Source organism: Pleuronectes platessa, chromosome 3, assembly GCF_947347685.1.
Source record: "Pleuronectes platessa chromosome 3, fPlePla1.1, whole genome shotgun sequence".
Taxonomy (NCBI): domain Eukaryota; kingdom Metazoa; phylum Chordata; class Actinopteri; order Pleuronectiformes; family Pleuronectidae; genus Pleuronectes; species Pleuronectes platessa.
Window position 1 is genome coordinate 9,278,521 of NC_070628.1, and position 67,416 is coordinate 9,345,936.

Genomic DNA, 67,416 nt, shown 5'->3' on the forward strand with positions numbered 1-67,416 from the left:
GGAGGGAGCGGCGGTGCTGCTCAGAAAGTGTGTCTTCATTAGTAAGTGATCGGGACGGGGGGGGGGGGGGAATATGAGATTTCAGCTGCCTCAGTCGTGCGTTTCAGCAGCAGCAGTGAGTAAACCCAGAGTAAACACATGAGGTCACACAATACAGCGAGCAATTAGGACCGTGACAAAACCAGATATACAGCCGGGGGATTGACATGCACACACACACACACACACACACACACACACACACACACATGCATGTACACACAGACACACACTTGCACTTCAGCCTAACCCCGAACCCTTTATGGGTTTTAACCTTTTAATGGTGTTTTTTTACTCGGCAGCGTCTTAAAATCTTTAATGAACCCACCTGGGACTTTGAAGGATCTTAAGAAAGTATTTTAATACTCTAACTTCTTACGTCTGTGACCCCCCACGCAACTCTCATTTAGAGTTTTGTGTTTTTAACCTAACCTAACCCCAACCCCAAGCCCTATGCCATCACAACTAAATGACTAACCCTTACCTAATTCTAACCCCTAACCCTAAACCTAAAGCCCTTCTTAACCCTCAAGTTGCCCTTTGAAAAGGTGAGTAAAGACCAAAATGTCCTCTCTGTCCTTTGGGTCTATATTCAAAATGGTCCTCGCAAAGATATAAGCACACAAACACATATACGCACACTTCACGTTTGTGCAGCTATCTTTATTAGGTATTTGCATTGGCATTCAACTGTGAACAGCCAAACCAAAACCCTATCCATATCCCTAACCATTACCAGTTTATAACTAACCCTGACCTTAAACCAACCACAATTACCACAAAAACCTTAACCAGGAGCTCAGATATAAAGTTTTATGTCATTAGGAGGGAGCTTTGGTCCCAGTGAGGTCTACTGGTCCTGAGGAGTTAAAGGTCCTTAAGAGGTAACAAAGTAGTACACACACACTGTAAGCATAACTCTATCTTAGCAAGGACACTTATTGGCATTAAGATATTCACTAGCCCCTTATCTTAAACATCACTAACCTTCACCAGGTATAAAGGCCACCACTCTGTCAGATATATATATATGCACACACACACACACACACACACACACACACACACACACACACACACACACACACACACACACACACACACACACACACACACACACACACACACACACACACACACACACACACACACACACACACACACACACACACACACACACACCAACTTGTAGTTAGGAGCCTCATTGATGTAATGCACTCCCTCATCTCGTACCCAAACCCTAAAACCAAGTCTTAATCCTCAAACAGCCCTTTGAAGGGCTCACAAAGATACAAGTACAAGTACACACACAACCACACACACTAAAGCAACCACCACAAATGTTTACACAGTCCAGATCCGATATTCTCACATAAATCAATATGTAGGAACGTGGGGGGGGCCCAGTTTATATTCACCATCACAGGAGAGCGTTGCCAGTGTGGACAAACACAGAAGTTAATGCACCAGATTAATCAAAGTTGCTCCCCAGCCACGATCCAACCCTGACAAGACATCATGACCTCATGTGTTAACACATGACATCAAATGCACGGCGCACAGTTAACAGTGATTTCCACTGAGTTGTGGTATTGTGGTGAAGCCGTAATGTACAGTTAGATCACAGTGGAAACAGTGGTTCATGGTGCAGGGAGAGTCAGACGAGACCTGAAGGGATGTCCCAGTCGCCGTGAACATCAGCAGACGTTTCCAGAAAGCCGCCGTGGGTCGACATGGGTGGTATGAGAGGAATCAAATCATTTGAGTCAACAGTTAGAATAATGGGTCATAATGTGGGTCCGATGAAGGAGGAGTGCCAGACAATGGGAGGATGGGGGGTGGTTGTGGGAGGGGGGTGTTAAAGAAAACACACTGAAACACGGTGGTCCGCATTTGAAATACAATAATTCTACCAGCTTTATCAAAGATCCAGCCGTTTTTATGCAAATCGAAAATATTGATAACATTTTATCTTTATAAAAAAAAAATGCAGTATTAACAAGTTACTGTATTAGTCCCATTAATATCCATTATTCTGGGCAGATTGTTTTTAAGATAGTATTTAAGTAAGTATGCAAAAGAGAGAACAGGTATAATAATAATAAATGACAAAATAGAAGTCGTTACAAATAATATTAGAATCATGAATTTAGAATACAAACAAATATGTAATAATAAGTTTAGGACGTACAGATTACAAACAGACAAAAGGAACAGAGCTGAGATTAATGAATTGTCCACTTTGTTCTGGATGAGAATAAGAAGAATGACGTCTCCTCTGAATCACGAGGCTATTGTTTTGTTTTTTTCTCCGCTCTCCTCCTGTTACCCTATAAGTATTGCTTGTGCTGCCTCTCTCGCTCATGTATACAATATTATAGCATGCACTTCCAGCCATCTCAGTCCTACAAATATTTGGTATACAGGCTCCTCATGTTTATTCAAAGTACTGGGTTACACTGTTTGGGAGAGATAGCCAGACAAGGGCCCTTTGGGAAGGAAAAAGAAAACTATTCCCAATGAAAAGTAATGATTCATGCCACAGATAGTGTATAAACTCAAATATACGCTGGACCTCGCTGCACTATTGGACAGTTCCACTTTATGCAATTTTGATTGGATCGGAACAGTGCATAGACAACTTAGTATTGCATTACTCTAAATATGGCAGTGTGTGTGTGTGTGTGTGTGTGTGTGTGTGTGTACGTGTGTGTGTGTGTGAGAGAGAGAGAGAGAGAGCGAGAGAGCTGAGTGAGGTGGGTGGTCTCCACTCACTATCATTATACAACACAAAGCCTCATTGGTATTTTGAGAAGGAAATTAATATTGCCATCAGCAGTGGCTCTTGCGTGTGCGTGTGTGAGCGTGTGTGTTTGTGTGTGTGTGTGTGTGTGTGCGCCTCCAAGCATGAACGTGTTTGCGTACTTCCGCAAAACAAAGTGGAGAATTTCCACTTGGGAGGAGGAATTCTTTTAGCATTTTAAACTTTGAGCGATGCCATGACGCTGCATGACGACATAGCAGCCATCACCGGGCTGTCAATCTGCAGGCAGCTTGTTTCCATTCAGGCTGCAGTAAAGGGAGAAGTCCTGGCACTGCGGCCACATTGGCCCTCGTTTAACTTAAACATTTTCTCAACATCCTTCTCTTTACTCCTTTTACCTGGCTGGAGGGGAAACAAACATCAGTGGAAATGTTGCAGCTGACTTACTGGTGATCCGACAGTTCCCTGCATCGAGCCACGCTGTCCATATAAAGATCTTCCTCCCCAAATAGCCAAAATATTCCGGATGCTACGACCACGTCATTTGGAGCCAGAGGTCCCTCTGACACACACGCTCGACCAATCGTGCATCAGCCGAGGTGTCAATCATGATGTTTCATCCTGTTATTATAGCATAACTACTTAAAACCAAACTTACTTTTTACATCAACACTTCAGAAAACATCAGTGTGATGAGAGATACCTAAAATCACAGATAGCATCTTCGAGAAAAATGTAGGAGACGTGCATTTATATGAACTATATTACAACCAGCCAACAGGGGGCAATCTTTTTACTTTTTTACAAACTTTTGAGGAGCTGACACGTGGTCCATGTTTATATAAAGCCTGTTTATCATAACTTCAAAAAGCTGGGACATTTTTTTGTTTCACAGTGGTAAGAAAAATGCGAACATCTGCGGTTCAGATGACAACTGGTCAAACCGATGTAGATCATGTGATGTGACTGAAAGCTTTGGCACAGCTACTAAAGGACAGAGTGGTAACAATGCTTTGTTATTTTTCTAATTTCCAACATGAAACAGCATGTTATTAAATTAAAAATCTAATGGAAATAAACTAATTGTTTAATTAACTTAGCCTTTTAGTCTGCGGTGAACTGAACATCCGCAATGTAACATTTGTCCTAAAACTTTTTATAATTTTATTTTCTTTAGTAAATTAAGTCTTCAACAATAAATAAACATAAAGTAAAAGTGAAAAAGCAAAAGAGAGAAAAAATCTTTAGGAAATTAAGGACTAAATAAAACTATGAATATATATAGCAACACTGTTAAAGCCCAAACAAAAAGAGACAAACGTTTTTCAGACATGCTATAAATTTTAATAGACATATTGATATTTCTGAAGAGAAACAAAGTTATCCCTAGTTTTATTTACAATACAGGAATAAAAAAATGGTCACATACAGTACAATGTAAAAACAACATAGAGAACTTAAATAATTATTTTATTTGTGTAACTACTTAAATAATGAAAATGGTTATTCTATTCACACCACGCCGTCTCAGCAGCTACAATGCAACTTTCACATTAAGTGCTAAAAAAAAAAGGATAATTTTCCATTTTACAGCATGAATTCCATTTTGACTCATTTCAACCAGGTAGAGTTTTATTTCAGCAAACAAAAGTGAGGCGGGAGATGAACAACAGATACATCTTTTATGGACAATGAACGTCAATTAATAATCATACTTGGAAACTGTTCAATTAAAAGTCGGGGAGGAAGCAGAAGCTAAAGTATTTGCCTTCAAACCAATAAATACAATAACTGATGGTTCTGTGAAGTATGTTTTTAAATGAATTTGAAATGGCAAAGGATCAAATGTAAAGTTGGTTGTAATTAGTCTCCAGGTGAACATGGGCATGCATGTGTTTCTTCTGCATGTGAATGGCTCTGAATGAATTTAATTAACACATTAACACATTGATGTGGGTCCAGACAATCCCAGCTTGTGTTTAACTGTTTTCTGAGGGAAATGTTCAATCTGGCCATTTTTGTCAGGCTTATCTCCATTAGACAGACCCTCAGGTAAATCTGCTCTGCACAGATAAGATCTGACTCCGACTCCGAGCTGCTTCCACAGTGACTTGGTGGCCCGACAGCATCTTTGAACATCTCACAACAAAGACACGTTTCTGACAGTCGTAATAAAATCATGTGTCAGGGGGAAAGAATTAGATGGACTCAGCCAACTGCTGTGAAGTACTCGAGGCAGGCACAGACATGCATTACTTTCCTATTGGAATAAAACAGATGTAGAAAGAATTGTATCCTCACGTCTCTTTCTTATTGAAAAGCTGCATATGTATAAGTACAACATGAAATGACATGAACTGACAAGCTTAGTGTAAAACTGCTTTCTATAAACACCATTCTCTCCCATATATTATTACGCTTAAAAAAATAAACCCTCCTCTATGATAACAATAGTAATGCTATAGTTTTTTTTTGCAATGCTAAGTAGTACTTAGGTAAGCTCTATTGGAAATATACATCACTGCGCTATCTCTTCCCTTTGTAGTTTTGAGTCCGGGTTCAGTTTCAGTGTGGGACACCATGGAAGGAGTTTGTTGAACCATACCTGTTCTAGTGTGTGTGTGTGTGTGTGTGTGTGTGTGTGTGTGTGTGTGTGTGTGTGTGTGTGTGTGTGTGTGTGTGAAACTACTCTCATTGCTCGTTTAATAAATGTTTAAATTCATTTTGAATAATAAAGTTAATAAAACAATACAGTGCATGGGAGCTAATGACTCCATTCAGATTGTATGAAACTGGCGTTGACACAGTACAATGTTCTCACTCAGTCGTTCCGATTCCTGCATTAGGTAACAGTCCTCTGTTGTAGATTTATTCTGTACATTGATAGCAAAAGAGTGTTGCCAAACAAAGTATACACACAGTATACTGTTATAGCTTTTTATGACAATGTGCCCGCAAACTAAATACAACATCAAAAGTGAGACAACATGGTTTTATCCCTCTTGTGTTAGTGCCTTTAGAATAGTTGAGCACGTTGGGCTAAGACCCATGACTCTCAGAGACTTCTCAGCTTTTTACAGCTGAAGCTGGGGTTCCTTACAAGTCTGTGTTTTGTGTGTACACATCTATTTTGCAGGCTTTTGAAGAGACCAAGAACACAAATTGGATCTTGAGTCACACCACTCCTCCTGAACAATCAACTGTCTCCACTGAAATGCCTCAAACTCCATTTTTTGGGGGGGCCCTTGAGTAAGGCAACAGACGGCCCCTGAAAAGATCCAAAGTCCTGGGTTAAAATGGTCTTATTCGCATGGAGGTTCTTTTCCTGTGGAGGCGGCCGTGTGCGGACGTTTGCTGAACGAGAGAGGAAATATATTAGTGGAACTTCCATAACTTGGCCATGCTTGTCAATCATCTCGCTGCTGTCTGCAGGTCTGTCTAGCATGTGAACACGGCTTGGATGCCAGGCCTGGTGCTCAAGAGCAAGTAGCTTATAGGCGAAAAGAGGAAGAGTTTGGTTTGGTGATGTGGATGAAAAGAAGTCTGACGGGGATCCTGTGTGTATTTGTATGTTATTTATACATGCCTGTGTGGGTGTGAGGGAGGATAAGAGGCCATATTAATGACACCTCCTTAGAGTCTGCTGGTGGTGGTAGGTAGATTTGTGTCAACTTGAGGATGACGGCAGGGAGCAGCCCCCCTCTGCGCACCCCTATACGATATAGCTGGTCAGATCTAGGAGGTACGAGGTCATGTCAATGATGTGGTCCAGTATACCGTCTTTCTCTTGGTCATTGGGCATACCCCGCTCACTCTTCTCACACTGGGCGCCGGAGTAGCCGCTCTTACACAGGCACTTGTTGGGCTCCATACACACTCCTCCATTACGGCAGGCTGGCTCACATTTGGCTACATCACATGGAGGGAGAAGAGGAAAACAGAGGTGATTAAAAGGCAAATAGGAAAAGCTGAGAAGAGACACCCAAAAGGTCAAGTTTCTGATGATTTAGAGGGAAAAACTCTGGCAGAACTTCTGTGCATGTTGTGTATTACTAAACCTCATTTACACATTTGGAAAATAACTCGTGGATTTGTCCAGAAAATACACTTGAAGGTACTCACCAACTCGGCAGAATGGTCCCTCCCAGCCTGGGCTGCAGCAGCACTTGCCAGTCGGAGTGCAGTGTCCGTTCTTACAGTGTCTGGAACAAGCTGTCATCAGCAGCTCTGGAGGCTCCACCTGACGCTGGCACTCCTTAGGGGCGTGAGGCCTGCAACAGTGGTTAAAAAGAAGGAGGGAAAGTCAGTGGCCTGGTAATAAATAACACATGATGGGTCAGGGCTTAATTTCACATTACTGCTGAACAACATTATTCAGAAGATCCCAACTCCAGTAGCTGGTTCCCGAAACGCTGTTGTGGATCATCCTAGTTGTCTCATATGTGCAGGGATAGCCATGTCAGGTGACAAGCGTAAGATTGGGACCTAGTAGACGTGTTCTTAGATGTGTTCTGCCGAGACTATGTGGTCAACAGGCGGGAATAACAGATATAACAAGGTGTCATCTGCATAGTAGTGATACAAGAAGCCATGCGAGTGGTTAATTAGACCTAAGGAAGTGTTGCACATTGGAAAGAGAAGGGGCCCTTGCATCCAGCCTTGGGGTACCCCTATAGAGGAGGGGATGGAATAAAGGAATTTATACTTGTCAAAAAACATTTCATTTTGCTCAAGATGCCCATACTGGAGAATACAGACACCAGGATGCTGAAAGGTATCAAAAGATGCCGATAGGTCCAGCAAGATAAGAACTATGAGTGAGCTGCCACAGCAGCTGCCCTTAGGACTTCTGACACAGATAACCGGTGTTTCAGTGAAGTGGGTGCTCTAAAAGAAAGACAATTTCCTGAGACCTGTCTGACAACTGATACCCTTAGATAAGAAGTACCAAGACCAGTCGATCGTTGTCAGCTTGAGCAGTGTCGAGTGAAGGCCGAGTGTTTCAGAGAACTGGCCACTGAAGTACAATCGTTTCAGTCAAGAATGAGGCAAAGATACTAGTTGAGACGTTCTTGTCTGAAGTGGGATTCAGTAAAACTTTAAAGGTGTTAAATAAAGGAAGGAAGGTGAAGAAAAATAAGTTATAATCTCAGGTGATATGCGAGGATTCACCTTAAGTTTTATGGACAACAATTTTTTAAGAATGTATGTGTTGTTTTAAAGTGTTATAAGTGGGATAGCAATTTTAAATGACAAATAATACTAAGACATATACGTTTTTAAATCGTTGCAGCAAGTTAAGATGTGTTTATATCTTTCTAATGTGTATATTTTCTTCCTAGATCTGATAAATTCATAACATGTCAATTGTGAATTTACTGTTTAAGATGAATCAAAACACTGCAGCTGGGATAATACCCGTATTTTTATTTCACTCACGTTTTCCTAATTTCGCCCTTCTTGAAGAACAAAACACAGCGTAAGGTCAACACAGGGCTGCCACAGATATAAACATGATTTGGAAAATGCACACTCACACACACATCTCCACGCCATGTGCGTAAAGTCTGAACACCACAGAGACATATTGTGATCGTTCCATATTAAGACAAACATGCAGACACGCACTGCAGCAAATGGGCTGAAACAGAATCATTTCATATCACGCTCTACAAATCTGGAACTAATACCGCGGCTGCGTAATCAAGTTCAAATTTGAAGCGTGTGTTACCGCCTGTTGCCCATTGGCCACACACACATTTGTCTGTGTGCGTGTGTGTGTGTGTTTTTGCGGACGAGAGAGAAGAGGAAATATAGATTTGTATAGCGAAAGATTCTGTTGTACTGAGATAAACAGCCAAAGAGGCACTATTTGCTTAACACGAAATCTTTCTCACAGGCACGATATGGGGAGTCCTTTAGACTGATACTGGTATGATGACTGAGAGGCACTGGGCAGTGAGGTTAATTACAGTATGTACGTAATCCCAGTTCATGGGAGAATGGGCCTCAATGCTACCCTATGCAGAACAAATGGTCAATCAGCATTAGAAACCAAAACCAGGTGGAGGTTACGTTCTCCAACCAGGGCTGAAATCAGCACCGTCTTTCATTAACTGTATTATGTGTGTGTGAGAATCACTCTTAGATGCTCTCGCTCTCACCTGGTCTGACCTTTACTAGTACTGTAAATATATTTGTGTGTTCTACCTACTGTACAGATTTGACTTTGTGGAAAGATACAGATTCCAGCTTCCACTTAAGACTCTGTCAATGAATGTAACTACACCGTTGTGTAATGACGACTGCATTTATTTAACTGAGTGAGTGTTCACTTCCCAGTTTGATAAATGTGTTGCGAGGGCTCTGACAGACACACTGACTGATGGCGGTGACAAGACTGTGACTGTGTGCGTTAAAGTTGCTTTAATTTTGGAGGATGGCGGGTGGGTGGTGTGGGGGGTGTCGATTCCCATGCTCCCATCAGCACCCAACTCCAGACTCCATCCACACTGGCTTTTGTTGTTGCAGGCTGCATGTAGTTAAAAAAGAGAGAAGGAGGGAAGCAAACAGAAAGAGAGGGAGAGAGAGAGAAAGAGTAAGAGTCCCTGGAGGATTGGGGGGGTCTGTAGCTAACACTGTTAATAGTAGGCAGGGGTCAGCAGCGCTACTAAACAGTTTGTACGACTGCCAGGGTGGCTGTGAAAACAGCACCTGCTGGTAGCGCCACTTGACAAAGGCAGCTGGGTCAACAGCCACTGTGGGAATTCATCAACTTTGGGAGGGGTGGTGTATGTGTGAGAGCGAGGGAGTGGGAGAAGGGCGACGGTGCTCACACACGAGGTGGCTACACTGACAGAGAGCGAGATGACGAGGAGAACAAAAAATGTGATAAATTCATTGCAAATCCAGACTTAATTAAAATGAAAATAGAGCGGAGAGCAAGTAAAGCGTGTGAGATTTGGAATGACTGCAAAGCTGAGACAGAGAAATAGAGAAGCTGTTATGGGTAAAGAACTGAAATCCGTCCTGGTAATAGCTAAACATTAACAGATCTTAACACATCCATTCAGGTCTGTGTGGTCGGAGCAGTGTGGCTGCTCCACCTCAAATTTGTTCCTGATATGTTTGATTATTATGTGTGTATGTGCGCGCGTGTGTGCGTGTGTGTTTAGCTTGTTGGCTCGCAGGGGCTATTTGATTGACACGAGGTATATGTGAGAAAAGGGCTGTGGAGTGGTGTACATTGTGCACACCAACAATGGCTTAATCAAACGGCCCAGTGTGGTCTCTTTTGCTGTTTTGTCATCTGACTCCATTGTTTGGGGGCTTCTTTTGTAGCTTCATTCCCTGTTTTAATTGTGCAGGAAATTTACTGTGTATTGTAGGAGCCAGGGCTATTCAGTGGGACTGGCAAGCAGCTTTGTCAAGGGGAGGACCACAGCAGAGATGTAGGAAGATTTAGGAGGGATAGGAAAATAAAGAAAAGGCTTCTTTTTTCTTTCTGCGGCGTGCTGGGAGCTAGCACACCACACGCTCACAGATGTGCATGTTCGCGTGTACCCACCACCCACACAGTAAGATACAGAGAGGCACACATACAGATACATATATCCACAAACAAGCACCCGCAGTCCCCTTCTCCTGCAGATCAAATGACTTGTGACTTCCATGCCTAATGCAGTTCATAAAATGTTTTTAAAAAAGATCCCTGAAACTTATATGAAGTTCAGAGTCTTCTTAAGGTCTCTGCTCGATGTAATTAAATAGGTCCAGCCAGCAGCTGACAAAACCTGGACGTGTGAAAAGTCCATCGTGATAAAGCTTCTCCTCTCTTGAGAGGGGCTATAACAAACAGAAAAGCAAATTGCATTTCACACCAGAAATCAGCAGGAGGTTTGGGCTTTATACATATTAACATTAAGCTACTGCCAAGGACCAACAGTCAGAGCAAGACAGATTCTATCCATGCATGGATGGAGGGCAACATGTGCATTTAGAGTTATATTATAAACATGTAACTTTATTACGTGGCTCCCATGGTGTATTATTTATCCACAGAGGGACTGAAACTGATCCCTGTCTTGTGCTGCATCATCATGTCATTGTTTGTTAGTATGTTTCTTCTCTCAAAAAGAAGAGAATCTTTCTTGCATTATTTGTTCCTGGCATAAATATAATGCTCTCACTGTATACATAATCATGTTATTAAATGCAGACTCAGTGGGAATGAATAGCGGCCAAACTTGCCAATGAATACCTGCCTGCAATATTAGATTTTTTACTGACTTTGAGAGCTACTGCTTCGTTCAATTACTGTTGCCGGATCATGGAGGAAGAAGCGGAAACAAAACGAGCTAAATCTATATATTCACATATTTTACCTATAATATTAAGACTATTTTTAAGCCTTTTTATGTTGTATGTACTTTGAACAAACGTCTTTTGCATTAAATAAAACAAAGGCTACTCATTTTTCACATTTTAATTGGTAATTCAGAATCTAAACTTGTAAACCTTATTCTGAACCCTTAAAAACATCTTCAGGTCATCACATGGAGATAATACGAGTTGAGATATTTCTATCCCATTGCTGTACCACACCCAGGATCTGTCTCGCTTTCCCTTCTTGCTCCTACACCCTCACACCACAACCATTCAGCGTGTTTCAAAATGCATGGTGGCCTATTTATTATTGGAGGGGTACTCCAACTGACAAACAAATACCTAGAAATGAAGTCATCTGGTCAGGACATGTTTACACAAACACTGCTGAGGGATTTTATGGCTGATGTTTCCCTGTTCGCCTCGACCGCTCTCCCCCACAGTTCCTCCTTCTCCCCCCTCTTCTATGTTCCCAAACACAGTTGATCAAAACACAGCGCTCGATGCTATGCTTGACCACAAAAACCACCATACTCTAAAACAAACCTCTTTCTGAGAAAGCTGTAGGGTCCAGATGTCCCGGCAGTATGGAAGAGAAAGAAGGGGAGGACCACCAGACTTGATAACGCGCTGAGGTCAGACACGTTAGCTACCCCATTTACTCTCCCCTGTCACCCCCTCTCCGTCCTCCCTGTAACAAGATCCTAATAACGAAGCCAGAATGTATTAGGAGTCAAGAATCCAACACCACAGGGTCCACACAGACTAAACAAGTCCAGCTGATGGTGGAAAGAATTGTTCTTCGGGAGAAATGCATCCAACGGCCATGCCAGAAAACATAAATTTGGAGGGAGCCACCAGGGCCCCTTTGAAACATCTGTGGTGTAATTAATTGTGTTAATGCCTGGGTGGCACTGTCGTCACCCAGGAATCATCAGTTGTGGATTTGTTTCTGTTATTATTCGGAGGTATGCAAATTCGCTCTCTCCGAGTCTGTTTCTCTTTCATTATCTGCCTCTCCTGATCAAATCTGATCTGGCCTGAAGAAATATTATTCATTTGGGACTTTTCCTGTGCATCTAGTGAGTTCAGAGTTGGGCATGACCCACACAACGACCTGAGCAGATGGTCCTAACCCTGCGGTATCTCACTCTGTCAACTTCCTACCATAGTTCTGATAAGAAGATGCGAATATTGGGGGGGGTGCAGCATTAAATCTAAGAGGCGATTGGTTTCAATTACAAAGTCTGCCTATGTTTGCAGTGATTTCTTTATTGCCAGTCATATATCAGACAGAAAAGCTTATACATCTCTCCTGTGTCATGTGGAATGAATTCATGCCCCGTCTGCATATTTCAGGTCCTGAGTGACAAATGTTTTCTGCATGTACTCGGTTTTGCACAAACAGTTTACAGATCCATCATTATGGGAATAATTTCTAATACTGTGATGCATGTGGTATGTATTATGACACAGACACACACACACATTTGAATTATGAAGTTGCACTCCTGCACACATTCCAGTAGTTTAACATCAAGTAATTAAGCACAAGACAGCACGGAAATGGTCTGGATCGCACAACTCAGAGACTAACACCATTCACACAATGACGAATAAGATGTGCACTGCGTTATAAGTATGAACATGTGCTTAGTGGAGGTCTCTTTGCTTGACAACAGGTGCCTTTGTATTTCCCTTACTCTCAGCAGAATTAACCCTGCTGTCAAATGCTCTGAAAATAACCAGCAGCCAATAGTAACCAAAATGAACATTGGCAGCATTTGTTTTGGCCAATGTGATGTGATGACTTATGTGAAGGGCAGAGAGGTTCTGGTCACAGTGATGTGTGTTGGGGAGGGGGCATGTGTGAGAAGTGAAGACTTCAAGAAAATATGTTACTGTTCGGAAAAGTTATTATTGATCCATCCATGTCTCTTTGATCCTCGTCAGATCTCCATATACTGTATAGATGCTTTTAGACCAGCACTGAGCTCTGGAGGGTCTCCTGAAATTATCCAGCGGGGGTCTCTTCAGCCAGGCCCAAGTAAAAACTCTGGATAATTATCCAGAGGTTTCACTGCGAGTGAGTGGAAACAAGGATAACACTAAGCAAAACAAAACTAAAACTAAAAGCAATACAAATATATAAATGCAAGGATGAAAAAGAGATGTCATACACATGATGCTGACGAAGATGTGAACTTGGAAAGACAAAGAGATTTGAGATATTTATATGGAAAAAAAAATTCTTTGACTGTACCTTTTGGGATCCACCAACTTGAAGAGTTTCCCACTATGTGACTGCGCCATGTTTTTACTGCTTGCCAGGATGTAGACTTCGCCTAAAAAAGAAGAACAGACGAGTCACAAACTCCATCTGTATGATTTGCATAGCATTCTTTATAACGTGCTGAATAATTGCTGGTGATTAACCTCAAGCTTAAGGTCACAAACAAGTGCAATAACACTTCAACATCAATGTAGTTAATGTGCAAGAATGAGAAAAAAAGGACTCAGGATACAAAGATGTGAGGAGAACCGTAAGAAGCGAGTGTAGCTGAAGCTTCTGCAATGCCGCACTTGCCAAAGGACTTGAAGAAATAGTTTAATGGGACAATTGGATACTCATGACTGGGAACCAGGCAGATAATTTAATGAGGAACAAGCCTGCGAGAAAATTCCATAAGAGGACAAATTGTAAACACGTGTCTGTGGGGCCCATACTTTGAGACACACTCCTTCTCATCCCCTCCACCTTCCTTTCACCAGTCGCAAATCATGATCAATTGCAGAAATAATAATAAAAAATAATAACTCCAAGACGTGGCAGACACTGTGATTAAACAGTTCTGGTGGCTGTGTCGGTGATCCACATCGTGTTTTCATTGTAGTCAGAAACACCAGGGCTGACAGTTAATAATTCTTTCAGTGTCTGGTGGGGGTCAAACTGACTGAAAATGTTGTTTATCATATTGACCCGCTAACCTCAGCTCACCCTATCTTATCTTATCGCTGCAGCCTCCAGGTTAACAGTAACACATCTCTCCTCCCCTGCAAAACACTGCACTGTAGGTGGCCCAATACAAGAAGTGGGTATTTGCAGTATTACTGCTATCTTATGGAAATGACAATTAATCCCTAAGGAAGTTTATACTATTTAATAACCTGTTGGGAATGTGCCACAGAGGTAAAGTCAATCGGATACTGGTCTCCCTGTTGTTCTGAATGTCTTCCTGTTGGTTAGGTGTTCTACAATCATGTTTCTATCACAAACAATTAATAAATACTCAACAAATTCTAAACCAGGATTTTACATGATTTTGACATCCATTGTTTTGTAATTTTTAGTCAAAAACAAAGAAAAAGGAAAGACGGAAAATGCAGAGAGAGCAAGACGCAGATTACAGGAAGAGACTCAAAACAAAAAATTGCTATAACTGTGTAAATTTCTTATCACTGCAGCACTGACCCAGTTCGTCCTCTCCGAAACCAAAGATGTGTCCCACGAGCATTGAGCCACAGGAGCCAGCCGAGCCCACACACAGAGCTTTTTCCTGCCACTGTTCACCACTTGCTGATGTTGACAACACAGACTTCTGGAGGATCCGCAAGTTACTGTGGGAAACAGAAACACACAGGGTCGGGTCATTTACTACAGCCATTGTATTGTCAGTAAATCTCATGCACACATACTGTATCAAACCTTGAACACCAGAGGCCATGAGCCTCATCTCGTGCTTGAGTTCAATAGCCACTAGATTAAGCTAGTACAATATATCAAATACAAAAGGGAACCAGCTTTCTAACATAAAGTACACATTGAGGTCGATGAAGATTTCACAACATTAATAATGTAACATCATGTTACATTATTAATCAGTGCAGTTTCAATAGTCAACCCTTTTCTTACTTACCCATTTTTATCTCCAAACACATAACTGCCGTACAGTCTTCTTGACTGGCAGCCCCTGTAGATGAAGCCTCCCACAGGTGGCGCCCCCCCACTGGACTGCAGGTCATAGACAGAGGGCTCATTTTCTAAAGAAAATAATGTAAAGGTCTGATTTAGCCGTTTGTCATCATCCCTCTGCTTTTCGTCAATGTACACACTACCAGACTTGTCCTAGAATATCCCATCCCGCTGAGGTAGAACGTATTTATTACTAAATTCATCAAGCAAAATCATAATATTATGATTATGACTTATTTTCTTAAATGCTTTTATCAATTTATGTCTAGAGCAAGTGTGGTTTTTGTTTCTGTGGGAATCGTGTGGTTCTTATTAGAGACACTCACTTCTGTAAGAACAAAGAAAAAAGTGTAAATCTTGTTTTGAGTTGCACATGAATTCACAAGCGTGATATTGTGGCCACTTGGCACGTTTCTTTATTACAATAGTCTTGGCAGGGGGAAATATGAATGGAGGTTCGCTGCTTTTAAAACTTTATGATCCAAGGCTTGGGGCTCTCATTCCCCAACTGAAATCCCTTTGGAGTTTGGGTGACTGGTTAAATCAAGGACGTTGCCAAGTGGGAGGTTGGTCTGTGACAAGAACCAGCACCCTGAATGGGAGTGAGAGATCAAGGTTGAGAGATGCATTTGTGATGCCAAATCAACTCTCATTGTGGAAAAGATAACCAACAAACCCAGTGTGATTTGGAACAAATCGCACCAATTTGTTTTCTTTGTAGGCGAGGCATTGTCAAGGCAATGGTGCTATTGATTATTCTCTCAATGTGGGATGAATTGGGCTGCTCTCAGCTGCGTTTTCAACAATGTGGAACCATCATCTAGACAGTGACTGTTGTAGACAGCTTTAAATCTTACTCGTGGACAAATCCTCACATTCCCTTGGCAAATCTGATCTCCACAAGGGGGGAATTGTACGAGATCACATCATTTTCACATTTAAACTTTACTGTCTCTGCACTCTACCCAGCGCATTTTGTGAACTCGCTGCCAAAACACCATGTTCTCACAAAACGAGAGACATTTGTAAAGACATGTCATTTTGAGCTGAATAAATGCAAAAAGTTACCCAAGAGGTTAATAGATCACCATTTCTTTCGCAAGACATAATGACGGCAAACAAAACTCAGAAGATTGCACTCAGATGTTTTTTATCATGAATTGCATTAAAATCGCAAAAAATAATTCACTTCGACTCCAAACTTGTCAATACAATGATAACTCACCATAATCTTTCCCCTTCGTGATCTCCAGAATTCTTCCTGATGTTGTGTTTTTGCCACTGGCATCTGTACAGAGGATTAGGACAGTGCCGTTTTCTGTCTGAAGACGATCCACTGCACACCTACAGTACAGAATATAGGATATCAATACAGGGACAACACCAGCTTACTACAATGTAGGAAATATACATAAGAGCATACATGGCTGTAGCTGAGGTTAGAAGAGAGCATCTTTTTCCCCCGGAGCATCTGTTAAATAATTCAATCGTTTAAGTGTTTCACTCACCTGCCTGGGTCATGTAATCCATGGGCAAAGATTTCAGGTGGCTGGTTGGTGCTGTTGAAATACGGGTTGTCCCGCGGTATTGAATATGGTGATGTACAAGAGTCCGTGTCCACATCTACCCTGAGTACGGACCCTGTGAAATCACTGTATTCAAACACACACAAAAAATAAAAATTCACGATGGTTCAAGCTAGAAAAGGATTCAATCTTGGGATTTTTGAAAAAACACTCCAGCATTCATACATGATCGTTTGAGTTGTGGTCTCACCTTAGTCCATCCATTTCCTCCATGTCATCCAGGGTGATCATGCCATCTCCCAGGATGATGTGCAAGAGACCATCAGGGCCGAACAGCAGTTGGCCTCCTAGGTGCTTCCTATGCAGTTCTGCTACTTCCATTAGCATCCGGACTGTCCTGGTGTCCACTTGGTTTGGGTTTTTCCTGAGGAAAACATAACACATCATTGTCAATTGTTCTGTCGTCACGCTAAAACAAGTATGGCTGTTATGCGGCAATGTGACAGTTAACCCACAACTGCAGCTCAATTGGGAGAAAGGTCACTGAAGAAATGGGATGGTTTGAAATATGTAGGTCTAGAAATGTTTTCTCACATGAGCACACACTAGAAAATATTTGGTGTTGGTGGGAAAAGGCTGACATTACACCCCAACACTTAACAAGAGACATTAAGTCTGAATCTAATGCAATACCTCATTAAGGAAAAAGGTGGAGTGTGTTGGTGAAACTCTGAAGATGTTAGCGGTTTCAAATTGTTGCACAATTCTTTGAGCAAAGTGTGGATCTGTTTTCACAATATCAGCAGCAAATATTACATGATGTGTTGTTTTGGTTACTCCTGCAATTTAAAAAAAGCTGTTTGCCAAAGAAAATAAGAAAATGTAACTACCATCAAGTACTTTAACTGTCATTTCTCTATTGGAACCTCAAATTAAGGACTGCAGTCACAGAGACTGCGCGCCAAGACTATAATTTAAGATTAAATCATTAAGTCAAACATACAATTGTGATTATGCAAATTAAAATGCAACACTTAAACACGTTCGTGAGAAAAGATTGTTTTCAAAATCACGGGTCATTGTGAAGGGTGTGTGAAGCATCAAGACAGAGAAAGGCAAAACACTACTGTCATCAGGCTGCGTGTTGCAAAACAACGGCAATCACGTATTTCAGCACAGCAGTGAGAGTCAGCTCGCTGGGACGTTTGACCTACATTCTAAATCCCCATAAGACGGAAATTGTTTTCATTGCATCTTTAGAAAAAAATACTCTGTGTATTGCTGAAGCTTTTCTATTTACTGTGATTAACCTGGTTCCTGGTAAAAAACTGTGTCTAATGAATGTTGTTAGTTTAAATAGACATAATGTCAATCCCTCGAGGATTCTGTGATCAGAGGGATTTCTCTTTATCTGGCTTGCATGAGGGTTTTTACCTATTTAAACATTTCTCTATCCAGGAATGAGACAATTGATGAAACATATTGAAAACCAGAGTGTGAGAAGTTTCCCTCTCCTTCACATTCTCAGATCGATGCAAACTGAACACATTGTAGAATGCATTCAAATTTATGTATCATAGTTCTGTAATATAGATGAATATTATCATTTTTTGTAGAATAAGTGCACTTTGCATGTGCTGTGTATAATAATCCACAGTCATTACAGAGTAAGTTGTTGAAGACAGTGAAGCAGTGGAAGTTTATGGGCCCTTTCAGACATTTGAGCAATACATACACACACACACTTCTCCCATTACCTTGAAACGGTGTATTCAACCACACGGAGAATGTGGTCGTGTGGTCCGATGGCCCAGCGCTCTTGGTTGGTGGTGTAGGAGACGTAGAGTTTGCCATTCTTCTTGTAATTGGGGTGGAATACCAGGCTTAGCAGGCCCCTTTCATCTCCGCCCTGCAGTCAGATGAGAAACACAAAAGATCCAGGAGTTAATTATGTCCCTCCTCGGCTTCTGCTCGCCTGTGTGTGGGGTTGGAGTCGCCCCCCTCGGTCATCTTCATCATCACCAAGACCACTAACATGCAATCCCTCACACACCCACCACCCCCCTACCCACTTTAATTCTTCAACCTCTCTAATCCCTTTTTTTATTTATCCATCACATTCCCTTTCACACCCCTGCTATTCTCTCATTCTTTCTTTTTCTACCCTCGCCTGTTTCACTTCACACCTTCACCAGCCTCCTTGAATATACCATTACCAACCATTATAAAGCATTTGACTCTGGGTAGAGTTGCACCTCCTCTACAAACCCCCCGCCTTCACCCCGTCTTCCCTCCAGCCTGGTTATGTGCGCTTGTCCTCAGGGTCGGGGGCCCCTGTGACGCCCGGGCCCTCCCGGTGGCCTCCATTGTGCAGTGATTTGTGTGTGTAATCTTTGGGGGATATCCGTGAATGCTACGCTGAGTGGCTGAAAGAATTTATTAGCTCACTCACAGTTCATAGAGAGCACAAAAGTGCAGAGTACTTCAGTCCATGCTTTTTGCTCCCCTGTCCCCTCGCTCTTTCCCGGATCTACACAGAATCCACGCAGAATTCGAGGCTTTGGTGGGGGTGGGGGAATGGAGTAAAAGAGGAAAAAAGAAAACCTAAACAAGGAAGAAGCTGCCAACTCCCACTGTCTTGGCAACATGTTTAGAAAACATCTAAATTGCTTGTGTAATATGTAAACCTTTGTCTCACCCCGGAGGCAGCTACATCACTTGTCACCACCCTGGTGGTCCTCCCATCATAGTTAGCTGTAATAATCAGCTATTGCATTTCATTCCCTAGGCAAGAAAGCCATGCCGGCCCTTTATTTATGTTGTACTCCGCCTCACTATTTCTTCTTGACAAATAATAAACCGAATGCCAGGCTCAGGTGTGAAGAATGTTTAGAAAGTGGTTCCCGTATGCGAGTGTGTTCTTCCAGATCCACTCGATTCTTTTTTACTTTCACAAAAGTAGTAAAACAACAAAAGTGAGCATCTCGTAAAATAACTCAGCTGTTTCGTCCTACAGGTATTCCTTCTCAAAAGAGTCAAACAAATCTTGGTCTGAAATAGAGTGGCAGGCGGTGGATAGGTGTTATCCACATCACAGGGCAAGGAAAATAGATTGGTGCATCTGATCTTGTAGTTGTGCGTCAGTCTTGTCAAACACAGCAAAGACACAGGCCACATGCGAATGCAAAAGAGATGACTCTTTGCAAAGGAATGCACTCGAAGTACCAATGAGCAACAACAGGGGCCCACATGATAAGCCACAGGGGTTCTATAAATCTGAATTTAAAATGAAATGTTGTGAAAGTTGACAAATAAATCTCCACCCCAAAAGGCAGAGAATTTATGAGCGCTACTTAATGTCAGATCATTGAAGTCAAATAAAAAAAGGAGTTATGTGGGAGTGAATGCAGAGCACTCTACAGCTGCACGTTAGTTGGGAGCAAAGGTGAACGCGAACTTTCATCATGGAAAGAGAAATCCTGCACCTCACCTGCAAAATGCTGGATCCACATGTTGGATTCGAGGGAATGCAGTGACCCACAACCACAAAATAAAGTCACCACAGGGAGTGGGTCAAAAACCACAAATCCAAAGAGGCTTAGATGCAGAGCCAAAGGGGGGGGACCACCAGGATACACAGCAGTTAAATGAGCTGAAATATTAGCTGCCTTGCTAATGACCAGCTCCTTCAGAGGAAGGCGCACAGCAGAACTGGCACCATAAGAAACAAACGCTGCATCAGAGAGATTTACACTGCCGAGCTAATCCAAGGAGATACCCTGATTAAAAAAGACAAAGTGCCAAACTGATTATGGTAAAACTGCTGCCAAAGCTGCAGTAGGTAAGATTAGCTTGGCACAGCCCAGAGACTAATAAACAAGCTTGTTTAAAGAATGCACAAACTACAGGTTTCACATATTGTTGGCTGAGAAGTTAATTTAAAGGATGCACTTACATAATAATAATACTTAAATAATGATAATTCATGGATTTAATTAATTACTAACATATTCATCATTGAATAGATTTTCATGAACAGTATATAAGCACGAAGATGAGGGAAAATGTAGAGGTGGGTTGCTATATTTAAGCTTCATCTCATCTCTTTTAGACTTTTATGTGGGCTTTATTTATACATGTTAATGTTTCTGGTTATGGTGCCCGCCATATTCAAACTATACAGGTCACTTTACTGAGTTAACTTAAATAACATCCCCTCCGTTTCCCCCTAAAAACTTATTTTTTTATGACCACCATCATTCTCCCACAGCCGGGCAAGGGTTTTCTGATTGAATCTCTCATGAGGTATTATCTCTTCATTTTTCACAAACACCTGCCTCTGCATTCCTCTTTTCCCTCCAATTCTGCTCCCTGTGGGGCTCCGGCTTTGGCACTGTCAAAGAGTTGGCGTCACTCCACAGAGAAAGCTGGAGAGTGAGGTTGCGGGGATGAGGAGCCGTTGTTATCTCGCATCTCACGGTGCGTTACATGAAATGCTGACCCTGTGTGAGTGGCAGCGGCAGTGAAACACAACTACGCTGTGATTCCCAATTCCGCGGGGGCAGCTGTCTTTTGAGTCTTGGTGACGCCGCATGTGTCGGCCCGTGCATTGTTACCCTGAACCTTTTGATCCTTCCTCACTGGCTCGTGGGCATTGCTCCATCAAAAGACATTCCACACAAGTTGATTGGAGCACAACAATGTCTACGCCCTTCACTCAAAGACCATCTGAAGCGAGTAAGCTCTCACAATTAAACATCCATTGAGAGCCCTCCACCTGTTAATAAAGAAATCCTACGGCAAAAACGCGGGGACATCCCATAATACAATATCGCTCTAACCAATAATGTGATATAATCCATTGTCTGAACTGATCGATTCGCAATAACAATATTTTTGCAATATCTAGTGACTGTATAATGTGATGCTATCCATCACATCGATCATAAACTGATTCAACTCAATATGCGAAAAAACAAATGCCAAATTTATTATAGTGTGAGCTAGATAGTTACAGCTTCCCAGTGGAGACACGTAAATTATTTAACAGTGATTGGTAATATCAATTATTTACACTGTATTATCTGAATTGATCTGTAGGATATCAATTCAATAATCATTTTAACTGCATGGTTATCATCAGTACTTACATATCCAAACCCCCCCGATCTGAGGCATAGAAAGTTCTTAGAGAGACGTTAAATGTCAGTTAGCACTTCAGATGTCATGAGCTGACTTCCCACTGTCTAAAGATAATGATGAGATCAACACGAGTGTGACCCCACCCCAGCTTCTCCGCAGAGTAAATAGTGAAGATGAGCAAGGCTACTTATTTTTAGTCTGGATGGGAGCAGCCCCGACTCCCTGATGACTTTGACAGTGCAGAGCAACAGACTGAGAGAATAACACGCTTTGAGTTATTTCTTTTAGCAATTGATATTTTTTGGAGCCCCCCCCCCCCCGCCCACACACTCACTACTGTTACACGGGCTAATACATGTGTTAGTGCTACCAGATGTCTTCATGTTTAAAAGCTACTGTCCCTATCACACAGACCCTTGAGCGTCTTTACCGAAGCTGTACAGGGCAGGATGCTGTCAGCAAAGGAGGCAGCTTGGCGTTTAAAAAAACACCATAAGCCAAAGAATATAGAGGTTTAGGGAAAGGTATGGTGTGTTGTGTTTATGTTAGTAATGTTAGTAATGTTATCTTGTATGTTGGAAGCTTTGTAGTTAGCTGCATGCTGGTTCTGGAAGCATTGAAATATGAATATGTTGGTTGTTAACTTTCTATTCATGTGGTGACAGAGGTGTATTGTTTAGTCTATGAGTTGTAATTGACTGTATGTTATTTTATATATTGTATTGTTTTTTTTATGGAAAAGCAAACTGACTGACAAGTGGAGTGTGAACTGCTAATCGCTGCACATGAAAGTGTGAAAAATAGTGAGTTTCTTTTAAAGTTTTGCTAAAATATTCACATTATCCTTGTAAAAAGGTTTGTATTGGGTGTAAATGTGTGTAACATACAAATATTGGTTATTCAATCTTGACAACAAGATAATGACATAGATAGTATGTGTATGAACTGTGACTGTGTGCGTGTGTGGTGGTGGTGGTGTGGTGGGGACTGGAATAAAGAGATTGAATTTCAGGAGAACACCCACAGCGCAGCTTGGAGCCCACAACACCGCAGCGCGGCATTGTTTCTGTGCAGTTCAGCTTAATTGGCACCGGGGGAATCCGTGGAATGGGGGGACAGAAGAGCAGGAGGAAACACAGAACATTTCAATCAAAGCATGTGCAGGGGGCCGATGATAGACCTGCTATCTGCCCTGTCTCCTGGGTGCCTGGGTTCCTCTCTCTGTATAAAGGCAGCTCCATCCTGTTGATGCTGCCAGTAAACACCTCAGCCCTCCCCTGGTTCCGTCTACCCCGTGTGGCTGGGAGCCCGTTCTGGCAGCCAACATCTCAGAATGGGACCCCTGGGGCCTGCGGGGGATTGAGCCACGTCTAATTGTCATGATGACTTTATCCAAAACCCTGTTGGATTGAATGATGATAAGAAAGCTGAGCTGAGTAGGGAGAGCAGCATCCTGCGAGGAGCAGCTGCATACTCAAATGTAAGCAACGGGTCTTGTCATTGGAGGAGCAGGAGGCATGCGTGATAGATAAACTTCCTGTCTGGAAGTGTGCCTCCTAAACGTCCCAGCTTCCCCATCTTCTGTTGCGATCGAAAACAATTAGTGAACAATTTTCAAAATTCTTAATCTGAGATTTAGTGATGATTATGGCTACAAAAATAAATATCAACTTCAAATTACAGCCGAGGTATCTTTGCAAGGGAGATGTTCAGATTTCTTTCCAGCAAAAGAGGGCAAAAATATATCCCAAAAATCTTACAAAACTTGAAATGAAGTCAAACCCTTCAAATAATGTTCAACGGCCATTCAGGGGATTGAGTTAGGCAGAACTAATTAAAGTATTAAGTAAGTCACCATGGATATTAGAACCCTTAAAGGAACAATATGGGAGAGATTAAGAAAGCCGTTAACCCATCTTGTGATAATTAGCAGAAAATTAGCAGTGAGCTCAATGTGTGCTGTACATAGTTAAATAGCAGATAATAGCATAATGATTAGGTGCGATCCGATTTGATGAATGGCTGCTTGTTTGGTGCAATTACATAATTGAATGCTAATAGTGAGCAGGCACCGCTTTCAAGGGATTTGTCTTGGCCGGAGATGTTCCTCACACGTTTACATAGGTGCAAACAGTTGCGCTGTAAAGACGAGGTTTCAGGCTCTACAAAATTACTTCCATACTTTAGAAATATTTCGCAAAAATATTTCATACTTCCATCAGCCAGATTCCTTCCATTTTCTCTTTTTCTCGTTTTACATCTGGGCTCAAATCAAATCCATATTATCAGACTCCAACTGTATTTCCTTCAGGTAGCGTCAGTCCTACCTTCAGTCCGTTCTGCACCAGCTTGTGGATGTCCAGGAAGGGCTCTTTGATTAGGTCAAGGTCATGGTTGAGTATCCTGACAGTTCCCTCCCTCTCCAGGACAAAGAGCCGCTGAGATCCGTCCCCACAGTGCACCACGGACACCGGCTGCCGCAGACCGCTCAACACCTCCTGGGCACAGTAGCAGTTGTGTTTGTGTTTCCTGGGTAACAAGGAAGATACAGAAGATCAGAGGCTGATCGGCGAGGGAGACAAGGGTGAAGTTGGAGTATTTGTAGGGAAGCTTAAAAAAGAACCAGCAATATGTTTACATTTGTAATCCTTTTCTATTGACAGGGATCTAATTAAACTTTGGAATTAAACATCTATCAATCTGCTGTTTCTTAACCAGCAAACACCTTAAAAGCTCAGCAAAACTTCAATTTTTCATCCTAATTCCGACCAGTGTCCCTCAAGTGTAAAAACCAAAGTGCTGTGTGAATATATGATAATAACAATTATGATGATAATACCAAAAGGTGTATTAACACTCCCTCTTCGTGCCGCATAAAGAGCACATGAACCGTTGAGCTCTGCGCCCAAATAAAAAGGGCATGTTTGTGCCTGTGTAAAGGGGAAGCAGATTATTTATTCTGCAGGTGGTTGCCAGTTACAGAATATACCATAGACGAGAACAACACTATTAAAAGAAAAAAGAGCAGGGATTTCTCATTTTGGACTAACGGCGAGGTGGAACTATAGTATCAACACAGGAATGTGAATATGGGGGACAGCATCATTGTTTCCAAACAACTTTATCTCCATCTTTCTGCCTGACCATATTACAATGCATTTCCAAACATCTCCATTTTAGATGCTCAAAAAATCGAGAATATTGTGTAAGACAGGGATATACATACAACCAGTGATGCATTTTTTAATTAAGTTAGTTGTGTCGATGTAGCCTCTGAGTTTAAAGCGCAAAAGCATAAAATGAACCCACAACTATTAGAAGTCATTTGACTGAATGTTGGTTGATGCTATTCGGGGGCAAATGCTGCAGTTTGGTCTTCTTGCCTTAGGGAAAACAGAGATGAAAGACAGCCCTATCCCCACACCCACCCTACCCCCCATGGACAAAAGGGCAAAGCCGCCCTGTGATGTACAGACCTTTGCAGTGAGGAAGGCAAACAAAATGATGCAGGATAAGCATTTTCATTATGTGACCAAAGCTGAACAAAGGCAGTCAAGACAAACTTTAGGATTAGACGAGTAATTCTGACGCAAAGTATGTACCCACGTCAAAATCGACCACTGAACCCAAAACATGTGACAGAGGCTGCGCCTGTTACTACAAAAACATAAAAACCAGGGCTGAACGTCATGAATTTGAACTTTCCTCTCATCCTCAAAAAAATGAAACCACAAACCTGCTGATATCTTCTAGTTTCTCATCTCCCAAGTAGTTGGAATCTTGCCCTTGTGGTTGCTTTCGTTGAAAATCTGGAAAGCATAGGCTGGCATCTCTCCTCCCATAGTATTGGCAGAACTCATCCACATCGGCTTGAAACAGTTCTAGCAAACAGAAACAGACAAAGGCTTACTGTACATTCTGCATTGTTGCATGACTTCCCAATCTAGGCCATCAGAGCCACAGAAAATCGAATGAATACTCTCACAACGTTGTTTTTAATGGTATGAGAGAGAACGAAAGAGTAAACGCGAGACAGAGGAAGAGAGAAAGGATGTGATGTGTTTGTGTGTTGGGGAAGGCTGAAGTTGTGCTTGACGAGCCAAACCAAATTCTGACTAGACTGGGCTGAAATGAACAAGTGAAGAGAAAGTGGGCCAAACCAAATGCATCACACATTTTAGACGGTGAACTACGCATCCACCAGAGAGCGAAAATGGAAAAGCATTCTCAATTCTAGTTGAATTTCTCTGAGGAAAAAAACACTTTCATTAAATCTGTTCTGCAACCGAGTAGGAAGAGATGAGGCTCCTGGAGGATCACTTCATTTATCAATAGGAACTTAAAATGGTTCGGAGTGATAGTTAACACTGTGTGCCAGTGTTTGATGAATTTTAATAGCAAATGGAAAGTAAAGACACACCTTGGCGGTGGCTTTACAACACATCAGGTTTAGTCTGAAGGTGGAAATCTAGGCTGCATTACATGATAAAGAATTTGAAACGAACCCAGTATGATATCAGGCTCATTGATCTTTTAAGAGAGTTGACTTGGTATCTTGTTGGTTACTGATGCTTTATCCAGAAAAAACTATATATTGTAGACCTTTACCATAGTATTAGCTCCACGTGGAGTAGAACAGGATTCTGACAGATATGAGATACAAACGAGAGCATTCTAATAAATTGCTTTCAGACGTGCACTGAACTCTCGACATTTTCCTGGTTTGGCTGTTCGTGAGAATACTACTGAGTCAGTTGCTCTGGACATTTTCGAGACCTTTCACAGCATGAAAGGATCACAATGAAGGCCAACCTGGAAGAATACAAATATCTCAGGTTGGAAAAGAGGGTCCATACAGGTAGATGACCCTGACAGATATGTCAACTTGGAAAGAATGAGATTCCGGAACTCCGGAAATGTCCAGACCAAATTTTCTGGACTTTTCTAGAGTTCATGTCATAAACGGCTTAAGATTACTATTGGATGTCCCACTCAAAATCTCGACAATAGAATTCCACTTTTTATTCGAACCACTATGTCTCCTTCCACATTTTCATTATGAGGAAATGGGGCAAACCACTAAAAAGACTTTCCTGTATTTTCTGCAACTAATTACAGTATAAACAGAAAAACCAAACCCAGGCGTTGATGCCAAGACATGCCAACACAAATCAACAAAGTCCTGACCTTTCAGCTAGTAAAGTCACATTCTCAAATCCAGCTGGTTTCGAAGGTTCTGCTCACACAGTCTGAACACACCCTGAACACAAGTATCAATCAAATTATCAACAAGAAACTAAACTACATTCAGAATGAAGAAAGGAGGTAAATGAAAAACACTGACACTAAGACTGAGATATATTTCTAATAATGTAAAAGTATGGTATTAATAACGTTAAGACTACATTTAAAACAGTACAATTTGTGGTATACACTTTGTCACATGTCAAAGGTTCACTCCACATTAGTTATTGATGGTTTCCTTTATAATCCCGAGTTTATTAAACTAACTGGAGCTAAAACCCTTTTCCTTATTTCCTCAATTCTTCGACATCCAAACCTGTTCCTGTTATACGACCATTGCAGACAACTCTGACTGTTTTGCATTACTGAGCAACACATGGGCACAGCATGGGAAATGAAGTAATCAACCTGCTAAATATGGCATGTAATTCTGAATAAACAAAAGTGTTTTCAGGGTGAAAGATATTCTTTGTTTCCGCTGCCAAACAAAGGCACGATGTCTCCAAATAGTGACTGGTTGTATTTTACTAATTCAGCATGTGAAGTCAAGGTAAAAGTGCCATCACATCATTCCTCATTTCCCGTTGGCCTGTTAGTTTATTCAAAATGTTTCATTGCCAAGGCAAAAAGTAATCTGCATAAACATGAGAGTCGTACACGGCTACGCCTCCAGCCAGTGCAGTCACAACATTATTCCCGGCAGAAAGCAAAGTGTGCAGAGGTTCTCAGAGGCCCTCTGTGACCTAAAAACAATCCTGACAATATTGTTTCCTTTAGTCGGTCCCTCGGAGGACAGAGGAGAGCAAATACACCAGTGATAAAAACACAAACAGGGCTCTCCCTGTGCCTACTTTCATCTCCCTCTCCTGCCACACACCGACCGCAAGGGCTGACCGCACCAAATACTGGAGGTGATAGGATATCCCCTCAAACATCTAAACACAACATGGAGATCAAACACACAGAGAAACACACACGTCCCTGGCTTTACCACCCACCCTCTTGTGTCTGCAGTTATCTTAACCATGCTGGTTGGGGACCTCGGGTGCAGGGTGGTGGGCCGGGGGTGAGAGAAGAGGGGAGGAGGATATAAGAAAAAAGGAGTCCAGGGAAGGTGGGGGGCCTCATGGAGAGAAGTGAGAGTCAAGGCAGTAAATGCCTTTATGGAGAAATAGGGGCTAAGCACATGGCCTAATCAAGGGCCCGGAGGAAGTTTCATGGGAGCGGGATGACAGTTATGGATGCTGTAAAGGCTACTGTTTCATTTTAAAACCTGTGGCCTGCGGCTTTGAATTCACAAAGGTTAAGGACATGTCATAACGTCTCATGTCTGTGGTCCCATTCAATGTTACTGCTCCGCATGATAAGATCCAGATCCACAATTTCCAAAATGTTTTCATTAAATGTTGAAAAAAATGTCTGTTTATGCAAATGTACAAATGGAAAAGAAAAATAAGAAAGGAATGGAAGTGCATGGAGAAGAAAAGATATGCAAAAAAGAAAGGGAGAGTAGAAGAGGATAGAAAGGGCGGTGTAGAGAGAGAGAGAGAGAGAGAGAGAGAGAGAGAGAGAGAGAGAGAGAGAGAGAGAAACAGAACTGTGTCCATATTCCTGGCTCCCCAGTGTTGAAGTTATACTTCCATCTGGTTATCTTCCAAGGCAACCTGGGTGGCCCACCCTAAGTACTTGACATCTTGATGCACTTCAGCAGTTTTACATACACACAACCTTTGTAGAAAAATAAATGTGTCATTCGTCACCACATATGCTGATCTGTGGAGGGCTGAGGGGGGGTGTGTGTGTGCGGGGAGGAGTACGACAGCAAACAGGGAGGGGGATCCTTCTCATGGATTCCTCTCTTGAGCTTTTTTGGTTTGACTCTCAGAGCCCATATGTCTGTCAGCTTATGAGACAGTAATGTCATCCCAGACACGTTTTCTTCTTCCCTCCTTTCTGTGCTCTGCGGGACACCGTCACCCTTAGTGTAGAGCAAGTGTACGCGATATGCCGGCAGGCCATTAGACCGAGACTTGGATGGACTCGGATTGGAATGTGTGTGTTTGATATTTGACTTGAGCTCCAGCGCACCATGTGGGTGGGTTGCAGACAAGTGTGTTTGAAACTGTTCTCTGTTTGCAGATCTCGGCAGATCTAATCAGCTTGTGGCGACAGAGATTGGAGGAAGACTTGGCTGAAGGAGAAGAGACACTCAAAAAGTGTTTGATCATGTTTGGTATGCACTCTGAAGGCACAGGTACCAGTGATCTTGCATCCCTTCAAAGGGAATTCTTCAGAAGACCAGATGCTTTCAGGAGGCAGAAGGGCTCCTATCATTTAACAGAAACATATCCACGAGGAAAACGGTTACATCAATGATTTTTTTTTCTTCCCTGTTCTTTGGATCTGTCATGTCTTATTAGAGCTCTTAGTCAGAGACAGCAGGGCCCCAGAGAAGCCAAATTTCCACCAATATTTAAATTAATGTGATTTTAATACCTCAATGAAAACACAGCGGTGGCCTTAGATCACGAGACACATGTTTTTAAGTGACGGTTTATGTCTGAGGCAGGTGAATGTTAGGTAGTCATGTCTGGACCGCAGCTAGGGTGAGTATGAATCCCAAATACAGAATCAAGTCCAGGAGTTGAGTCTGCAGAGAAACAGGTCATAAATAGTCCAGTCAAATTGTCTGGTACACCGGTCATACTGGACTTGTGCATAGGGGGAGTTTATTCCCATGTCTACCTTTGATACTTTAATATTTTCTTTTCAATTCTAGAGAAATGCCTAAAATTTGCAGAAGTTCTTTAAAAAATATAATCTCGGTAAGTTTATGCAGCAAAAAATGTATTTCCCTAATCTAAACAAGAACAAATGTTCCTGCACATAATGCCAAAAACAGAATACTTCATAATAAGAAAATCACAAATCTCGCTCTGCTATTTGTTGAATCAAACAATGCTGGATCAGCATACAGTTATTTGTGTCTGTATAGGCAGAGAGTGGTAATTTCACTGATGCATTAGAGTGCAAAAGTAAAGCAAAGAGAAGGCAGCGAGCAAGCAAACGGGTGAGACAAGCTCAGCAACAAATGGAGGTGAGGTCAGATGAGGTAAGATTTGGATAAATAAATATTCACCGACCAGACTACTGACGCACCGTTTCTTGCATATGTCCAAAAATCTGCCACTTCTACATGTGCAGGCTGAGTCTCAATGAGTAATGAGCTTGATATGAATTTTAATTTATCCCAATCAGAAGTGTCCGTTTCGTTTCAAAATGTAGGAGGAACTGAAGAGAGCATGTATAACGTATGCCTGCTTTCACAACCTGTATTCATGTGTATATATTTGCTTGTGTATCACCAGGTAACCGCACAGGAGCTGTAATTAAAGTCACATTCACAATCATTATTATCTGCGTAATTACCTGGTATGTGCCCCCTGCAGGTGTAGTAGAACTCGCGGCAGAAGTCCTGGCAGAGCCGCGGCAGGTCTGGCTCCCTGTGTGGCATCTTATCCATGTCCGAGGAGTGGAACAACACCTGGGCATTGGGGGAGCAGCGAGCGCACTTGATCTCCTCCAGGAGACGTCCACATTCTGTGTTGTTGGTCGAGAAAATCTGGAGACCACACGTAAACAAGGGCCAATGCATGATTAAAATGGTTGGCTGTAAACTTTTACCTCTGAATACACATTAGCCAGTCAAGCCAACATTTGGAAAATATTGACATCATTTACATTACACCATGTGGCAAGGAAGGTTCAGATCGCAGAGTGCATTTTCAAATGTTCATCATCAGAAAATCCAGATGACTTGAGATGCTTTTTAAGATTTTCAAGAACTTTAACCACTGATCCTAGTGAGCCTAAATGAACTGTTATGGGCAAGTAAAAGTTTGTAATTGACTTTGTCAATGTGTATGTATACAAGCCCCATGCAATGTGTAACATTAATGCTTTTAATTAAATGTTTAGATTCTAGTCACAATAAAAAACAGATGCCTGAGCAGTTTCCACCCCTCGCCACATTTTTCCATTTAACAAATTAGTCAAACCTGCCCCCAGGTACCACACAGACAGGGATCAGGGATTTCTAACCAACATAATTACTCTTGAGATACAACAGCACATTCAGATAGAAACTGTATGTTTACAACACCCTGCTCCCATATGTCACATGCAGAGGGAGACAGTCTCTGGCTGGCAACAAGGTGTGAAGCAACCAGTTGTTACTGCTTCCTGCTGCCTGAACCATTACTTCACACATTACGTTGTATGTTATCATGGAGTTTGTTTATAATCTTCTCTATCTTAGCAAGCAGTTAAGTTTGGACAGTGACTGTACAGTCTGGTGTTGTACTGAACAGTTTGTTCAGACAGCAACTTTATTTTTCATTGCATCATCAGTAGAATGAAGAAATAAGAGGGAGATGGTCTGAATGAAAGTCTGCAGCATCTCTTCATTACCAGTATCAACACACCACAATTCACACTGCAGAGGAACTCCAAATGCACACAAACTGAATTATATCAAAACCCTGAAACTGGAGAATTTAAAGTTAACCGACACTAATATTTTCACTTTTACTATAAGATTCTAACAGCATAATATCACACTATAATATCAGATCTGCAACATCCACTGCTATATCATCTGATATCAATTTATAAACACTGAGGTTGGAACACCCTGTGTGTTTGGAGAAACAGACGGGGAAATCACACTCGCTCGTTTAGCTGCCTACTCACCAAAGTTCACAAACAGTAAAAGTCAAATTGTCGACTCCCATGTCTGACAGATCTCAGGGCATGAAATGAATGAAGGCAAATAAGAGCCTCAAAGGCTGAGTTGGGGTCATTACGCAAAGGTACACAAAGAGTTAATCCAAAAGAAATTAGCAGAATTATTTACATAACAAATTAGCTGTAATATAACACAATGTAATCTGTTTTAGGTCAAGAGCCGTGCTGCTTGGGCAGTCAGGCAGGGAGGCAGGCAGGCAGGCAGGCTGGTAGTGCTTTGGCTCTGTGTGAGGTCCATGTGTAAACACCAATTTAGAGATAGACAGACACATCATTCCCACTCTGGTATCAACAAATTAGCAGTCTGTCGAAGTCAATTACACCAGCGGACCCAAGGCCAACATATGGACGCCTTACACTTCACTCTGATTGCAGAACAAACTGCAACTGGGGAAAGAGTTTCTGGTTAAGTTGCACAGAGCTGTGTTTACCAAACAGGTGGCAGAAACCTCTGGCTAAAAACCCTGAGGGTCAACCTGAAAATGTCCTGACATGCCAGTGTAAATCAAATCCCTCATCACTAAAGGCAGAGTAGAGAACCAACTGAAGAGAGACAAATAAGTGTATCATAGTTTTCAAAATAAACTCCAAATTGAATCATAAAATTGCTCTACATTTCATCAATCTGTTGACAAAAAAGGGGGGCTCCCAGCTCTGGCGTTGACCCTGTGTGTGTGTGTGCTGTGATTCTCGGTCTCACTGCCCTCGACACTCATGCCATGTAGTGTTGTGGGCATGCCTGCCCTCCTGCTCTAAATTGCCCATTGATTCTGTGTGCCATGGGCTGGCACAGGGTCTGCGGAGAGTAGCATTTGTGTTCTCTCAGCCATGCCCTGTGTCCATATGTTGCTGGGACGGGCTCCAATGTTGCCATCATCCAAACCAGGAACAAGTAGACCTTTGTTTGTTGTCTTTTGCTGAATCTCGGCGAGCGTGTTCCTCAAAAGCCGGGAGGAAAATGGCAATGAGGCTCAGCTGTCGCACTTTTGCTGAGGACACGCTAAAGCGCGTCAAGAACGGAAACGTGGAGCCTAAATGGCGTAAGATACATTTAAATGTCAGTACCTTACATTTCGTTAAAGTTGTCTTCAAGCTAAGCAGCAATGGCTTCATATGGAAGAATGCAGGGATTGTGTTTTTTCTTAGATAAGCATCTGCATAATGGATTTTGCCAAATTACCGGAACATATTAATAGAGAATGCCACACTTGGTAAAAATCACTTGTCTTTCATTTGCGAGAAATCTGTGATGCTCTGCAGGCCTCATATGGTCAGAGAGACTTGGGGAAAGAGAGAGGGGGGGGGGGAGGAGGGAGAGAGGGGGGGACACTAAGCTTTAACAAAGCACTCCTCCTCAGGGGAATAGGTGTAAGTTAGTTGGCAGGAGGATATAGTGAGGGACACACACACACACACACACACACCCTCTCAAAGGCATTAACACTTGGACAGGGCCGCTGACTGGGGGGAGAGTGATGTTCTCCAGCTTCTCCCATTAGCGAAACCAACTAACACAATGGTGTTGTTGTTATTCTTTTGCCATAATCAGAAAGGGCTCCGTGTGTGGGCAGTGTAGTGGGGAGGAGGAGAAGTCGAGTTCGTCCTATTCACTCCTCTCTCTCTCTCTCTCCTTCTCCCTCCTCTCCCTCTCCCTCCCCTTCGGTTTTTTTATTTGCATGACTTGAGCAAATTAAATGATGCAATATGGCTTTTTGTCGCAAACACAAAGTGAGATACCACCCAGCCACTGAATGATTCGAGGGGCTGGTTTACATGAGAATGGCCCCGGTGAGGATCCAACGGAATCCGCGACAAAAGTTAGCGACTGCAGCTTTTTTCCTCCCACGGAAACCAAAGCAGGAGGTTGTGTTGTTTGTGGGGTTTTTTTTTAAACACGACATTTGTAACTCACTTGTGCAGACGCCACCCCCCCCCCCCCCCCCCCCCCCCCCCCCCCCCACCCCCGGTGAAGAGGGTCAGGTGAATAATAATAAAAAAACACAGACGCGAGGCTAGCTAACAAGCCGCTAGCTGACGTTTGGTCGAGCTTTTTTTTCACGCTTTAACGCGACAAACAAAACAAAACTTAACTTGCACCGTAAACCACCGACACAACCACCGACAACGTGGACGCTGTCAGCTCCCGGCTCCGGAGCAACAGACGGGGAGAGAGGGAGGGAGGGGAGGGGGGGGGTGGTAAAAACAAGAAGCACAGACGGGGATTCCTACCTTTGAAACGGGCCAACACTTTAGCTAGCGGCCGTTTCTCCTGTCAGTCGTAGCGTAGTGGAGCTACGTGAATCGGTGAGTGATTACCATGGTAACGCCGTAGCGCATTGGACACGCTGGATTAGAGTTGCACCAAGATGTATTTAAAGACACCGGAAAAAACTGAATATACATAAATATTAATATAAATAATGATGATTCAATTATTTTAAAGCGGTTTCAGCAAATCAAAAAAATAAAATAGTCAAGCTCTATAGATACAATCCACTGGGGAACATGTATAAGACACTAGAAACAGCAGCGTGTATGTCACAGGCTACCCATTTATCCCAGATGTGTGATGGCCCTTAAAGTCCCTGTGGAAACTTTAAAACGAGACTTTTCACCGGGACAATCAAAAGGCAACACGGCCCAGGGCAATCCCCCCCACCCCACAACCCCACACCCCACATGACCATCCCCGAATTCAGCCTCACCAAGAGGCAGCGTGACAATACACGAGGGGCTGTAAACGCACCACATGAGGCGTTTGGGGGGGCAGTAAAAGTAAAAAGCCCCCCCAGCCAGCTTCCACTCTGGAGGAATAATGCACCGCGGCGGACGTGGACCTACCCGGGCATCCCTGCGGTGCAGGATCTGGTACGCGGCTCTCCTGGTGGGACAGCAGGACACTCGTGGGTACAACCTGTGGCAGACTTCTCCGCTGCCGCCGCCGCCGCCGCCGCCGCTGCCGTCGAGCAACACCTTCCTCTCCCTCTTCTTCAGCCGCTTGGGCGAGCTTCCGTCGTAGCAGCGTCTCCTCCTCGGGCTGATCTCGCCCCTCTCGCCGAATTTGGCGTCCCCACATTCCCACACGTTGACCGCGATGGCCAGGACGAGCACGAATTGCAAATGCTTCATAGTTTTTTTTTATATAAAAGGAGAAATCATAAAATCAACCCCAAAAAAATGTTTAAAAAAATCCACACCTCTCTCCAAAAGAGTGACTTTAACCTGCAATGTAATGTATATATATATTTATATATATATAGTTTAAATCTGGGTTCTAGTTCTGCGAGCTGCACGAGCCAATTACTAAGGAAATAACAAAATGAGCAGGTGTCCGAGTTTGGATTCACTGCGGTGGACAAATCATCAGGAAAAAAATAAGTGTTGCTTCTGCTTCTGAAGCACAACTCGAGCAATTAAAAGCACAAAATAAAAGCAAAACAATGACACAATTTATCCTGATGGACGCAGAAAAAAAAGAAGAAGAAGAAGAAGTCAAACCCCCCCCAAGAAAAACAGCGTGTTCTGCAAAGAGAAGCCGTGTGGTTCCTGTCAGATGTAATTCCTCACGAGCGCAGCGCGGCGGTTTGGTGCAAAACGAAAAAAAAACACACGCACGTAAGAAAAATAAAAGTTGTGTGTCACTAAAGTCCTCGGAGCGCTCACATGTTTCCCCGTGCTCGTGCCTCCTTCTTTTTAACCAGCGCGCGAGAAGAGGAGCGAGCGCGGTGACGTAGGGCCCCGCGGGTGCGCGCATGCGGCGGTCGCGGCCCCGCGTCCACGCCGAGGTGAAGCGGTTACCTGGCAGAGCGAAGGAGAGAGAGAGAGCGAGAGCGACTGCGAGAAAGAGAGAGAGCGAGAGAGAGAAAGAAAGAAAGAAAGAAAGAAAGAAAGAAAGAAAGAAAGAAAGAAAGAGAGAATTGGATTCAAAATAAATGATCGTCCATTATTTATTCTTAAGATTATATAATGAAAATATAATGACTCATTTTAATTAGCAAATGAAAACACCAGCCCTGAAACTAACATTTATTATCTGATGATGCTATTGTTCTGTTGTTAGAATATGTGTTAGGTGAATAAGGCTATAATGATTTATAAATATAAAATGCTTTTTCATAAATACTTTAATCACTGACACACTTCTCCATTATGTTACAAACTGCTTCTTCTTCGCAATGTTGTAAATACTGTTATTTGTGTTGATGCCTTCAGTTACACACAGCATCACTTGCACTCCTGTCCGTCCTAGGAGAGGGATCCTCACATGTGTCTCTCTTTGAGGTTTCTAAGTTTGTTTCCCCTGGGTTTTGTTTTTATTTTGTTTCTGTTTCTCTTGTTTAGGGTAAAGAATAGAGGATGTCACACCTTCTTACGCCCTACGAGACAAGTTGTGATTTGTGAATATGGGCTATACAAATCAAATGTATGCCACCGCCAACAGCCCCCACTTAGATTCAAGTTGCACCAAATTTCCCACACTGATGGGTATCAGTCCCCTAAATATGCCTGATTTCTTTCATCAAGATCAGTGAATTACTCCCTGGGAAAATCTGTGAAAACGTCAAAGGATTTTTTGAGTAATTTTGCTTACAAACAAATAAACGGACAGGGGTGAAAACATAACTTCCTTGGCGGAGAACATGATCCATGCATTTGTCTCTGTTATGTCATATTGGAAGAAGCAATGGATATGTAACACCATGGGGGATGTTGTGTTATAACTGTACCCTGGGTTACGCTGTACTAAAATGTAAACTCTGGTATATATGCACAGAACGATGAGTTATGTTAAAGTGGAAACCACATGAACCGATGCCCATTCATTTTGTTGCCCCACAGCTGTACAACACTGTGAGGCATCTTGATTTGACTAAACCAAACATGGGACGGATGATCTGTCATTCCTCTCTTCGGAAAAGTCACATGATAACGATCCAAAGGGGAATGTCCGAGCATGGCAATTACTGTTAGGAACAACAGCCCCCCCCCCCCCCCCCCCCCTCCTTCTCTTCTTTTTGGAGAATCTAAAATCGGTTACATTTGCGGCACCTGTTCTTACTTGGGGGTCTCCAGCGCTCCAGCCGAGCCCCCAGCTCAGCTTATCTACAGGAATCTGGAGCGGGTGGAATCCAGGAGGGGTTGGTTTGATTGTGGGCAATTATGGAAATGACTGTGTGTGTGCTATGAAGCCATGGCAGACCCTGCCAGATCTGCCCCCCCCCCCCCCCCCCCCCCCCCCCCTGCATTCTTTACGTTACCCAACTGGAGACATTTCAGGACCAAGTATAGCCAAAGTCCTACTGCTGTATTCACGACATAACGGAAGGGAAGGAGCAGGACCATGTGCAGCAGCAGTAATCTGCAACCACCACCACTACCACCACCACCACCACCACCACCACCACCGCTACCAGCACCAACATGAGCTCCGAGCGGAGAGAAAGACTATGAACTGCGAACACCGTGAAAACATGTGGGATGCAGCTGTGGAGTGGAGGGGAGTACATCTGCTGGGAGAGATAGACCATTAGAGGGAATCACAGTTCAATAGACCTGAGCTGACATAGTCCTGTTGAGGCTCCGAGCACACACACACACACACACACACACACACACACACAAATACACAGACACACACACATAAAGAAATAAGTACACATCCATATAAAAAGGCTTCTCTTGCAATACTCTTCACATTAGTGCTTTGTATTTACGGTTTTATTTTGCATTTCAGGTGTGACGGGTGAATTCTGAAGCTTTCATTATTCCCCTTTACGACCATGCCCGCAACTCAATATTGATCTAAACAAGAGATTAGCGTTTGTGATTCCCAGAAAAGAAACCATCTGCTCTGCCCTCTTCCTTTCTGCAGGGTCAGTGGGGGAATTTCTCTGCGTTCAGCCTCTGACCCTCGGAGAGGATATCCCAGAGGATGATGGTTAGGTTTTTGTGCGACCACATAAGGATCAACAACATGAGTCTGGAGGTCTGCGGGCCCTCATTGCCGCCTCCTCAGTTTCCCAGTTGGAGGAAGAAGTTTACTCTGTGCTCTCCAACCATCCTGTTTCTGCATTGTTTGCTCCGTAACTCGGCATCGTAATCACGAGCATACACAACGAGAGCGATGACAGAACCCCATTTGTGCTTTTTCAATTTTTCCATTACAGGCAGGCAAAACCACGACCTCACACCTCAGAACTGATGGTGTAGCTGGAGCAGGAATAATCTGTGTAGCTGCAAAAAATTTTGGGGGAATTATTGTTTGTAATGACCCATAAACAGTGTAACCATCAACACAGAATAGTATAAGCCTCATGACTTTACTGTAGCGCCACCATGAGGTTCACAGTTGTAGCTTTTGACTGATATATCACAAACTGCATTGACATTTGCACCTACAGGTCCTCTCAGGTTGTGTTGTAACACAAGGCTTCTCTGAAACCATCAGGACAGAATCTAACTTTGGTTTACGACTAAATACCTGCAAACCCAATGCAGCTGGATTTAAACATGATACAAGGGGGTGACTGGTGTGTTTTTGATTAATTATTGAGCGTATGATTTCACCATGATATCACCCCCCCATCACCAGACGCATGTGTCATCAGGCCTTTTAGTGCTTTACTATTCCCACAACACCCGTGTTCACATTCTTTTATAACCTACACCAGGGAGCTTATTTTTTTCATTCTGTTTATATGTCTGTCTCAATGCAGGAAAACTCAAAAACTGCAGAACCCATTTCCGAAGTTGCACATTTACAAACAGCTGTTGAACAATGAGAACAAAAAAACACAAGAAAACAAAATATCAAAGATAGCAAATTATCAAATTCAAAATCTAAAATCAAAAGCATCAGTTTACTTGTGATACAGATTGATGGTGATCCACACAGATTTATTGAAGTGTACCGCTGTCGTCTACAACATAGTCTGAGTATAAAGGGGCTTAAAGTTTCAATTAGGGGTTTGAAATCAAAAACCTTTGACAAACTTGAATTGAAAAGGCTTATCTAAAAGTACAACTGTTGTGTATTACACAGAGTTGGAGGCATACTTCAGTGAATGATTGTCGGGCCAAAGCCTCCAAACTCATCCAACACTTTAGCTCTCCGGTGCTGAAATCACATACATTACACCATTCCTCTCGAATCCATCGCTAACGTGAAATCATTACCGTCAGCCCTCTGCTAACAGCCGCTCAACCATGTGTGTACTTTTCTTTCATGGCATCCATCCCTCACCTTGCAGCACACAGCAGCATTGTGTTGCTCTCACACCTTCTTTAATGGCCCAGCTTTGGCAATTGCGCGCCCAAAGGCATAGAGGGCTCGGAAAGTGTTCACAATGTCATTAATAGTCCTGACAACAGCTTAATGAGCCTCTGCCATCTGTTTATGAAAGCTTCGGGGAAAAGCCGGAGAGGAACCAGCAAATCAGATCCAGTAGCGATTTCCAGCTGTACGAGTGCGCCTGATTTCCACTTGAGGAGATATAAACACATGAGGACATTTTAAGTGTAGTGACTTATGCAGCGTCATCTACAGTGAGTCAGTGACTGAGCCTGGGCTGTCTGCCCGGTATCAACAGCCTTTAAATCACTGGCTTCAACCATGGGACCACACTACCTCGCCTTTCGCTTCCTCGCCCCTCCCTCCCCCTGTACCACCCCGGAGTGTCCTTAGGCCTTGTTTGGCTAAAGTATACACATGGCATGAGTAACTGAAGCCACCCAGGGCTCCCTGGCGTAGTGGCACGAGACATGTACCGGGTTGCACAAGTCGAGAAGACAAAGTGTCCCGTAACTGTTTACGCCATACTCAATGCCTGATGCATACAAATACACACAATACAATGACACAGCTCCGGGGAGATAAATAGAGCAACGCTGGCTCGTACCATTCCCGACTGGAGAGGCATGAGCGTGATCCGTTGCTCGCTCTGGACCGAGATGCCCTTCCAGATGTTTTTCGACGCAGCAACTCTTTAAATCCCAACTTAGAAGTGGTCGTTCCGTCTCTCAAGGGTCTCAAATCTCTCACTTCACTTTGATCAAGTCTGTTTCTGCTCTCAAAGCAGCAAGTAGACGAGGTTTGAAGTGACCATAGCTCTGTCCTCTTAGTACTTGGCTAATTGCCTCTGCAGACGGCTTTGAAAAGGGCCTATTTCCACTTCCTCCCCGCTGGAGTTTCTTTGGTCCTTTCTGAACCCTCTAATAGAGAATAGCATAATCCCCTAAGGGCATATGAGAGGTTAATAGGCAGATTGATGACTCTTTGTGGTCACTTGTTTGTAAATGTTTCCATCAGGGTTAAACAGATCCAAGTGCCCATGTTAGGCCCCGTACATATGTGTGCAAATTGCAGATTCATTACACTGTGCTGCAAATGAATTTGGTGGGATGGGGTTGAGGGCGCGAGGGCGGCGGTGAGTGAAGTCTGGTGTGGGCAGCAATGATGGTGGTCCCTGACTGTCGATGCTAGCCCTCCCTTCATCCCCTCCCTTTACTCCCTCATTCCCAGCATCCCGCCATCCTCAGCCCATCTGTTCCTGCCCGGCCTCTCGGGCTCTCCATCATTTACCATCAGGTAGGCCTGAGCTGCTGAGCGCTCCTCTCATCTCGTGGCATCTGAACAGGCCAGGCAGCGGAGTGTGTGTGTGTGTGTGTGTGTGTGTGAGTGTGTGTGTGTGTGTGTGTGAGCGTGCACCTGCAAGAGAGTTTTTTTAAATGTACTGTATAAAACGTTTGATAAATGAGGGCCCTCTGGATGTCATTAGCTGGCTATCAACGTGCTTCTGAGCAGCTTGACTCTGGTGAAAATATTTATCGTAAAGAAATACCACAAGTGCATGTTGTACTCGTATGATTCTTTCAAATACAGACCTCTTAAAAGAACAGGTGGTATCAAATTGTACAGAATTTGTTCGTCAATAGATATTGATATTGACACTGTTTCTAATCTAAGCAGTGGCACTATGCCTACTGCCTTCTTTTAAGAACCATGCCTGTAAGTTTAAACTCTTGCTTACTCTATAAGGATATGGAAAGCTTCAAGTCTCACTCTAAACGTTCACATTTCATTTAAAGAAGCTTGCCTCTAGTGTAGCTTTACCACCACACACTGTATATTGAACTTTTATCATTAAAACAAAAGAGGGTGCAGACACAGTGGCCTGATTAATCAATCCCACCCTTATTTAGAAGAAGCAAATGGAAAGTATTTTTACTTCCAATATTTGGAAAAGTAGCGCTCAAGGTGGTCCTCAGCGTGCGTTTGGAGGGCTGGTTGGTTTCATAAAGCAGCTCTATGCAACTCTATAATGTCCTCTCAAAAGTGGACACCGTGGTTTGCTTCAGGGCTTGTGGTCACTTGTGAAATCCCAGCCCCACTCTTTGCAATGGAATCGTTTTACAACAGAAAAGGAAAGAGACCAGTGGAACAGACGCTCCATGAGGCAATAAGGTGTGGAATCAGTTTGAGCTTTTTCCCCCCCTTTCATGTCCCTTTCAAAGGTCACTGTTAGGGAGCCCACTGTGTTTTATTGTCCCGGGGAATTGTTCTGAGGTTTCGTTTGAGAGTAATATTTCCTCGTCTGGCCGTTATTCTTCTATATCAAAAAGCCGAAGTAAAAACTTCCCCTTTGTCCGGGATCTGATTACCAAGCATGAGTCATTTTTATAATATGCCAGCCTCTCCTGTCAGGATGTTTTTGTTCTAATCCCTTTCAGTTATTCCAAGCTAGAAAACACTGCCCAGTTATTACAGTATACATTTTCATATTGCCTCCCTGAATGTCATTTCAAACTGTGGTCTCTTTTGTGTTCTGGGTTCATACTAGCCACGGAAGGTATTCGGTGTTAGACTTTGATGCACCAGCTTGAAAACGGCAGCGTGCCAGATTTGCTACCGCTTTTGTTCGACCCCCTATCACTTTAAACCCAGTGTGATATCAAAATGTTTCATTGTTTGTGTCCAGCTGCATTTCCAGCTCGCCGCTGCTTTTATTCTTTATGTATCACCTAACATATAAATAGCTACAAAGTGTCTGAGTCGGCGAACTGCATGTTTATCAGATGTGTTTCGCCTCCTCGTGGCCTTAAGGTTTTCATTAGCAGCAGAGTGAGTGTTATCGTGTCAGATGGTGGTCTTGTGTTGGCCCCGGTGACGGCAGGTTTGAGTCAGCCATGACATTTTCATACACACAACAAAACAGGCTGGTGAGAAGAATCTGGGTCGACTGGGAAATTATCAGAATGGTTTTATAACCACAGCAATAACCTGGTTCATATCAATTTGTAAGTGTCACATGCATGTTCATCGATTAGGATTCTATACTCCAGTGTATAGGATAGAAGACAGACATGTTTTACTTGTTATCAGTCAGGTATATAATGAGGTATTCTTTGATTTTGTTAGGTCATTTGTATTTATAATATTGTAGGAAAACAGGGTTTTTACTTGGTATGTGTATCCGTTTTAAGGCCATGGTCTGAATCAAGGTTATGTGTGTGTTGTGTTATTTTCATTTGATCTGGTTTGTGTTGGTTTCACGTTGTAATTCTGTGCACAGAAGAAAGACTTTTGTATGACATACAGGACGTGTATCATATCCTCAACCTATGTTGGTTGTGTCTACCTACACGTGACATTGATTGGTTTATCGAAGGGCCTGATTCTGACATCAATTCATCTGTTTTATTCACTATCATTTTGGGATAAAGTGCAATTAAAAAAAATTGTCTTTCCGTTCAAATGGAGAAAATGAATGAACTGGCTCACTTCATTAAATCTGTTGCCACTGTAATATGCTTGTCATTCAAGCATATCATCAGAGGTAAAGACTGAAAGACTCCTGTGAGCTGCTTGCACTTCTGTTTGTATCCACGGAAGTGTTTTCACACTTCAAACAAACCAAAACCACAGTTCAGTTTAATCGGGAGAAGTTTCTATCAACACGACTAACCTTTCATTGAAATAACCGGTTTAAACAGGCTGACTGTCTGTGTATTGATAAATCGATCAATCTGTCCTAACTTTCCTGCAGTTGTAAGATGTGTCACTGTCATAATTTTGATTGATAACGATTGTTAGTTGATATTGTTTTGTCGCTGTAATAATGTTGGTTGGCTGGAGAGGAATTGGGACAAGGCCCTTGACTCAAAAGATATCCTCTTTGGACCTGTAGAATTCCTATTTAAAAATTCTATATATTTTAGCAGGAGTTTAGCTTTGTTATGGTTTTAAACACTACGCCAGGGAAAACCAGCAATCCCTCAAAATCTATTGATCAACAGAGTGAGCAGTTGCTTCCCAGGCCTCAGGCTTCTCTCAGCAGGGTTCATCGTGGACGAATGGGGTCACTGCCCTGTCTGCCACTGTTTGTCCTGTCCCCCCTTCCTGTTCCTCAAGCCCTCCGTCACATTGATACACTCTCATCCGGTCTGAAACCCGCGCATATGCTGCGACCGCTCTGTACAACAACATAAGACACGCAAACAGACGTAGGCCTATTATCACTGAGCACCCGTAAACATAAACACGAGCTCATTATCTTCATCCTCCCCTCACAGCCAAAGCAGACAACAAATTAACAAAAGTCAGTGACCATAAACACAGGCTGCATGTTTGTACTTTCTTGTGGGAAAGATCATTTTGTAAATAATTGAAGAAACAAAGAATAAATCAGGACAGTGTAAAGCCTCAAGTTTATCTTCCACTAATTGCAAAGATACAGAACAGAACTTTTTCTCTGGGTTCAGTCCCCACTACATTCCAGATGCTGATAGCAGCGTTGGACCACCAAGGGTTTTAAGTATACTTATATGACCCGGGACGCACAAAGACTCTGATAAAAATGTTTCCCTCTGCTGCTTATCCATCCTCTCCTTGTCAGAGAGATGCGAGGCGGCGTCTTTTATCCAACAAGTCTATAAGCAAAGACACTTATCGAATTTTGAAAATAAAAGTTACGGTATCAGCTCTCTATTTGACAGAACACACTGTCAACAGTTTTCAGAGGCACTGGGACTCCACTTCGTCCCAATGATGAATTACTTTATTTATTAATGCCAGTAACAGCTCCAGGGAGAGCGATGTAGGTCTGTTGTGAGGTAAGGGAGTCCACAACCTTGTTTTACCTCGAGGTGAACTCAGAGAGCGAATATTTCTGTCAAATTCACTCAAGCTGCACCAAATTCCACACACTCATAGATATCAGTCCCTTTAATGTGCGGGATTATTTCAATCAAGATCCATCGATTATTCCCTTTGAAATTGTCAAAGAACAAATGTTACAGAAGGGGATGAAAACAAATATCTATGCCCCTTTGTACAGATTTGGGCAAACATTTTATGAGTTCTCTCTTGGCCAGATTCTCATCCTTCCACCAAGTCTCGTGGAAACACGCTCAGTAGTTTTTGCATAATTCTGCCACAAACAAAGCAAAACAACAACAAACAAACCGGAATAGCACTCAGCAGAGAAGGGGTGAAAATAAAACCTGCCTAGCCAAGGTAAATATCTCAAATACTTCAGGATGAGATATTCATGGTCCCCAGAGGATAAACTGCATTTTTTTTTGTGGTGATTCCACGATATTTCTTTTAATGCCATGACGTTAAAAACATTTTTAACTCCGCTCCGCAGCTATTGAATGGATTGTTTGGTACAAACAATAATGTATGAAATGTAATAACTTTGGTGATTCCCTTTCCATTATTACAATTTTCAATTTGTTGAAGTTAAAATGACCACATACCTCAAAATAAATGACATTCCCATCTGCCTCAATTGAAAATGTTCAAACGTTAATATGCTAAACTCTTCCTCAGTAAGCAGCTACAGCAGGACTGTAACCTCGTAGTCTACAGCTCTCTGCATGGATACCGCAGGGGTAAGAAAATGTGTTTTTTGTTTGTTTAGTCATTTTCAAGAAATAGGCTTTAGTTTAGGGACCTGCTGCTTTGAACAAGCCCATACATGCTATACTTCATAATTGTGAACAGCAGGACCGTGAGATGAATGGTGGCCTGTGTGAGCAGGTGTTTGCCGTCGACACTCGCGGACACACAGCTTGAGGTTGTATGCTGTAAAATGTAGAATTTTTTATTCAGCCTTTGCCAGAGGGATATAAAGACCAGGCCACAGCTCGAGTCAGTGTTCCTCCGACACAATGTCTTTGATTACTAACGTTGTTATGATTTTACAGGCCAAGACATAGAAGCCATATGGCATGTTTTTTATTAAGATGCTCAATGAACTGAGCCTTTATGTTCCTGCGGTGCGCTCGGCCCACCAAAAGCGCTCTGTGAATTCTAATATCCTGGAGAGAGTTGACTGAACTCGACAACGCTGGTGAGATAAACCAGCGAGAAAATTGGAGGATAGATCGTCCATAAATCATTTGCGCACCACAGTACAACATTCTGATGCATTTCAACACTTGTCTTTCCTTGGGAAAGTGAATTTTTCTCCTCCCCGACCAGTCTTTCACAACATGTGGCTTGCATGCTGTTTCAAGGGGAAGCAGACTGCCAAGTATCACTGCGTACTCCAAATATTTGTGTGGTCAACTGGTCAGTGCTGTTGCGGTCGTATCCCATCAGTAACGTTCAAACACTCCTGAACCCATTTCATGTTTTACACTGTGCTGTTTGAGTGTCGTGCATTTATTTTAATGTTCGGTGAATAGAATGTGGCAGCTCTTCAGATGAGTCTGTCCTCCTCTTCTAAAATATGAACATTTGGTTCACATTTGAGTTTTATTACATCATATAGACGATAACTCTGAATATCCAGAGCTGTTTTTCAGACATGAACTAGAGAAAATGTCTGGGAAAATTGGGCTTGGATTTTTTTCTGAACTTTTCCTTTTTACATATGAAGATTTTCCGGGTCAGAGACGTTCACAACATTAGGAAAACTTCCAGATATTTCAGTTGACGGGGGGAGCTTGGCTAGAGCCTGCAGGAAGCAGGAAATGACGTATAAATTCCTCTGCATGGCCTGTTTATGGCCTTGTGTTAAGACCAAAAGCTTTTGAATGTCATTGTCTTTCCAAAAACGACAACTTCATTGGCGTCTTCTATGTGTTTTGGAGCTCTTTTCCATCCCAATTTATTCTTACTCACGTTTTTAAAATGCTATCAACGCTCCATTTGTAAGGGGGCTGGCGGGAAAAGTTACGTAAAATGTCAAAAAATGCTCCAGAAAAATTCAGGAATATATCAATACTTCATTGTATGTCTGAAAGCGACTCATGGAAGTTGTAATGAGTTTCTAGATCAATACCAGTGACTCAGTGGTTACATTGGAAGGTGTTGGAAGGTGTTTTTTACTCTTGAGTCTCTGATCTGATCTAATTGAAGCTGCTTTGCATTTTGCACATTTACCAACAACAACTTTCACATCAGATGTTCAACTACAGGTTTTTTCCCCCTTCATTGCACTTCAGACCTTGTTTTTACAAAGTTTTGTGTTGAGGTTGTGTTTGGATTACTACTACAAACAGTGCAGCAGTATCAGCTGACCAAAATACTATTTTGCAGCACTATAGTTATCCAGAGTCACAGCATACTGTGTTGATTCATCTCTGCTGTAGAGCTCCTGCTGCAGACAGAAATGTGAGAGTGTAACACAAACTTGAATGCATAAAAAAACAGAGAAACAGAGAAAAATAATTTCATTTATTGGAAACCACGTGGTCTCCAAGATCAACTCCAACGCCCTGGACGATCCTAAATCACGGCGGCTGCAGCCTCATTAGCGAGCAGCGGAGGAGAGGAAGCTGTATTTTAGCAAATGTTTGCATGGCCAAGTGTGACAACTTCTCCAGTTGCCAAACAGAGAGGTGTCATGTGTTTGCAACCTTCCTTGTTGAATGCTTGGTAACCAGCGGTGTGGTCATTTATGACTCTTTACACAGATTAGTTATTTGCCTTCAAAAACTACAGAAAGAATCTACATCACACTTTGAACTGCTGAAGGACTCCAAAACTTTATTTTTGTGAAAAATCCTTCATGAACCAGCCTTTGTCATATTTTGTACTACAATATTGGTTAAATGTGCTTTAAATCATATATTTTACAAATGCTGTTATGCCGCAGCTGCATCAAATTATTTCTAAAAGTATTCAAAACACTATAATTGTTGTGATGCTACTCCGCTATTTTGCCCAGTGGTCTTAAAAATCGAACAACTTCTCTGACAGTTTATGACTCTGCCAAGGAGGTTATGTATTCATCGGTATTTGTTTGTTTGTCTGTTAACCTGCAGGATTGCGCCAAAACTTTGGTCAGCGCTCGGGATTTTTTTCCCACTTTCTCTCAACATTTTCGTTTATTTATCAGAGCATATTTCAAGGATGTTGATGACTGTGTGCAATTTGGAGCAGATCCAAATAAAAACCCAGATTTAGTTGATTTAAATGCGGTTTCATCAGGGGACTGCTGGTCCTTGGCAGAGGTGTGTGCTCTCTGTTTGCGGTCATCTTATCCGTATTTTTCTGGCCGGGTTATCGATTTTTGATACTGCCCATGTATACAATTGCAGAATATTTGTGTCGGTGGCACTGAGCGTACAGTGAGAGCAAAACCAGATTGCCCCAGCCCCTGGACATTATTCATTCAGTGGACTTTACACCCTGAAATGTATATGTCCTGTTCTGTGGTGTCAGAGGGAGAGTCGGTGCGCAGGCAGTACACATCAACATTTCAAAATACCACACGTACTGTACATAAAGGAGGCAGAGCAGTATACAGATTATGCCAATGATAATTGTTTAGCAGGTTGTTTGGACTTGCTGTGTATCACAGTGTGGAGTCCTGGCTAAATATTTACTGCTGTTTAGTGGGGGGGCATACTTGGCCGAGCTTGTGTCTCTGGTTCAGGAGCAAAGAGACGGTGTAGGGGTGGGGTGGGGTTGGGGTGGGGGGGGTGGGGGGGGGTTCAAGATGGTGAAGTCATGGCCACCGAACGATGTTGTTAGCGAGACCAGTGACGCTCGCTCCTGACCCTTTTACCATTTAGGGGGCCATGGACTGATATGAGTGTTATTGACCCAGAGGCCATTCGTGGCATGTTTGGGGTCTGCGGAATATATCCCAAGCTTTAACCTATACAACGGAGCCAATTATAGCCGCGAAAGGCCAAACAATACAATCCATCAGTCAGGTTCCTCGGGTAAACAGGAATGGGCGGCCCATGTCGGGGTGTAAACTCCAAATCCCAGAAGAAGCTAAGGGTCAGTGGTTTGATTGTCTAATTGGGGGTTGGACCCTTCATGAGTGTGTGTGTGTGTGTGTGTGTGTCTGAGAAAAAGAGGGAATGAGAGATAAAAAAGAGAGAGTAAGGGAAACCGTGTGTGTTTGTGTGTCTGTGTGTGTTTGTGTGTGCATCATTGCTTAAACACGACGGGTCTGGAGGCACCGAGACACCTAATGAATGTGTGTTTGTTCTTCAGACCCCACACACCTCTGTTTATTTGAACATGGGATAGTGTTCCTGAGCTGTTTTATCCTCCTTGTGTTTGCCACTTAACACGTGCACCGCAGCGTTGGCCTGTGCATCGCGTTGCACCACACTTTCTTTTTTTTTAAAAGAGCAGAGGAAAATATTAGTCAGCCCGATAATAATGTTACACAAATAAACTGTATCTTGTAGCTTGTGGATACAGTGTTCCTCTTCATTATTGTTCGGTCTTCATTACGGCGCAGGGTGATAATCCAAACAGCTCCACGGCAGACGGTGCCAAAGGCAACGGGCCAGCGGAAGATTGGCGGTCGGTTTAGTGTCAATGATGTGGTGATGTGGGTCAGGGATAGCAGCAGCAGCGGTCATTGCACAGTGGCTAAGAGCCCAGCCAGACCACCGGGGAGGAGGCCTTCACTTCTCTTCCTCAGGCATCAATCACTCACGTACACATAAGCAAAGATATATACAAGCAAACACCACCAGACGCTCATCTTTGCACCTCACCCCTTATGTATCGTTTACATCTACTCTCAAACAGAATGACCTCCACGGAAAAAAAGATGGAGTCTACACCATGCTGTATGTTATTAATGCCAGATCCGTAGTTTCAGAGCACTGATTGAAATGTTATTCTAAAATGACCCTGAGTAATCTCTTTAAAATGTTTTGTTAAAGAGTCGTTCAAGTTGGAAAAATAAAGCAAATTTTGACAAGGTTTTCTTTAAGGCATTCGTAGCATTGCACTCTTTTATTCACACAAAATGTACATAAAGATGCGTCTCCACTTCCTCCCACCATCCAAAATATCCCGGATATGAATGCTGCCATTTTGCCAAAGTGGATCAAGAGTCTGCGCAGTAGTAAGTGAGGAATGGAGCCGCGAGGAATACATGCGACAGAAACCATCTTAGAGAAAACAAAAAGTTCTCTGACTTTTTAGGTCCGTCCCTGTCCCATCCACTAACATGGAGGATGCAGGGTTTATAGCCAGCACTGCTGTCAACCACTGTGCTACTGACATCTTTGAGCCCCAAGGTCAAACCGGGCCTTAATAATGACTGACCTCCAGCTTTATGTTTGCAGATAAGGGAGATAATGTCCCTCATATCAGGTCACTCCCTTCACGTTGGGAGGCCTATTTGGGCTGCTTAGAAAAGTGAGAAATCTAAAGGAAGCTTGATGAACATGATTTTTTTCTTAATATAAAATGCATAATTTCCTGCGACCTTGACCAGTCTCTTTATCATTCTAACACACGTGTAAATGATACATATTTTGACTGTTGTTATAATATACAACATCTCAGACTCCAGGGATAAAATGCTAACAATCTGGGCTTATTTGCATCTCCCTCCCTGGTGGGTTTTGTTTTTCCCCTTTGCACCAAACCTGCTCAGCATTACATATGTCAGCAGTGGTGAAGTGTGTCTTTGACCTCCGAGACCTCGCCGTGTCTTCTGCGGAGGCCTGCTACTCATCTGGTGTTCGCTGTTTCATGCTGGTATCGCAACTGACAGTTATTAATGTTTATGGTTATCTGCATGAAATCAGCACTGACGGTGGTGGTGAGAGGCATGAGATGAGTGTTAGGGGGGGGGGGGGGGGATTTGATGGATTCGTGAAAGTTTTCTATTTGTGGTATTTTGTGTCACGATGAAATGTACATAAGCTTTTAATTCATTAGAGGAGAGCTGAGACCACTCGCTTGTTCTTGATTAAAAGAAACATATATATATATATATATATATATATATATGCATTTACATTTTCTACTAGCCCCTCCCTACACACACACACACACACACACAGAGGCTGCCCTGATGTAGCACCTCTTTAATTCACACCAGCACTTGCTATTCTTCGCTGGTGGTGTGATAGTATTCGCCGAGAGTCGTTCCTCCTGAGTCTTTCAGTTGTCTGAAACACTCTACTTCAGCGCAGGGCCTTATTGCCCACCCAAAGAGGTTATAGGGATTCTCGACTGCCCTCTCTCTCCCTAAGTGGGTGGTCCTCTGGGGTATGGCTGAGGCACAGGTGGAGCATTGTAGGGGTGCTCACAAAAATAACCCCCCCTCTCCTCCTCACCATCAACCCCTCTCCCCCATCCGTTTCTCTTCTTTTTCTCTTTTTTTTTGGTTGCCACGCCTGCTCTAAAGAAAGGTAGACTAAATTTCTGCAGAACCCTCCCTTAGACCGTTGAGGCACTAAACACCGGAGGTGAAATGTTGACTTACACAAACCGGTGTGGGACAGGCTGAGCAAATTTAACACATGTACCGTACAATACCGCTTTCTCCGCCATTCCAGCCAATCGGAGCGGCTCTGATTTGTTTTCCCCATTCGATTGCTTTGAAAGCGCCGTGATAACAAGGCGCTCATAAAAAATAATCCCTAATAAAGTTTTTAACACAAATTCTGTGGGCAACAGAGTCAGAAAAAAAGAAAGAAATCTCCGACCCGACCCTCCCCTACAAAAAATATTCCCATGCTCTGGTTTTGTAAATAATTATAGTTCTGCTGAATGTGTTTTATAAAGTTTACATGGTAGGTTCAGTGCACCCTATCTGTTATTTGGAACCCAGCAAACCACCAGCAAGATGTTGATATATGGCGGCTCTGGTGTAGTGCACAAGGCATGGATTACTTGGGACCATAATAAACAGGAGCATAAAGAGGGATCTGTGCAGAGGGGGTGCCCTGCAAGGGGTGACTCTCCTCAGACCTCCTTGTCTTAATATCAGCAGGTCTGTCTCCAGCTCTCTGACAACCCTCGGGGAAGGTATGGATGCAGGATGTAATCACACACACACACACACACACACACACACACACACACACACACACACACATACTCTTGTCCTTTACAATTGGACTGTGTGACTCGGGTGGTAAGAAGCTGCCAGCCACCTGCTCGTATGTGTTAACAGAATGATTTATTGTTAATGGTCGGGCCCTCGGTCATGATGGCAGACAAAGAACACGTGTCTTGATAACCTTACAAGCCCTGAAATGACAGGATATCAGCGATATAAAGGGGGAATATTGAAAAAAACCCGATTCTCATCATGTCATGCGGTTGACACAAGAACTCCTAATAAAGACATATTTGTGCAGGAAGACAGCAGGTGCTCCCATAGTGAAACTGAAAAGCTGGCGTGCACAAAGACTCGGCTGTGCACTCCATCCACCTGCACTTTGGTAAAGAGACGCCAGAACTTCTGATTCAATGAACCATTTATAAAAGGTCGAGTAACATGGTGTCTTCGTGCTTTCCACCTGCAGAGAGCATTGCACCCACAAAACTTTTTGTTGAGCATCATCTTCAAGATTAACGACTGTGACGAGGTTGCTAAACACGCAGTGACAGGTACTGCAGACAATGGCGGGAATGTCGACGAGTCAGCCAACTTTATGTGAGGCTAAATATCCGTTATCAGAGTTCCTGTCCTCTGACGTCCCACATAACTTCCTGCTCAGATCTTTGCGAGGGCCAGATGGTTACATTGGCCACTGGGGGACTGCAAGAAGCCCAGAGAGACAGTTTTACAATGTGCAATTATGGGACAGATAAACTAAACGCTCAACAAAGCAAGGCATTTCCAGATCCCCGGCTTCTAGACTTTGATAAGGCGCGGGCTGCATTCCTTGGTCAATTTACTGTCTTCAAGATTGAAGTACCAATACTGATGAAGACTGCGGCTTGAATGGGAGATTTTTGTCTCCGTTTAATGAGGGCAGAGCGCAGTAGATATACTGTAAAGCATGCTCCACTGATCCAACTGTGGAGCCATTGTGCGCTTAAAACGCTTTGCAAAGCACTCAAAGCTGTTTGATTTGTTTTTCGGGCCTGGTCACATGCCAGTTGATGCTAAAGGGGATAGAGTTTCTTACCCAATGAGCAGGGCTCCGCATATTGCTACACTCAGAGTTCAGCCTGTTTTGTTCCACATTAACATTTCACAGAGAGATCAGGCGCCTGCCCTCTGTGCGTTTACCCCAGGGAGCAAGAATCCCCCACAAACTGACACTGATACAATCTCCAGGTAATGGCTGCCTGCCCAAGCCAGAGGGTGTCTGAGGATATACTGTGTGTGCATGCGTGTGTGTGTGTGCGTGTGACCGCACCACTGGTGTGGTCACAGGGCCAAAGTTCACCCAGAAATGTGTGGCCTGGGGTCGAGAGGTGCTATGGCCTCCGTTAACGGTGAGGGTAGAGTTTCAACCTCCACCCTTACCCTCTCCTCTTTCTCCGGGCTGCTGTGCCACTAACATTTCTCACCGTGACACGTGTGACGACCCCCACCTTTAAGTCAGGTGACAGCGGCTTGATGGAGGTGAAGAAAGAGCAGACAACAGCGACGGGGCAGCGGGGTGTCAAAAAACACAGTGGAGCGCAGCGGTTTGGAGGTTAAGATGAAAGAGGTCGGTATAGATTAGAGCGGAGGTAGAGTTTCATTGCAATCACTCAAATATTGTTCTCAGTTTAAAGTGGCGCAACATAACACTATTTCAGAGGAATTAATACTCACTAGCTATACCTTAAAATCTATAGCTGCCTGGTACTTTGAAAATTAAGAAAACATACACAGTATATAAATATACGTTATATTTGCTATAAATGTATTTTGCTGCTTAATGGGTACTCTATCACTTGAGATCTAAGTATGTACCTTTATGTTTATACACTTAACTTGATTCTAAATTGTAATGAAGTTCAACTAACTTCATCTTTTCGTGTTCATGTGTTATACTTAAACCTGCAATATATGATTTTGGCCACTCGGAGGCGGCAATAAAAGCAGTTTTCATGTATAATGCACATCACTGGCAAACACCTCTTTACATGTTGTTCACGTGAGATGTTGACGAACCCAGCAGACACAGAGCAGAAGTATCGTTCATGTGTGGTCATGTTTTTGACCTCCTGCGTCGTAAGTCCTTTCAGCTTTGTTTAGGTCTCCACCAGCTATTTTGATGATAAATACTCCACTATTTTAATGAGCAAGTTGCTAACTGGGGTAAGCCTCTAATTTGGTGCTGTGCAGATACACTACAGTGGGTTTGTCAGAGGGGTTTTATGGGTGAAAACAGCCACCTGCCTCTGCCGCAAAGCTACAAGCGATGAGAGCAAACAGTTAAACGTGTGGGCCAACAAACTAAAGGAAACTAAAAAAAGGTCCAACTAAGCTGAGGGAAACTGTAGGCTTACGTGGTAACTACCTTGGGCTCACTACACTTCAGTTTTGTTTAAATTTGTAATATGAAAAACATATAGAGCAGCTTTGAGTGAAAATCTTAATGCCTCTTTCAACACAACATCCAGCAACCGTGCACTGCAGTATAAATTATCATGAAAACATGAAAAGTGTGAAGTGTCCACAAACAGAAGCGCTTCCCTCTCTGAAATCACACAGGCAGTTTAAGTAGCGATCTGTTGCAGTAATTTATGGTATCAATTGGTGCAACCCGCAAAATATGGACACAGACACAAACTCACACACTCACACACACACAGACACACACACAAACATGCACATTCTCAGCCGGCTGTGTTTAAGTGTTCCCCAGACAGTATGTGATCCTCAGACAGGACAGTGCTTCCTCCTCCAGTCGTCAGGTCTTGTTTGAAGGATCAGTCTGGCGAGGTCATCCAGACGGAGCGGGAGAGAGGATCTCTCTCCTTTATGATGCTCCTGAGAATGCTCTGAAAAAAATGTAGTGTTTTTTCCCCCCCAGCTCTGTCTGATCTGATGTTACCAGCAGCGAATGTTGTTGACATCTTTTTCAGATTCCGTCCTGTGTGTTTTTTCTGCCTCGTTTTTCTTCGTTTGCTGTCCTGTGTTTCAATCCGTCTGTTTATTTACACCTTGCTGTCGCTGCACAAATTTACTTTCTGCCTGAGAACAAGAGAATTCCACGTTTGTTTTCGACATTTTACAATTGCGTTAACGTTTTTCTTCCATGCAATGTTCTTTCTGTTGTATCTTTGTGCCTTTGCAGCTTTGCCTCCTCGCCTCTCTGGGTCTCGCTCCCTCTGTCTCTGTCTCCCTTCTGGTGTTTTCCTGAAAAATAACAAGGTCTGGGGCTTGTGCGTGTGCATGTGTTTTTGCGCTGGCTGCATAGGCTGGATGGGCTGGCTGCACTGGGCTGGTCTTCTTGTGTGGTCCCCCGGCAAACTTTATGATTTATTCAGCTAAAGGCAGAGGAGCACGACCCCCAGTGACCACAGAGAGAGAGCTGCACGTGGGTTTAATGATTTCACCGCAAAAATGTCTGCTATGGCTGGGCCCGCGCGGAGCTCCGAGCCCCCCCACTGGCTGAACGGTGGGGAGGCAGGGGTTGAAAAGACAGCGCGGCTGACCGGCCCTGAGTCAATTCAGACACCTACCACTGCACATCTACTGGGAGGGATTACGAAGGGAGGGAGAAGACAGACAGTCAAAGCTACATCCGATTGGCATGTTCCAAATGTTTTAAGCTCACGTCTGTCAGCGAACGCTCAGCCATTGCTGTGCGCCTGCTATTATTCTTTAACACACATTCTGCTGTTTTTCTTTCACCGTCCAAGCCCCCTCTGAGTCTCGCAGCCGGTGGGAGATTTCAGAGGCATTATTGAAATGTAGACACTGAGGATGATGTAACCCAGCTCTCAAGAACAGGGAGAGGGGGCAGAAATAATAGGAGGGGTGGGTGGTGGTGGGGGGGGGGCAAAGTTGGGCAGGGGTGGCATTTGAGGGGGGGGAGGTATTTGGCATATTTTTCTCTGTCGGTGTCCAGGTCTGCTGGCTGAGGAGAGTGACTGCTGAGGGCTTGGATCTGGATGCTGCGCTCGGTGTTGCCTCTCTCTCTCTCTGAGCGTGTGTGTGTGTGTGTGTGTGTGTGTGTGTGTGTGTGTGTGTGTGTGTGTGTGTGTGTGTGTGTTGGCTGCAGTTCCACAGAACAAGATGATGTCATTCTCAGGGATTTGTGAACATTCTTGATAAAGAGACAAAATCACGGGGCCGAGCCCGATGAATGCTGCACGAGTGTGAACAGGTCGGGGATCTATACGGATCCTCGTTCTTCTCCAGGTCCATCTCGGTGTTTCAAAATAATGTTTTACTACATTCTTCAAAGATTACGCATGCATGAATGAGGAATATCTTTTTTGAATCTTACAGTAAACAGAGTAAATGTGTAAACAATATAATAACACACATATAATGGCAAAATTAAATTTGACTTCTTCAGTTTACGCATCCATCCATCCCTTATCTTTACCTCTTATCCTGTAACAGCCATCAGTTGACATTGGGCGAGAGGCGGGGTCAACCCTCTATACAGGACGCTATAATGAAGTAGGGCCAAGGTACAGAGACAAGCAACCATTCGCTCCACACAGAGCAGCTGGAGATTGTCCGGATCAGATGTATTCACAACAGAAAATCTGGAACAATCAGTGGAGGAGTAGAAAGTTCTTGTTTTTCCAAGTTTACATCTTCGTCTGCATCATGTGTGTATGGCTCCTCTTGTTCGTCTTGTTATATTTCCACTCTTCACGTCCGTCGCGTCCGACCTTTGTGTTCGCTTTTTTGCGTAAATTGCAAAAAATGTTAACATCTGTTTCTGTCTGTGGAGCAGTCTATTACAACGTCACAAGGTTAAAGACACTTTGGTTGTAGAACACACAACCAGTAGGCTACAATACGTAGCTTCCCCCATATTTTGGACTCTCCGTCTCTTAAAGATTTTGTATAGATAGAATCGTTTGGTCAAAGATTCATTAACGTTGAACCTGCCATAAAAGATTTACACGGATCTAATGAACTGATAACATTTTACATGAAATTAGAGAATTTTGCCAGAAACTGCCTTTCAGTTTTTAAGAACACTTTAAAGTGCTTCCTGTTATGGACAGAAGCTCTGTGAGGATAGTGTTACTGGCAGCGCAGCGGGTTCCAGTCTCATTTTGCATGAACGCCTCCTGAGCAGCTCTGCATGTGTGTCAGAGGGTGAAGCCATATCAAACCAGTCATCATTACAAGCTCATTCCACAACCCCAGGAGGGATTACACAACGGTCAGTGCAGTAGAGTGGGTGTGACACAGGCTTCTCCGTCATCCCCAGGCTCAGAGCTCACACACTGAGTAATGAGTCCACCCAGCAGAACCTCAGCACACGCCCAGGGCCCGAGGAAATGTATGTGCTCACCGTGTCTGGTATGACAAGCCGCCCCCCCACAACCCCCCCCACCCCCCCACCCCCTCTTCGACTAGCGAGGAACAGAAACTCATATCTGCTGCTCTGTCTCTGATCCCCAACAATCCCTCCCACAAAACATATTATGTGATTTTTACATGGTGAGCTATGTCAGGTTTAATGGCTTATTTCCAGTAGCATCTCAAAGGGTCTTCAGTAAACACACAGATGTACAGACAGACACACACACACACAAATACACACGCCTCTGTCTGCTTTCAGTATCTCTTTTTTTTTCTTTCTTTCTTTCTTTCACACACACACTCATGCTTCCAGGTCCAGACATAAATCAATATGACTCAAAATGCAAAGAAAACATTGACCCAAAACATACAGAGAGGATGAAGGCATCTGTTTGCTCAGCGATGATATGTGAATGGACCATTTAGTTTGCACAGAAACTGGAGGTGAATTAATTGATGTGCAAGCAGCTGTAATTCAATGTCCAGGGGTCTGCTGAGTCCATTATAACCGACTGGGGATTTACTGGGGATATAGGTTCCCTGGTTTAGCTCCTGAACGGATCTCCACTACTGCGGTGCATGAGGAGAACATGTGGAAAAGGTCAAGAGAAAAAGAGGGAAATCCACCTTTCAACTCATTTCTGTGCAGTAGCCATTGTGAACAGGCCTGTTAGGAATGGGCTGTTTGCCTGGCCCTGCTGGTCCCAGCTTCTGTAAATTTTAAAGTGACCTGCAGTAATCCAGCCACTGCAAGTTAGGACCGGCTGTGGGAGTCTGAAGCTGCTGCACAAAGAGCTGTTCACCTGTTTACTTCAGTTTACTGGGTAGGAGGGTGTGAGTGTGAGCGAAGGGATGAACTCTCGCTCTGTCGCACCTTGAGGTTCTGGCTCCCTTCCTCCCACCTACTCACTTCCTCCTGCCCCTTTGGAATAGTTTGGTAATATCAATCAGTTCCAAGTTGTGACATATCCTCACGCTCCTGCTCACCTCCCCTCTCTGCCACCCTGTCCCTCTTAAAGGAGCGTTTGTTTTGGGCCCTGTCACCACCACTGCGCTGTGCGGTTCCAGCGACGATGGTGGCGAACCGCCTCTAATTACCGCACACCGATGAGTCACAGAGGGAGAGAGTCCCAGCTGGGAGGCCTTCTCCGCTATTTTTGGCCCCTGACATCGGCCCCGTAGGAGACTTCCCCCCCCCCCCCCCCCCCTCGGCGCCTGCCCCTCGCGCTCCCTCAGATCTCTGGACCTCCTCAACAGATGAAACGAGCGCTCCACGGAGGGCCTCAGTCTCCGGACCCGCTGCTCTGTTTGCCGACCTGGTGTGAACAGCGGCCTGTTTTGGTTTGCGTCAGACGCACAAACATCTCATCCACACAGTGTGTTTGGGTTTTGAAGGCCTCTCCCGGCCGGTCCTGCGTGTCCTATGAGTTATGACAAACCTTATTATGCTCCCTTTCACATTATTTTAGCACATGCTGCCAGAGTGGATCGCAGTGTTTGTGTAGAGCGTGGGTCGTTTGGCCATCCAGTGTTTGAACAGCTGTAATGAGCACTCAACATTAATAACTTCACCATGGAGAGAGAGAGAGAGAGTTTGGCTATATGTGGAGTCTTCTTTAATGGAAAAATAATTGAGAAGGTGATATTTGCTCAGACAACACTGCGTCTTATTCTTTGTGGTTTAGATGACGTTTAACACCCGAATTGACCCCGTGGAGGATGTTACCTTAACGGACGACCTACAGGCTCCTCGGCCGAATCTTATTGTCGTGTATATATCAAGCTATTGTTTCGCGCGTATGAAAAATATCCACCTCCATCAGGAGTCGACCGACTGGTGGGAGTTCTCTGCCGTCTCGTGTTTATTGGTTGGAGAATAAAAAAAACATCCTCAGGGAGCGAGTGCTTGCCATTACAAATTTCCATTTGTCACTAATGGAAACAAGCACATTTGTTTCATTTGCACAAAGACACATAGGGAGCAGCCGTAAAAACGACTCACACTGCTTTTAAGCCACCACAGCATGACCCAAATTAGACTTTATGTGCCACTTTGTAATGACTAGCTAGAGCCCCAATTTTACCCTTGAGAAGGTTTAAATAAGGAGCCATTTGCTCTGGCATCGGTGGTGTAGGTAGCAGAGCAGCGGGGTTGGCTGGCTGGACTGGTGCTCTCCGCCAGAGCAATCTATCATTACCAGTGTAATAAGGGGCGCTGACTTTTTTTTCCTGTCTTGCAATTGAGAGCAAAATGAATGCTTCCACACAAAGTGATAATCATGACGGCTTGCCAAAAGAGATGCTGCCAGAAATCCACTGGTGAGCCGTTTTGTTTTGTTTTTCTTCATCCCAGTGGATAAGAAGAGCTCATCATCGGCAGATTGCTGACTAATTGAGCGATGACGTGAACGACTGCACAGTCATCCAAGGTCAAAAACGCTGCTACTATATTTGCAGTTTTTCATGTTAGATGATTTTAGGAAACTGTTTTCTAATGGCTCCTTTTATTCATGAACTCCTCCCTGGAACATGGTAGCTCCTCAAGGCTCCTTATTCTTCATATGTGTTTGCATTGTATGTTTTTTACATAGACTGTAAATAATCAAGAAAAGAGGGCAAAATATCCCGGCCATCGAATTGACCTTGTTTTTTTTCCCACTGCTGTTTCCAAGGTCAAAGGAAATATTAACTTTACGTGGATGTCAGACCACCATCCACATAAACACCTATGATTTCATGACCTGCTCTTCAGGTGAAACTACATCAGCAAGATGTGGGGGAAATGTGCAGGTCGCAGTGGTCTGCCCAGTACTGATCAAAGGATGGAGCAATCACGAGTCGGTCTCATCATCTTTACGCAATATTTAATCTGACTTTTTTTTGTGTTTGTTCCCATTCTACAATTCAGATGAAGCACCAATAGATCCCTTTAACCTAAATCTTACTCACTGAAATTAAGAAGATTGGAAGATGATCTGGAGGAGGTGAGATTAATAACCTACACCACTGCTTATCCTTATATACAGTCTCTGTTTTTTTCCTTATGCAAATGGTGTTTTTTGGGTTGTCAAGGTCATTTTCATCATCACTCAACCACTTGTCTCCACTTCTACGTTGACTTTAGTTTTTCTCCTACCTCGCTGTTTGACGTCCCGACCTGCCTTCCAAGAGAAAGAGAGATATTAATCAGTGCAGCATTGGATATTGTTCTTGTCAGGGTATTATTACAGTGAGCTTTCACTTTGAGACTTGGTTTGGGATCGGCCGCTGTGTTGGAAATCACTCATTGTTGTGTGGTCTCTCTCTCCCATTTTCCATTGTGTGGTCAAGAGAATTGAGCGCGCCCAGTACAGTGCTCCATCCTGCCCAGTCAACAGAACAGGGGGGCCTCTCACAAGCAACCAGCACTCATTTGAAGATGAGGTTTGTGGCTAGTTTCCACCCACAACGCCAAGCTGTCTCTGATTAGACCTGGGATCTAATTTGAGAAGGGGGCTAAGAGTGGGTTTTTCGGGGTGTGGGGGGTCCGTGTGGCGCAGCCATCGTCTCCCAGAGGGCTCTCGGCTCCAGGGCCTGTGTGCTTGACTTTCTCTGAAGAAATACATCCTGATGGAACAAACAAGGGGAGACGAAGAACAAGCAGAAATTGAGATGGATATTAGACCAACATCCTCTCTGTGCTCTGGTCTTTTTCCTGCAAACTACAGACGGATCCCGAAACTCTCAGCCATGATGTTGAGGGATACACATCTCACTCTACACACACACACACACACACACACACACACACGTCTCTCTCCTGGTCCCAGTAATCATGAAGCTGGTCGACCCTCTGACCCAAGTGATGTATTTCTGTGCAAGTGTGTGTTCTGGCTCCAGTCTGGGTCATGCATTGTCGGGAATGTTGATGAAAAATGACAGGCCATTATTACATGCCGTGGCTGTCCCCTCCGCTCTCCCCCTGCCTCACCACTGATGGGGGGGATACTTTTAAAAAATGCTCGGGTCTGTATCGAAACCGCACTCGCTACATACAAAAATAATGAAATAGGTCCAACTTAGCCCCTGTTAACACCTTTTTTTAAAGAACTGTGAGGAATCTAAACATTTTCCATCCTTTTTTGATCAGCTACCCCTTTTTTTTTTTGCAGCCCACCTCCCTCATCCCACTCCTTTAGGTTCTTATGGACTCAGGTTTCTCTGCGGAGGTCATTGTGGTGCTAATGTTCCGCAGGGCGGGGAACAAAGCGCAGAGCATGTAAAAGAAGCCCGGGTTCCCTGAGGGAGGAGATCAGGCAGCTGCAGGCAGGGGGTGTGAAGGTTTAGGTTACCTGCTCGCTGCCTGAACACACCGACTCCTCTTCTCGGGACCACCTGGGTAGCCGCCGCTGCTCCGCAAAGGAATCAGACGAGGGAGAGAGAGACACATAAAGCAGAGTTCACACACACAAACAATAAATGATGATCGCACACACACACACACACACACACACACACGTGCACACACACTGAGGTGATGAACCCACACATCTCAAGCCTCCACTGACCCGTATCTGCTGAGCACAACTCCCCGGGTCTCGGTTGGGTGTCAAGAGGTGCTGTGGCTGTCAGTGACGGTTGACCCAGCACCAGATCTCTGATATCTCCTGTCACACATCACTGCCCAGGAAGCACTTTCCTTTCTCTCCTGGTCTCACACACTTCATCATGTGGTCTGGCGACAACAAGGCTCGAGCCCCAGACTGCTGACCAAACAGGAACATGCAGACGTATCTGGATTAGCTGTCATCTTTCGTTTTTCCCAGAAATCTGTAGATTTTTGCTCGTGGACTGACGTCAGGGTGCGTTTTATGGTATGTGCTCAATTGACTGAGTGGGTGAAAGAACACATTTCTATATAGGAGTAAATGAAACGCATTTACGTTAACAACCAGGGCCGGGTCTAGACAGGCATGTATGAGGGGGCAGCCACAAATCTTGAGGGGGCATTGTGCCTAACCCTAACCCTAACCTTATTTAGTTTGAGGGGGCACAACATTTATTTGAGGGGGCCAGGCCCCCTCTTGCCCCTGCCTAGACCCGGCCCTGTTAACAACACTGATGTTCAAAGTGGATTTTTTTACTTTTTTTACTTGACGGCAATGGACAAAACAATCTCTCAAACTCTACTAATGAAGATTGTATGTGGTGACTTTAAGCGACAGAACGACATTTAAATGGCCCTTGTATTTGCAAACTGATTTTTCCAAGGTCAAAGACAAACATTGTTTTAAACTTTGTAAGCAAGCATGGACAAGGGGTCCTTCAAATGATCAGAAAAAAAACACCTATGATTTCAGGATTTATGGGCAAACTCACATTTCTGATGGAGATCATGTGCTGTGATGGAAAGCTCCAGAACAGTCTGGATCTTCAGGTAAAACTGCAAAGGAAATCTACAGTCCCACCCTTTCAGTTTTCTCAAGCTCTTCCCTTGCCTTCATGTACTACTGCACAAATTGCACTATTGTTGTTTTATTTTATTTCTCTCTTCATCTGTAAATATTGATATTCTATTTTATTCTATTTTATACTATTTCTATTTTATTTTTTGGGGTTGAAACTACCTGAGCATTGCTAGAAGAGAGCCTGTGACTCAAGCATTTCATTGCCAGCGACTGCTTAATGTGCATTTGACAATTAAAATCTTGAATCTTGAATCTTGTATTTCAGTCAAACCCCTCACATTTGAAATGTTTACTGCTGCAGCAAAACTTGGAGTTTTTTTGTGTCCAATCTCTGACTTCATCACTTCCCCAGATATGATTTTTATATCGATATAATGAGGAGAGATGATCAAATATCTTGAAGCTGCCTGTTGGAGCCTGCAGCTGGATGCTGGGGCGGTGGAGGGGCTGAATCCACAGGCTGACGCAGACCAGCAGAGGTATTGACGAGCAATGGGAGAGATGGGAAATGTCAACAGCTTAAACAGACCACCAAACTGGGAGGATGAGTGTGATCGAGGATTGTGGAGAGCGAGGCTTGATGAGTTAGAGGCCATTTTCTTTTTGAAGCAGCTATGAAGAATATTTTTTATCATAACAATGTAAAAAGTGTTTATATGAACCTAACGACAGTCATGACCTGAATCTGCAGCTCAGCTCCATAAAGCCTTAAACTGATTTTCAACTACAGCTGAGCCACAACTCACCTGCTCAGCACCACACAGACAGAGTTTAAACCAGTGAGCACAGGGAAGCGTTTAGCAGCAGAGAGATTTCCTCCAGGAGTCGCTTAAGAATTGGATGAAGAGGATGAACGATAATGTTACCCTGCAAACTGCTGGATGTGTGAATAAGCAACTTCTTCTGCTGCAAAAAAAAAATATGGTTTAAGAATAAAATAACATCACTGCACTGTATTATAGTTTAAAAAATACCTCATGTGTAATTTATTAGGTGGGGACATGCATCATCTCCTCTCAACTCAATCATAATATTTAAAATGTTTCTCCGCTGAGTAATGTTTAAAATAATGAGCGGCCATGGCCACAATTGGTGGTAATTAAGAGTAGTATAGAAAACTGAATGGAGTGGAACACCACAGAGAAGTTATCTGTCCACATTGTATTCCTTATATAGCACATGTGTACATATGAATTACTTTATTTCAGTCCGCTGTAATTTCCGCCCCGTTTAAAGCAACATGTAGGATTAAATAAAGTAACAGCGGGCTGAGAATAGTTCTTCTCTTAATATCTGGAAGCATTTAGATGTTGTTGTTTTTGCTCAGCAAACACTTCAAAGTGGAGCGAGTGCTGTGGCTGACCACAGGGGAATGAATATGGTTTCTGATCGGCTCGCTAAATACCTTCCACTGAGGAAATGTGAATTTGTAAAAAAGAATAAAGAGGTTACAAAAACACTGTGTGCCACCCTGGTGTAAAATGCTAGCTGTGGTCTTAAGGCGCTTTGAAATTGAAAGAGTGTGTGTGTGTGTGTGTGTGTGTGTGTGTGTGTGTGTGTGTTGCTGCTGCAGCTACATAACCCAGCAATATCCTCGCTGCTCAGTCCTCCCCTCCCTGTAGACAAGCGCCTGGAGCTGATGCAGCCTTTTTTGGTGCTTCACAGTCGTATCGGCTTCTGTACATGCACAGATCTGTCGCTGGCCTCGGAAACATTTGTCACTCCCACCTGCTTCTCAGTCTCACGTTCCCCGATGAAGTCAACATCTTAGTGAGCGGCGCATAACTTCACGCTTCACGACGTGCAAACATAGAGGAGGTGTAGCGGGGGTCTGACAGGTTGTTGTGGTGGTTGAATGAACCACGGTGCTGAAGACACACTCACACTGTCGGCACAGTCTGTACTTATTTACATAGTCTGGAGTTCAATCGCGATTCCTGAAAGTTTCCTGCCAAGCCCCGGTGAAAATTGCTCTCGACACCGTCCAGTGTGGAACATGAGGACGTTGGTCTGACATCCACTTGGTCAGGGGTCAGGATGGTGGGTCGGGAGGATGATGTGCCTCGCGAGCACCTTCCTCTCTCTCTCTCTCTCTCTCTGAAATGTCATGTAAACAGCTCCAAGTGTATTACACGGGGCGGCTTCCTGCTGCTATGTGTGTGGCATGCTGCGGACGTCAGCTGATGAGACATAAAGTGAGTCTGTTTGCGCAGTTGTAAATACACCGACCGTGAATGGAAGCAGCCAAATGACCAAGGACTGTTTTGATTTAGCTGTCGGAGTGTGGTGTGGAAACTTTTTGCATAAATTGATCATGACCCTAAGCTGGTAATGACGTGAAAATCATTTTTGGAAACGTTCTGGATTATTGGAGCACGAACGCCACGAGTGAACGTGTGTTGCAATATGTTTTCTCTGCAGGAGGATGTAATCAACAAAGCACAAAAGCTCTGACAGGAAAGAGCTGGTGTTGTAAATGGACCTCAGGCCTCAGTGAATTACATTCTGGCCTGTTTCCTCTAAATATCCAAAGAATGAAAGCCTTAATGACATAATGGAGATGCTTTGCATATTTTGTTTCAACCACACGCCAAGGTAATCGACTTAAGAGAAGAACGATCCTGTGTTGTTTTGACCTGTGACGGTCAGCATATTTAAACCCGATGTGAAATGTCTTCGATTGTGTTGAGTCACCACAAGTCTCCAGATCATCTTCCAATCTTCTTAATTTCAGTGAGTAAGATTTAGGTTAAAGGGATCTATTGGTGCTTCATCTGAATTGTAGAAATTGTAGTTTTCTTTTCTCTAAAATGAGTCCTTTATATTTAAATACTTTATATGTACATCGGGAGTGGGTCCTCTCTATGGAGGCCGACATTTTTTTTACATGCACCTTTTGGGTTTTTTAAGTCAAATAAAAATTACCACAGGTTCTCTTTCATATTTGGAAGGGGAGGGTGAGGTGAGGGGGATTCAGCTGCAACATGCAACTTCACCACTAGATGTCATTAAATCTTACACACTGAACCTTTAAGCCGTTTTCAGCCACAAACTTCTGAGATCCTCCGCACAGCTCTCTGGTCAGACCTGGTTAAAACAACACAGAAATCTACGACATCAGTGTCAACTGATGCAACAAGAGACTTTTTGGGATTTTCCAAATTAGGGCCATGGTATATCCTGCTCTTAATGAAGAAATATGTTAATCTCCCCTCCTATAACTTGATTTGTGAGGATGGGTTAATGAGTTATCGTATCTGTAATATGGTGTGGATATACTGTGTATATATATATAAATGTTTGTGCTGGATCTTTCATCGTGTTTATTCCGCAGTCTAGTTGTGGCTACCTTCCTCTAATTTGAGTCCCCTGCACTGTTTGTTATGATATCGAGCTGCGATGTCACTTCCTGATATCTCCCAGTCCTATCTTGTTGGCCGTGTCTTGTTCTTCCTTCACTTTAAGCATTCGCTTTGAGATTAGCGTCTCTAACTAAGGTATTTTGAATTTGTGAGTACCTGTTTATTTATTTATTTTTTTGTCTTTTACTATAGATTCTGCCAATCCTTGCAACATGTGGGGATGATCCTTATACTCCTAATAGATATTTGTACTTGTATTTTAATGGGGGTGGTGAAGGGAGCCCCCTACAGGTATTTCCACACCAAGTTCGAATTTCACAATAAAGAGAGAGGGTGAAATATTCACACAGATTCCAGCATGTAGGTTAATCTTGATATGTGTTTTAATAATTATTTCTATGTGATGGTTGGGAAACTGTAAAATGGAGGCGAAACCAGGCACCTGTAAAGCTCCTCCATCAGAACTCCATGTTGGATGGTGAAACAACCTCCTGCCATCGTAGAAAAGTTTGCCACCACTTCAGGCCGGGTGTTTGCAGGTCATCCACTAATCTCAGGGTGGGTGGGTGCCTCGATCTCCCCCTGTCCACATGCCCAAGTGTTACTGAAACTCAAGTTGCTCCTGATGGAAAGGCCATTGTGTTGCATGGTCGCTCTATCACAATTGATTGAATGGGTGAAAGAGAAATCTGCAGTGTAAGAGGGATCTGTTTACCATTTTTAAAGGCAGATGGAAATTAAATGATAATACAAAAATGAAAAGAACTAAGCCTTAAGATTTTCTGTCAGTGAATCTATCTCCTAACCCAATCCTATTTCATCACTTAAGACGGAGGTGTTTTTAAGAAAAATAACACGCCATGCTGTTAATCTTCTCTTTTATCCGAAACTGCCCAACTTTAAAACGCTGCTGTTATCGATAGTATCTTTGATTTGGAGTCAGCAAAGCCTGAAAACTCATTGAAGTGAATCTGTGGCGTGACAAAGGCAAAGCAAAGAGAGAAAGTGGCAGAGAGCACGGTGCCACGACCCGGAGGTCATTGGCAGTAGATAATCTGGTATGAGAACAACTGATAGCCTGTCAGTAATGATGGGGCCTAATGCTGGAGAAGAAAAAAAGGAGGGGAGCCACGGAAGAAAGAAAGAAACCTACCGAGAACTCCCCTATGTTTCTTGTCATCTGTGTGCCAAATTAGGGCTAGGGGTGGGGGGGAGGGGGCGAAAAGAGAGAGTGCAGATGGACCACACCGACTGACTGGTTGGACTAATGTGGACGTTTTCTGTCCGGGGTCAGATATTTACTCCTAATTAGCCGGAGGAATGCGACGCATGAGAGCGGAACAGATACGTTACCATTTTGGCCGGAATTTCCTCTCCTTCCGTGGCATGCGCTGCTTTAACCTGATTAGGTATGGCACTTATCAGAGGAGATGAAAGCACTCGGGGGATCGGTGACGCATTGCCGGACACCCCTGCTCTGCTCCCACTTCAACTCACCCCCCCCCCCCCCCATTCCCACCACGACCCTCCCCGCCATCATTAACTGTTGCGCTGTGTGTCAACGGTGCCGGGGAAAAAACTCGGGGCCCCGTGATTTACAGTAAGGCCGACGCCGCGCAGCACTTGTTGTGCGGGTCGGATCAAAAGAAAGTTGTTAGGAACAAACAAGCAGGGAGGCTTTCTGTAAAAATGATTTTTATTGAAGGACCTTTAAAATGAAATAAACAAGTTTTATGAGGTGGAGAAAGGCGCATGCTGTTGTCGGGAAATGAGACATTTCCAGTGTGTGTGTGTGTGTATGCACGGGTTTCAGTATTAAACCTGGTGGCAGTAAGTCAGAGGAGATTGTGTGGTAGAGAAAAGCTTGTGGCTTCACCGGGACTAACTTGTTGCTAATGATGGATTAGAAGGCTTAAAAGGGCAGATGAAACCAGTTGGTATTGGTTGATATGGACTAGATTTAAGTTTTTGGCATTTGTCAAGGTTTTTTAAATCTTCTTTGTTGGTTAAATACAAGGAACAGTGTGTAGAAGAAATCCAGTGGTATTACGTCA

General features: G+C 43.4%; 1 protein-coding gene across 1 annotated transcript; it reads right to left on the minus strand.

Moving 5' to 3' along the window:
- Nucleotides 1-4,124: 4,124 nt before the first annotated feature.
- Nucleotides 4,125-35,569, minus strand: hhip (hedgehog interacting protein). Its single transcript, XM_053419224.1, has 13 exons — nt 34,721-35,569; nt 30,503-30,695; nt 25,566-25,710; nt 24,157-24,358; nt 18,445-18,596; nt 16,938-17,111; nt 16,670-16,813; nt 16,387-16,505; nt 15,106-15,229; nt 14,661-14,806; nt 13,452-13,533; nt 6,926-7,074; nt 4,125-6,712 (listed from the first exon to the last, which is right to left on the minus strand). Exons 1-13 carry the CDS (start codon nt 35,006-35,008, stop codon nt 6,516-6,518), a joined length of 2,115 nt encoding a protein of 704 aa, XP_053275199.1. The 5' UTR covers nt 35,009-35,569; the 3' UTR covers nt 4,125-6,515.
- Nucleotides 35,570-67,416: the final 31,847 nt, after the last annotated feature.

What these genes read in the sequence shown, in the direction of transcription:
- hhip (XM_053419224.1), bottom strand. Translation starts at nt 35,008, where the DNA reads ATGAAGCATTTGCAATTCGTGCTCGTCCTGGCCATCGCGGTCAACGTG. An exon ending in GAGGAAATGGATGGACTAAG is followed by an intron (nt 16,814 to 16,937) that starts GTGAGACCACAA and finishes GTTTGAATACAG; the next exon opens with TGATTTCACAGGGTCCGTAC. An exon ending in GTGTTTGGAGATAAAAATGG is followed by an intron (nt 14,807 to 15,105) that starts GTAAGTAAGAAA and finishes TGTTTCCCACAG; the next exon opens with TAACTTGCGGATCCTCCAGA.